The sequence below is a fragment of the Natrix helvetica genome, assembly GCF_964273705.1.
Source record: "Natrix helvetica genome assembly, chromosome: W".
Classification (NCBI taxonomy): domain Eukaryota; kingdom Metazoa; phylum Chordata; class Lepidosauria; order Squamata; family Natricidae; genus Natrix; species Natrix helvetica.
In genome coordinates this window covers 68,832,256-68,904,344 of record NC_138555.1, presented here as the reverse complement: position 1 = coordinate 68,904,344, position 72,089 = coordinate 68,832,256, and positions in this window count along the sequence as shown.

Sequence of the window (72,089 nt, the reverse complement as noted above, 5' to 3'; positions counted from 1 at the left end):
GATTCTGTCTGAGTTCTTCCTTTAAGTCCGCCAGCTGCTTTTTTATTTCGTCCTGTGCCTTTAAGAGTGTCTGAAACATTTGGTGGAACGTTTCTTGAGACTGCTGTTCCCCCTCGGGAGCTTTTGGTTGCAAAAAAGAGGTTAATTGCATTTGCGGGGGAACCGGGCTTGAGACAGCAGAAGATGGAGCCGAGGCTGGTTTGGGTGGAGGCTTTTTTGCAGGCATTTCAAAGTTCAAAAAAAGTTATAGGTCTAAGCAGAAAAGATGGCGTCTGTAGGAGTGCGCTGTCAGGGGGGGCCAAGAGACAGGCAAAGTCCAGTGTGGGATATTGATCTTCAATACGGCTCCCCTCTGGTTAAGTTCAATTTTTCCCAATCCAAGGAAGAGTTGTACAAGGAGATTCCTCTAGGGTTCACCCGGGTTTTATAATTCCAGCCCAAAAAGTTTTTTCAGAGATGACAGTTCATTTGTAACAACAACAGAAACGGGGGAAGAAACGCCATTTTGGCTCAGCCCTCCCCAGGGATCGGAGAACAGTCATTTAGAAAGTTTCCATTCATAGCTTTTTAGGTCAGCTCACTTCTTTCTTCCGCAATTGTTAAAAAGGATCATTACCCCATTGCTTGAAAGAAGTGAATATCAAAGGGGTTTTTTTCCCAATTCTCCCTCTCTCCTCCGAGAGAGAGAGATCGTGTAGAGCTGCTTTTCCGAGAGGGGGGGAAGAGCAAACCCCCCTCTCCAATCTTAACACTTCGCAAAGATCAAAGAGTCTTAAGGAAACTGCTAATCCTCATTTACTTAGCTGTTCAAAGAAAGTAAAAAGAAAGACACTGGGGGGGTGGTTCCCCCCCTCACCGCATTTCTGCTGTTGCCTTCAAGTGGAGCGTTTTCTTCCGATCTCCTCCGGATGAAAGCGCACGTGGCAGGTGCGCCCCCAAAAGCCTCCCAGTGCCTAGGGCAAAGCTGGCAACCCCCCTGCAGCCGCCGCTGCTCCAGGGGGCTCCAGCAAGCCACCCCCTCGGCAGGACGCCCCTACAAGGCATCCTGTGCCCCCCCGTGGATCAGGGGGGCCCCACCGGGATGGCAAGCGGCGGACAGCATGTCCGTCGTCCACAGAAACAGGAAGTAGAATGCCAAGGCAACACAATTTCATTGGACATGCGTTAAGAAATTATTGAAATACCTGAAACACACTAAACACATGAAGTTATTGCTAGAACCAACACATACTGATTATGCAGAATTATGTTGTTATGCAGATTCTGATTGGGCAAGTGATAAAAAATAACGCAAAAGCACTTCAGGTTACATGATGTTCCTGAATGGATGTCCTGTTTACTGGCAAGTGAGAAAACAGAGTTTTGTTTCGTGTTCATCTACTGAAGCTGAACACATTTTGCATCATTGTAATATGAAGGATACTAACACAACAAAGACACCCATGCAAACAGATTTTCACAACTTGACACATGAATCAAGTCCTGAGTTCGAGGATCAAACACTTTATCGTTCAGTCATTGGGTCACTGTTGTACATTAGTAGTTGGACCCGACCCGACATTGCACTTAGTGTTAATCTCTTGTCTCGACACGTAGGTAAGGCAAAACAGTTTCATTGGACATGCGTTAACAAGTTATTGAAATACCTGAAACACACTAAACATATGAAGTTATTGTTAGAACCAACACATACTGATTATGCGAAATTATGTTGTTATGCAGATTCTGATTGGGCGAGTGATAAGAAATCACGTAAAAGTACTTCAGGTTATATGATGTTCCTGAATGGATGTCCTGTTTACTGGCAAGTGAGGAAACAGAATTTTGTTTCTTGCTCATCTACTGAAGCTGAATATGCTTGTGTTTCAGATGCATGTAATTCTCTAACATGGTTCGATGCTTTGGTCACAGATATCTGGACACGTCTGATTCGACCAAGCACCGTGATGGAAGACAATGAATCGGTGGTTTATATTTCTGAGTCACATTTCACAGGTTCTAGGTCCAGACACATTGACATTCGTTATCAAAACACAAAACAATTAGTTAAGCAAGGTTTTGTTAAATTGCAATATGTATCTACACATGATCAAATTGCTGACATGCTCAACAAACCACTTCCAGCAGCTCAACACGAGTATCTGCGAAAGAAGATGTGCCTTATTTGATGATTTGATAATATCAGCCCAAGTGACAAAAGAAGGGGTGTCACTACGTTAATTTGTTTGTCAATTGAGCTTCTATTCTGAGCTATACTGTAGAAATATTTTTCTTATCTGATAATGATTTACTGCGCATGCCTCCTAACACGTTTTATAATACGTCACACATTCTTGTACTTTCCTTCACATTCTTCATTTGCCTGCTGGAGAAGGTGGGCGACAATTACTCTTGCCAAAATGTAAGAATTTAGATAATAAGGTTTTATTTTATTTTCATATTAAAGTTTGTTTTCATTAGAACATGTTTTTGGGTTTTTGTTTATTTCTTATCAAGAGATATGCTTCTTGGAAGGGCTGGCGATCCGCACCTCAATCGAAGGTGGGGGGAAAATTCCCTCCCTTCACAGTCTCCAGCCTTGTACCCTGTGGTCATAACCATGAGACCAAATTGGTTCACCATAACGGTTGCCTTTCCCCTCCTTGGCTCCAAGGAAAATGAAAACAAATCAGGAACACACATTAAGCAGCAACTAATCACCACTTTTGCAGTAGCAAGGTGTCCCAAAGACACACACTTTAATCAGACTGTTGGAAGAAATTTCCTGTGGTGAGGGACCTTTAAGGTTAGGGGTTGTCCGAGGACAAGGTCTTTTGAGCATTTCACTATTTCCTGGGTGGTAGCTACTGCTCTTAAGCAGCGGACCGCTCCTTGGGCCACCGGATCTAATTTAATGGAATAATATGCTACTGGTCGATGTGCGGGACTGAACCATTGCGCTAACACCCTCAAGGCGACACCTTGCTTTTCATGAATGAAAAGAGTAAACGATTTATTGTAATCAGGGAGCCCAAGTGCTGGAGCTGATGCTAGGGTCCGTTTTATCCTCTGAAGAGTTTGGTCTAATGGTTTTGACCAGGATATGGGGTCTGGCATGCTTTTAGCTGTCAGTTGGATTAAGGGTTTGGCTAATTCCCCAAATGAAGGTATCCATGGTTGGCAAAAGCCTAGTACGCCCATTAGAGCTCGTACTTGTCTTTTGGTGTGGGGTGGAGTCATGGCCAGTATAGTTTCTACCCTGCTTGGGGCCAATTTCCTAACGCTTGGGCAAAAATATAACCTAGGTATGTCGCTTCCTGTTTTAGATATTGCAGTTTAGAAGGGGAGGCTTTGTGTCCCCTTTCTGCTAGGGACCTAAGTACTGTAGGTGCAGGGTGTCACTTTTGCATGCTTACTCATTGTTAGATGCCAGTAAAAGATCATTGACGTATTGAATTAGGGTTGACCTTTCGGGAAGTGAAATGGAGGAAAGGCACTTGCAATATTTGGGAAAATAGGGTGGGGAACTCTGTATAGCCTTGAGGCAGACGAGTCCATGTGTATTGTTGATCTTCACAGGTGAAAGCAAATAGGTATTGGGATGACTGATCTACTGGGATACTAAAGAAAGCGGAGCACAAGTCCGCTGGGGGTCCCCTGGATTGGCGGCGGCCGCAGGGGGGGTCTCCGGCATTGCCCCAGGAGCCGAGAAGCAAGAGGGGGTGCGCGACGGAGCTCCTACGCTCCCGCGCGCTTTCGTTTCAAGGCAGCTGGATGATCGACAATTTGAAGGCTACAGATGAAGTGCGGTGAGATGGGAATCCTCCCCAATTCTCCTTTTGATATTTAAATGAAAGAACATCAGCTTTCTAAAAGACTTTCAATCTTCTCCTGTGAAGTGTGACTGGAAGGAGGGGGATTCCCCCCCCTCAGAAAAGCGGCTTTGGATTTATCTCCTCTCTCTCGGACGAGAGAGAGAGAGTTTTAAAAGGAATCACACTCGTTATAAGCAATGGCAAAATGACTTTCTTATTGCAATGGTGAAAGAAAAGTGATGATCTGACTCTTTTAAAAACTTTGAAAACTTTTGATTTGTTGCTTCCTGATCTCCGGTGCTGGCGAAGCAAGATGGCACACTTCCTCCGTCTTTATGCTCTTTGAAATTAGACTCCTCCTATGAAAATTGCTGGCATTGTACTTTTGCCTCCGTGACTCTCAGAAACATCTCTTGCTACATAGTATCTTGGATCTGGAATAACTGATTTAATTGACTGGATTTGAACTATATAGAAGGTCTCTATTCCTGTCTGGACTGTCTGCCTCATGGTCTCTCTTGGTTGTGCTTTTCCACAGTCGCCATTTCTTTGTATGGACATAGTTATCTCTGAGTTTCTTTTTATGATGGCTCCGAAGAGCCCCTGAAGAGGAATCAGTAACTCACCAGCTGCTTCAAAGGATTTTAAAAGGGCAGGATGAACTGAAAAATCAATTGAGAGAAATGAATGAACAACTGAGAGAAAATCAGAACCAAACTGCACAAAACAAGCAAAGACTAGACGTTCTGGAGGAGGGGACAACTGAGATGAGGGGGGAGGTGAGGGTGGTCCAGAGCGGAAATTTAGAACTTGAGAACCACATGATAAAAATGGAATTTGAAAGGATAGGTATTGGTATACAAGACAGTACACAAGATATGAAGGAGGGAGGGGCCGAGGCTTTGCTGGCAGGCGGGGGGGGGGAGGAGGCAACAATGAGAAAACTCAGATCACAAAAGTAAGTTAGAAAAACATTGCAATTGCTGATACAATGAATCTTTTTGTTAGATACAAAGTAAATGATTGAAATTATTGAAAGATACAATGCAAAAATAAGCTGTCAAGATTTAGTTAAGCAATAACATTTTGTTTATCATTTTGTAAAGGTTATGAGACTTGGGGGGAATACCATCTTCTGCACGATGTAGCTGTCAAAATTTGTACCCATACCCATTACCCCTTTCCTTAAAACTTTGTAAAACCAATAAAAAATTTCTTTTCAAAAAGAAAAAGAAAGCGGAGCACAAGTCTATGACTGTGAAATGTGTGGCTGAGGCTGAAACCTCAGTGGTTATTGTGGCTGGGTTTGGCACCACAGAGGCTCAGCGTATCACGTGATTATTAATGACCCTTAAATCATGGACGGATCTAAAATGGGGTTCCCTTCCCTTGTCTATTGTTGACTTCTTCACTGGGAAAATAGGGGTGTTACAAGGAGAGATACATTTGCAGATAACTCCTTGCTCTATATATGCCTTTATCAATTTCCGTATAGGTTCAATGGCTACGGCTTGGATTTTATACTGGGGAACATGAGGGTGGGGTGTTCTCTTTTTACTGTAATTTTAACTGGGGTAGCTCCTTTTAACAGTCCCACTTCAGTGGCATCCCAGCCTCACAGAGAGGGAGGCAGGTCTTTTAGATCCACATGAAGTGATGTGGTGTCATCGATAAGCATATGGATGTTCTTTACTGGAATGTCTAGCATGAGACCTCTCGCCTGACATTTAATGGTAGCCCCAAACTTACATAGGAGGTCCCTTCCAAAGAAGGAGAGTGGGGATTGGGGACAGACGATGAAAGAATGGTTGAGTAAAGATGGTCCTAATTCTACCTTTATCTCACAAGTGAATTCTATTGGAATGACACCCCCACACCCACTATATTGTCTTGGGCTCCTGGGACTATTGAATTTTTTGAGGGGGGTTGTAATTAGCGATGAGGAGGCTCCTGTGTCTACTAGACATTCATATTCTCTTCCCCCTATCATAAATGAAACCATAGGTTCGCCTTCAGGGCCGTTCCTTAGGGAAATTGCAAGCCTGTTAAAGGTGGCCGTAAACTCTGTGTTTTCTTTATCTAGTCACAAGACTTGTTGAGAGCTTTCCCTCCCTGGCTCCCACAGCGGTTTATCGATATCCCTCTGTCCACTGTGATGGAATGGGTTTTCTCTTGAGAGAGGGGCTCTGGGTGGATCTTGGTATCAGTAGCGAGATGAGCTCTGTCTGCAATACCGCTTCAAATGTCCTTCCTCCCCGCATTTATGGCAGTGTCAGTATCTATCTTGGGGCCATCCTTCCTTCTCACATCACCAGCATTTCTGGTGGACAAAAACACCTGAAGATGGGCCCCACATGACACTATGTGGGATGTGGATTGGACATTCAGCCTGGGTCCCTGGGGGGAGGGATTTGGGGAAACTTTCATTATGTAACTTTCGCGGCTTTTGGCTCAGATCTTGCTTTTCTTTCGCTGCTATCGTTTCAAATTCAATAAAAGTACTTCTTCTTTACTTCAATGGAGTCACGGGTTTTCTTTCTTGGGCTTTGAACAGAGGCAGGCCTGACATTAAGCAAGATCTGCTTTATCAGCCAACCCAGAGACCTAGCCTACTGAGGGGGCTGAGCACACAATGTCAACCTACGGGAGCAATCAGAAAGAGTGGGGAGCCATGGGGTTGACCTCCCCCCAGCCACACCACTGCCGGGAGGAGACACAGTGACTGGAGAAGTTGCAGCTTGAGGAGAAACCAGTCTGAGCCAGATGGCTGCTGGGCGTAGGATGCATGGAAGACCCGGAGGAGCATCCCCCCTGGGGGTAACTGTCACCAGATGCTGGTGGGGAGATGATGCCTTGCAGGAAGCTGACAGAGGACCTCCTGCTGACCCATGGCCTGCAACTTCTGCATGAAGCACTCGAGAGTCGGAGAGCTCGGGGGGCCCTCGCAGAGAAGTGTGCCCTGCCAACACATGAAGAAGCTGGAGAGGCAGCAGGGGGAGCCAGCATCTCTGCAACCTCAGCTGTGATTCCTGTAGCTCAGCAGAAATAAATACGGAAAGGGACATGGTGGCTCAGTGGCTAAGATGCTGACCTTGTTGATCAGAAAGGTCAGCAGTTTAGCGGTTCAAATACATAGTGCCGCATAACAGAGTGAGCTCCCATTACTTGTACTAGCTTCTGTCAACCTAGCAGTTCAAAAGCATGTAAAAATGCAAGTAGAAAAATAGGGACCACTTTGGTGGGAAGGTAACAGTGTTCCGTGTGCCTTTGGCATTTAGTCATGCCAGCCACATGACCACAGAGACGTCTTTGGACAGCACTGGCTCTTCGGCTTTGAAACAGAGATGAGCACTAGAGTTGGGAACAACTAGCACATATGTGTGAGGGGAACAACAAAATATGGAGGGGATCCCAAAGCTCTTGGATTCTTCCTAGCTCAAGTCTAGAATCACATGCAAGAGTATGGGGAGGATTTTGCTTCAGAGGCAGCCAAAGTGAGATGTGTCACCATGACACTGGAAGGGACCGCAGCAGAATGGATGGTCACGCTTCACAACAATGATGCCCCCCTCCAGCTGAGGGATTACAACCAGTTTATGGTGGCACTTTGTGCACGGTTCAAGGACCCCCTAGCCGAACGCAGGGCTAGGACCAGGATGAAGACCATAAACCAGGGGTGGAGGTCAGTAGCAGAATACATCCAGGAGTTTCATGAGTTGGCCTGCCACATGCATGGCTGGTCACCAGAGGCCCTGATGGAGTGCTACAAAGATGGGCTTAACAATGACGTCTATCAGAGCTGCATCTCCTGGGGAGCCCCCCCCCCCCCAAGACCTTCAGCACTGGTATGTGTTGGCAGGTGAGATGGAAATCGATCTGGAGGATGGGCGGAGCTTCACGTCGCGGTGCCAAAACGACTTTCCGGGCTCTCCGGGCAGCCGTTGAATTCGGGTCTTCTGGAAGGTCCAATCTGGACCTAAACCGTCCTGAAGAGACGGTGAAAGGTAGGGGGAGATCCTGCGGTCCCAGAGACACCCGCAAAGTCTCTGGTGACCTGGGAAAAGCCCCCTTTGCCAGCGATCCCGAGTCAGCCTCAAGGCTGCTGAAACTGCTGACAGCTCCCACACGCAAGCGCAGGAGAGAAGCATGTCGTTTTGGTGAGAGTTTTTAAATCTTTTCTCTATTGGAAAGAGAACACCCTAAAGTTGGAAACTTTAGTTAAAATAAAGGCTGACTAGAGAGAAAGTGGCAGATCTAAGAGGGCCAATTGAAGTTTTTTTTTTCCCTTTTTATTTTTGGAAACCAGGCTGGACTTTCAATTGTAACTTAATGTGGATTGGCTTATTGTGTTTTTTTATTTTTTTTTAATTCTGGACTTTGTGGGGATACTGAATTTAAATTTTAACTGCATTGAAGATCTTTTTCTTTCTTTCATTTTTTTTTTTTGGCTTTTCTTTTTGTATTTCTGAATTCTTGCTTTCTGAAGGTAAAAATGTTAAAAATGGAGCCAGGAAAAAATAAGTATTGAGGGTGGATACAATTAACACTGCCACCTAGTGGACTTGAAACATTGTTACTAAGTGTTACTATTTGAACTGTTTAGAGAGAAGCCGTTCTCTTGAAGTCTATCTGGTTAAGAACTGATAGGGGCAGGACAGTTGTTTACACAGCTGTTTCCTGTGGAACTTTCAGTATCTGGAAACCTACTTCAGACTAAACAGAAGCTTTAAGGGAAAGCTCAGAGTGACCTTGGAAAGATTTTCACCTTAAAAAATAGAAGAGACTTTGAATTCTTTTTTCCTAACTTTGTGGCAGTGCATATATTATTTTGCTGGGGAGGTGGTGATTTTTTTCTCTTCCTTCCTTGGCTCCTTGAATTCTTTTTTTTTTTGGGGGGGGGGGAAGCTTTTGAAGTATTGATTTTTGATTTTTCTTTGCTCTCTTTTCTACTTTGAAGATACTGGACATAAATAGACGGTTTGCTTTTAAAATTGAGTAAATTGGATTGAAGAAATTTTTTTTTATTTTTTTTCTTCCTTTCCCCCTCCTTCCTTTCTCTCTTCCATTTCTCTCTTTCAAGTAAGATATCACTATTTCTCTTTTCTTTCTTTTTTCTCCTTTCATTCTATTTACAATAAGCTGAATTATAGCTAATATCCTTGTGATACTAATTAGACTAATTGGACTAAAACACACAAAAAAAATAGAAGATGAGCAGAAAGGTAACACCTGTTGGTTCTACAACAACAACCCCTGCCTCCTCACCTGCAGGAGGACAAAGATCAATACAGTCGATGCTTCAACAAGAAAAAGAGAAGGGAGTAACTTTAGAGGCAATCATGCAAGCGATACAGAAATTACAAACAGGAGATGATTGTAAGAATGAAAAAATAGATACCATTGTAAAAAAGACTGAGAGTATACAAAGAAGGATTGAGACAATAGAGCAACAAACTGAAAGCATAGAAAAAAAGTAGCTTAAACGGAAGGAAAAATAGAAGATATGCAAAACTGGATGATGAAATACAACGACAGAATCCCAAAAATTGAAGAAAAAGTTCAACAAGAAGAGAAGAAGGTTGAGGAGTTTGATAGCAGATTGAGCGAGGTGGAAAGGGAGAGCAGTGGAATATTAGGGTGGGAGATGGATAGATCTGAATTTTTTTTTAGATTTCAAAACATAGAAGAAGAAAGAGGAGAGAACCTAGTACAAATAATATCTGAAATTTTGATAAATGTATTAGAGATATCCCAAGAGAAGATGATGGATAGCATAGATGAAGCGTTCTGAGTATATACAAGATATGCAATGAGAAATGCTCTTCCAAGGGAAGGCCATGTAAGATTTACTAAGAAAGCAACTAAATTACAAATACTACAGAAAACGAGAGATAGAAAATTAGACTATAAAGGTAAGGAGATTGTAGTTCTGAAACAAATTCCGAGAAGAGTGAGAGAGAAGAGAAGAGAATATCAATTTTTGACAAAGGCTCTGATTAAAAAAGGTGTTAATTATAGATGGCTCATACCGGAAGGCCTATTATTTGTATGGCAAGGACAAAGATACAGAATAGACACAATTGAGAAGGCAGAAGCTTTTTATACAGAACATTTCAGAGAAACGGCTGAGAAAACTGGAAAAGAAGAATCATTGGTGCAACTATTGGAGGCACCTATAATTGAGATTGAAAAAATAGAAGGTGCTGTAGGTGGAATTGATAAAGAAGAAGAAGGCGCGGTGGGTGGAGTAAATCTCAGATAACAACGAGAACCCAGATCAACTAGAGCTATAAATCCTGTATATAAAGTATAAACATGGAGGAAAGAAAAATGGTCACAATCAATATAAATGGACTTAATTCAGCAAATAAAAGAAGGAAAATATTTCACAAATTAGAAAAGCTAAAATTTGATATAATTTGCTTACAAGAAGTACATATTCAAAAGAGATATGAATATTTATTAGTACAACCAAAGCTTGAAAAATGTTTACTACATTGGCGGACTGTAAGAAAAGAGGAGTGATCTTCTATATTAAAGATAATATCCCAGTGAAATTGATTTATACAGACGAAGAGGGAAGAATTCTGATGGTGGAAATTATGGATAATACTAAAAAAATACTTTTAATTGCAATTTATGCTCACAGTGAAAAATAACATGAATTTTACAAAAAACTCCACGAAAAATTGTTGATATGGACTATGCTGATATTTGTATGATGGGAGACTTCAATGGCATTGTAAACCAGAACATGGACTATAAAACACACAAAACAACAAAGTTAAATAGAAAATTGCTTCCGAAATCCTTTTTCAGGATGATAGAGGAAACAAATTTGAAAGATATTTGGAGAGAAAGAAACCCTACAGAAGAACAATACACTTTTTATTCAAATAGACATCCATCATTTTCCAGAATCGATATGATATGGGCCTCAACGGAACTGATTTGTAATGTACAAAAAATTGAGATTGAAACAAGCACCTGGGTGGATCATAATCCAATTATAATCAAATGGAAGGGCCAAAGGACAAGATCCAGATGGACATTAAATAATACCATATTGAAAGAGAAAGACTTAGTACAGAAAATGGAAAAAGAACTGGCCTTTTTCTTCAAAGAAAATAGAAAAGAAGATACATCAATGCAGAATCTTTGGGACACAATGAAGGCTGTTACTAGAGGACTAATAATAGATTATATAAAGAAGAGAAACTTAAAGAAAAGAAAAGGAAATTGATCTGGCCAAAGACCGGCATCATGGAAGCTGCAGCTGGAGCAAGCCTTCCCCCTCTGCCCCAAAATAGGCCCCAAGAGTGCCAAAGGCAGGCTAGCAGCCAAACCGAGTTCCACTGCATGCTTCAGGTGTGGGAAGGAGGGGCACTGAGCAGCTGATTGCCTCACCAAGCCAGGCTCCAATCCAACAACTGCTGGAGGCAGGAAGCCTAAGAAGCAGCCAGCAAAGCAGCATAAAACAGTGCTGAAAGGGGTGGAGGTTGTTGAGTTCTCCCCTCCTGGCCAGGAGGAGCTGGGAACTCCAACCACCCAAGAGGAGAGTGAGACAGACTCTGATGACGACCCCCTGATAAGTCAGCATGTAGCCCCCATGACCATCCCAGTGGAGCTGCGAGTGCCTTTGCCTGGTGTCCAGGGGAGAATGCTAGCCCTTTTGGACTCTGGGTGCTCAAGATGAATGATTAGCCCCGAGATGGTAGAGAAACTGGGACTGAGACTGAGGAAACTGAGGGTACCCATAGCATTTTGCCAGCTGCATGGGTCAGTAGCTTGGGGAGGCCCAGCTCACTTTGTAACTGAACCAGTGGAGAGGTGGATGGGGGATCACCAAGAGACACTGAGTGTCAGACCTGCAGCCATATCCCTTTTGGATCTTTGGCCTGCCACACTTTCTATTATTCTACTATGCCGTTTCTATGGTGGGAAAATGGGAGGGGGGATGGTACGGAGTTAAATGCTATATAGCCAAAATAAAATTCCTTTCTAGAAGCCAAGGTCATCCTTTGCCTCTACACCTTGGCGCCTGACCGGAACTGGATGGGTGGAACTGCCAGCATGGCAGTGGAAGATTGGACCATGTGATGAATTTGTGGGTGTGGGGGCAAGATCATAAACTTTCAACTGGGTGGGGAAAACCAGGAAGCTTTCAGATTTCAGTTTTCCCAGATGTGCCAACATGGCTCTCTTAATATATTGGAACTTTGAGCAATTCTTTGTCTTGGACTCTGATTTAATTTTGGATGCTTATTGGAACCCTGACATTAACCCGAATCTCCCTTTAAAAAATTCACCAGCCACCCTGAAAATTGGGACGCTGTTCGGATTTCTGAGTCCCAGCACTGACGTGAGCTTGGGCAGTGCAATACCTCAGTGAAGATGGAGGAGGAGAAGGGTGGAATTTCAGCCCTGTTCCCCTCCTGGGGTAATAGTATTTAATGAGGGATGAACCGTGGTTTTTCCTTGAAGTATACTTCAAAATTAAGAAAAATAAACCCGAGATATATTCTAAGAAACACATTTTATTGTAAAGAAAATGAAAAAAAAAAACTTACTAGCTAATGATCACATTTTTTTTGGTTTTTTTGTTCGCCTGCCAAGAAGGTAGGCAGGAACACTACCAAAATGTAATCATTAGCTAGTAAGTTTTGTTTTCATTTTCTTTACAATAAAATGTGTTTCTTAGAATATATCTCGGGTTTATTTTTCTTAATTTTGAAGTATACTTCTTCAAGGAAAAACCACGGTTCATCCCTCATTAAATACAATTACCCCAGGAGGGGAACAGGGCTGAAATTCCACCCTGACACGCAAAAAAAAATGTGGACATGGGTAGCTTAATGATACGAGTCAGATCAGTCTACCGTATGTCTTAGAGTTTAAGCACAGCTGGCAAACAAAAAACACAGTGACACCCCTTCTTTTGCCAGTTGAGCGGACATCATCAAATAAGGCACATCTTCTTCCGCAGATACTTATGTTGAGCTGCTGGAAGCGGTTTGTTGAGCATGTCAGCAATTTGATCATGTGTAGATACATATTGCAATTTAACAAAACCTTGTTTAACTAATTGCTTTATGTTTTGATAATGAATGTCAATGTGTCTGGACCTAGAACCTGTGAAATGTGACTCAGAAATATAAACCATCGATTCATTGTCTTCCATCACGGTGATTGGTCGAATTGGATGTGTCCAGATATCTGTGACCAAAGCATCGAACCATGTTAGAGAATTACATGCATCTGAAACACAAGCATATTCAGCTTCAGTAGATGAGCAAGAAACAAAATTCTGTTTCCTCACTTGCCAGTAAACAGGACATCCATTCAGGAACATCATATAACCTGAAGTACTTTTACGTGATTTCTTATCACTCGCCCAATCAGAATCTGCATAACAACATAATTTCGCATAATCAGTATGTGTTGGTTCTAACAATAACTTCATATGTTTAGTGTGTTTCAGGTATTTCAATAACTTGTTAACGCATGTCCAATGAAACTGTTTTGCCTTACCTACGTGTCGAGACAAGAGATTAACACTAAGTGCAATGTCGGGTCGGGTCCAACTACTAATGTACAACAGTGACCCAATGACTGAACGATAAAGTGTTTGATCCTTGAACTCAGGACTTGATTCATGTGTCAAGTTGTGAAAATCTGTTTGCATGGGTGTCTTTGTTGTGTTAGTATCCTTCATATTACAATGATGCAAAATGTGTTCACTTTTATCCTCTTGTGAAAGACTAAACCCCTTCTGTGTTTTGTCAATCTGAACACCTAAGTAAGTGCTAATATGACCTAAAGATTTCAATGTGAAGGATCTCTGCAAAGCTTTAGCAAAAATCTCACTCATTTTCTTATTTGGACCAATATAAACGATATCATCAACAAAAACAAGAACTATCTCATATGTATTGTTAGATCAGTAAGACATAAGTACCACATTAAACCAGACTGTTTCAGACCATAAAGACTTTTGTTTAGAAACCAGGTATCCCCTTCTTGCTGTCGGAATCCTGGAGGACCTCTCACGTAGATCTCTTCATCTAGGTCAGCATGTAGATAAGCCGTGTCAACATCGAACTGGAAAACCTCTAAACCAAGGATAGTTGCAGTGGTTAAGCAATTTTTACACTCTCAGTTCTGACTGTTGGTGAGTAAGTGTTTGTGTAGTCCTCAGGATAACGTTGAGCGAAACCCTGAGCTACAAGTCTGGCTTTGTACAATGACTCACCATTTGTTTTCTTTTTGATTCTGTAGACCCATCAAGTGCCAATGACTTTTTTATTTGCTGGAGGTTTTGCAGGTGTAAATACATTAAGTTTCTTTAAACTGTCCATTTCATCCTGCATTGCTTCATAGCATTTCTCTTGCTCTGAATCAGGAAGCTGCTTGATTTGTGTAAACGTATCAGGAGGAAGTGTAACATTGCAAATCAAAGGCAATGGTGTTTTTGTCAGTTGCCACGAATATCATTGTGGAGGGATTTCTTTTGTGACCCTCTTGGAACGTCTCGGAACAACAGTCCATTCTTCTTCTTCTTCTTTGTCCTCGTCCTCACATTCGTCGCTAGCATCAGCATCTGCGGCTTGCGAAGACGGAACATCAGGTTGTGAAGAACTGGTAGAAGGAATATCTGCCTGTGAATCTTGGTCATCAGGCTGCGTGGCATCTGCAACATCATCTCTAGGAAAATAAAGTCCAGGATCATTGGAATAAATCCTGGACCAGTCAAAATCTTCCTCAAAATTAGCAGATTGAGAAATCACAATTGCATGTTTAGGATCAATAAATTTGCTCCATTTTGAATTATTATCAATACCCATAAATCTCAGTCTCTTTGCTGCTGGACCTCCTTTTCTTCTTTGAGCTAAGGGAAGGTTCAATATAGCGTATGAACCAAAAATATGGAGGTTCTTGAGATCAGGCTTGTAGCCATACATCATGAAGAAAGGAGTTTGATTTATTACACTGCTCCAAGTACGGTTGACAATGTAATTTGCATATTTGATAGCTTCACCTCAGTATATGTTACTGAGATTGGTGTCTTCTAGGAGACAACGCATCATGGTTTGTAGAACCCCTTGTGTTTGTTCTGCGACTCCGTTGTGAGCCGATGTGTATGGAGCGGATGTTTGATGAAGAATTCCATTCTTACACATCCAGTCCTGGAAACGCTGAGACATGAATTCTGCACCATGGTCACTCTGGAGTCTGGCGATGCTAACTTGGTATTGGGTAGAAACAAATGCTGCAAAGTCTTTAAAGATCTGAAAGGTCTCAGATTTTTCTTTCAAAGGATATACAAATCCATATCGAGAATGATTATCAACAATTGTTAGAAAATACTTTTTACCACGAATTGTTGGTGGAAAAGGACCTACTATGTCAGTGTGTACCAAATCTAAAATGCGTGTTGACAGGCGTGTAGCATGTTTGGGAATGGCTGCTGCTTTGGATTTGGCCTTCTTGCAGACTGCACAATCCAAAAACACCTTACACCCCTTTAGATCCAAACCTTTTGTGAACTCTGGCATTTTTCTAAGAACACGGAAACTGGCGTGCCCCAATCTTCTATGCCACTTGTGGATACACCTGGAATGCAAAGGTTTACCAGTTAGTGAATTTTCAACATTAACAGTTTCATGAGGAACCTCAGGCTTGCTTTGAGCAACCTGCTTCCTTATTTTCTGTTTGTTGGCTTTAGGAGCCTTTGGAGTAGCAACAGGATCTCTCTCTGAAGCAACTCTCTCTGGGCCTGTGCTCTTCCTTTTTGGAGTTTGTATACGTGCCTGTGCTTGCGGTTTAGGCTTTGGTTTTAAGTAATAAACACCACCAATCAGCATGGTTTCAGCAACAATATCTCCATCTTTAACTATGTAATTTGCTTTCTTGAGGTGGTGAACCTGGAACTTTAACAGTCTAGACAAGTGACACTGACTAAGCAAATTACTGGTTTCTGAAGGTATGTAATAAACATCAGGGATGAATGTATCGAGCTCTTCAACATAAACAGTTCCTTTTCCCATGACCTTACAAGGGTGGTTGGAGAAGGAATACAGTTCCCGAAGATCAGATTCAGGCTCGTGCATCTCTGTGAAAAGTTCCTTTCTGTAGGTAACTTGTAAAGCTGCGCCACTATCCAAAGTCCACAAAAGCTGCCTGTCGTACTCTGGATGAGGTTGTGGATCGTTGGTTAAGGCCAATGTGGCGAGTGGAGCTTGCGGATCACGCCTTGGACCACGACGACCTTGTCTTCCGCCTCTACCTCTGCCTCTGGAGTCTGTTCCTCTGGGCTGGTATGTGACGGGAGCTGGAACTCGTTGGGGACAATCCCGGGTGTCATGTCCCATACGGTTACAGATGTAGCATCTTGGCATCCTTGGAGCGTAGGCTCTTCCTCGGAAGGGACGTCTAGCTGGAGCTCTTGACGTGGGCGGCCGTTGCAAATGTGGTGTGGCTAATTTGATAGCTTCCTCTTCAATTAAGAGCCTGCAAACATTATCTACTGTTCGTTGAGCAATAGGCACATGGTTAATCTTTGCAATGGTATCTTTCCATTCATAATTCAATGAGTTAATGATAATGCTGATCATTTGAACATCATCAATAAAATGGCCTCTTTCTCTCAATTCTTTTCTCATTCCTTTCAGTTTGGTCAAATGTCCACCAATTTGTTCACCAGGTTTCAACTTCGAACCATGGAACTCAGACATGAGCAAACATGAAGATTCAATTGAAATGGGCCTGTAGCAATCTTCCGAATGGGCCCAAATTTGTTGGGCTGTTGCATTAGGCGAAAAAATAACCTGTTCAGTTTCCATGGACATTAATAATGTTGTGCAAGCCTTAGTGTCTAAGTCTCTTATTGCAGGAGTCCATGGCTGGGCAGGAGGATTAAACACCATAGAATGGGTACCTTCTCTGCAAATCAAAATTATAATCTCACTGACCCAGGCTTTATAATTTTGCCCTGACATCTTTAACTTTGACTCACTAGTCAATGGAGGAGCAAAGAATGCTTGTTGAGAGATGTGCATTTGAAAAGCTTGCTGCTGTTGCACCTGTGGCTGTTGTGTTACAGCTGGAACTGGTGTTTGGGCAGCAAAATTAACATGGCTTGCTTGGGTGGCAGGTATCTGCCTTTGCTGCATTAAGTATTGTTGTACTCCATCTGAGAAGGCACGTGCACCACCAGGAGGTGCTGACAATTGGGCCTTTGGAGACATTTGTTGTATTGCAGCCTGAATATATGAGTAATCTGCCCTCTGTAGTAAATTATTTCTGCCAGGAGATGATGCTGTGGTTACATCTTTTGGCTGTGACATTTCTGCCTGCATGGCATGGGCCATTGGAGAACAAAATAAATCACGTGACAATTGTGACGTGTGCACATCTCTCTGTTCTGATTTGCCTGACACAATATCCTCCAGGGGGTGTGTCTTAGGCTTTGGAGAAGAAGGCAAGATGGCGTTTGCAGAAATTTGAAAGAGAGGAAAACCCCTCTTATTTGCCTCTAGCACAGCGTAATCTATTTTGGCCTGAAGAAGCTGGTGTTCAAAAAATTCTATGTGGTTACGATAGCTTTCCATATCTTGCTCAGAGGTGCGGAGAGAATCATACATATCTCCTTCTGCGTGGGAGTGAATTTGCTGCGGCCGTGAAAGCTTTGGCCTTGCACCCAGCATTTCAAAATCTCTAAGATTTCGGAAGCATGCATAATCAGAAAGATACTCTACTAACCTCGGTTGTAGATTGGCATCTCCTGGAGCAGTCCCATCTTGTTGAGATCTTTCTCCCACAGTAGGGTCTTCACCCAGTCCAGTTGCTGGAGCAAGCGGGGCTTCGAGGGTTGTAAATCTTTGTAAAATGCTTTCCTTCTCTTCTTCGGAGAGGCTGAAAATATCTGAATGTCTTGAAGAGAAATCTTTCAGTTTCCTTTTTTCTTAGGCATCTTAGAAAATGATTCAAACGTTCCTCAGTTGTTAAATCATCCTGTCTAATTAGCCTATACGCTTATCTTTAAAGTAACTAACAAGGAAAAGCCATAAATCAGCCATGCTCTGCTACCATCTGTTAGGGTGTGAATTCCGCCCTGAATTAAGGAGGTGTGCATCCCTTGTAGCATACTTTTGAAATAAGCAAAAATAAACCCGAAGCAAGATCTAATAAAAACATTTTAATATAAAAGAAAATAAAAATACAAAACTTGCTAACTGAATTAATTACATCTTGGCAAAGCTATGTGCCTGCCTCCTTTGGCAGGCGAACAGAAGATCAGAAGAGAAAGTTAAGAAGGAATGTGAAGAAACATGCGCACTAAATCACTTGCAGATAAGAACTGTGACCTGCACAGTAAATCTCAGCACAGCTAAGCAAACCAATTAACGCAGTGAAAGTGCTCGTGCAGCATCTCTAGCTGGGGCTGAGTTCTCCGGCACATTAGCCTCCCCTGGGGTCGTGGCCTTTAGGAGGTGTTTCTGATTTACCGGTGGCAGTGGTCCAACACCAATGACCATCTTCCTGTAGCCATTCTCCCAGGAGATCGTAGAGCCCCACTTATCTAGCCACACTAGTCCCAATATGACTGAGTCGGTGATGAAATGGAGGAGTTCTCAGTGATGGCCCATCTCCAGCCTGACAAGCTCAGTGACCAGGGTGGCAGGGCCCCCACCAATCAGCATCCCGTTGACTTGTTCAAAGCTGATGGGGTTTGCAAGGGGCCTCGTGTGTATGCCTAGTTGCTCGACTATGTGGGGGCTGATCAGGCATCTGGTGCAGCCAGTATCGATGATGGCTTCTACTTCCCCTTGGGCCCCGATTCCCAGTAGTACCATTTGGATTTTTAGAGCGAAGGGACTGAGAGTTCCCCTAATCATTGGGTCATCCTCCCCACTGCTTTATTTGACCAGGTCTCCATTGACTTCTGGGGAATGGAGGGGAGCCTTGGCAGCCTGCTTGGTGAACCTCCCCTTTTCCCATCTCTCATGCTGCTCTTGGCCTTGCCCTGTTGAGTTGGGGAGGTTTTCCTTTGTTGCTAAAGAGAGTGCCGGCACAGGAGGCAAGGGCCCAGTTGAAGTGGTCAACCCTCCCTTCTGGGACCAGCCTCTGCTGGGATGGGGTCTCCGCCTGTGCTGCCTGGGACCAGATACCTTTGGCCTGGGTCTCTCAGGTGGCTGGGTTGTAAAGAGGGAATTTCCATTTCACACTTTTTCCTGCCTTGCTCTCAGTAGGGGATTGTCTTTTGAAGGGGAAGCTCCCTCTTGACAAACTTCTCAAGTTCTCCCTCCGCTCCACCCTGCAGGGGTCCGCAGAGCTCGTGCTGCTGCAGCTGCTGCTGGTCTCACAGCTGTGTGGCCGACAAAGAGGGAGGAGGGGGCTCAGTTGCTGCTCCCAGCTCCTCTGGGTCTCCCTTGCACCCGCTCTGCCACTTAGGGCCTCAGCTGGCTTCACCTTGTTCTCCCGCAGGAGTAGTTGGGATTTCCCGGGGCCGCAGGGCAAACTGCCAGCACCAAGGCGGACAGGGAGTGGTTGGTTGGCACAAAGGTTGGGTCGGGCCCGGTATCAGCAGCTTCTGTGAGCAAGGACCGCTCCACCTCTCACTTCGGGTTGAATCAGTTCCTGCGAAGGCGGTGGCAATTGCAGCAGTATGAGGACCTGCACTGAGTTGAATGCACTGCAAGTCACTTCCCGACACCCACCAGTGGCGATGGCAGGGGGGAGAAGACCCACAGTGGATTCACCCAGCTGTGGTCTGCGCAGCAAATTCCTCCAGGTGGTGTCAGCCCCTGTGGCAGTTTCAGTGGCTGGGGAGCGAAGACCCATGGAGGGCTCACCCAGCCACATACCCTGGTAGCTGCAGCAGCGGGGTAGTGCAGGTCCACGGCGAATCGAGCCAACTGTGGCCTGCATTGTGATCCTCACCGGGCTGCCCTTGGCACACCGTTTGGGGTTGCGTGCGGCCATCGCTCATCCCATTGGCAGTGAACAGGGGGATCACCATGTTCTGAACTTGGGCCATCCCAGGGGGTCATGCAGTCCTGACTTATCCAGGGTGGGTAGCAAACACCCACAAGTCTATCACATGGTCCAATCATTCATTACCATGAAGTAAGATTCCTCCCATCCACATCCATCCAGGTGCAGGGACAAAGCGACCTTGACTTTCTGAGAAAGAATGTTGTTATGACTACACATCACCCATACTCTCTATAATTTCCCCTCCTATTCTCCCACAGTAGAAAATGTGTCAGGCCTGAAATTCACAAGGCAAAAGATGGCTTCCAGGCCTGACAGAAGGGATGAATTGTCTATAAAAATGTGCAAAACCCAGGAAGCTTTGAAGTTGCTTATGCGTTTGTGGGGGTTGACAATCTAGCAAGTCTAAAGGATCCATTTCAATCACTTGATCAGAAACTCGGTAGCCCAGGTAGTCTAAAGATTCCTTATGGAATTCGCATTTTGACAGCTTCGCATAGAGTTTGGCAGTTAAAAGTTTTTTTAGCACTTGTCTGACTAGTTTGACATACTCTTCCAAAGTTTCGCTGAATATGAGAATGTCACCCAGGTAAACCAGAACTCCTTTATGCAGGTGTTCACGTAGTGCAGATGTCCTCAAACTTTTTGGGCCAGTTCATGGTCCCTCAGACTATTGGGGGTCCGGATTGGCTAGGTGTGGCTGGATGGCCATGTGACTGGGTGGGTGTGGCTTGGTGTTCATGTGACTGGATGGGCATGGCAGGGTGGGCGTGGCCAATTTAGCAGTCCATTTTGCCAATTTAGCAGTCCATTAAATAATACACACAAATTAAACTTTAATTTGTTTTCCTCCTGGGGATATTTTATTTGCTTTTGTTTGAGTTTTCTTTTTACTAGATCATTTTTTAAGTTGTTTACAAGTCCACTTCAGAAAACTCAGTTTTGCAGAAATTCTTCTGTCTCAAGGAAGTTACAACTTCTCTCTTTCTCTCTCTCTCTCTCTCTCTCTTTCTCTCTCTCTTTCTCTTCTTTCTCTTTCTCTTTCTCTTCTTTCTCTTTCTCTCCCCCCACCTCTCTCTCAAAGTGTGCTAGAAGAGCAAATGGGGGTGGGGAAGAGAAACTTGCTGAATTCCATTCTATTCACATTGCGGCGATCTCAATCCACTTTTGGAATCTCACTGGCTGGAGCTTCCTCCACACGTGCTGAACGCGCACAACAGGCTCGGGCAAAGGCTCCGCACATCTAGCAGGCAGAAAGGACGTTGGTCTTACCTGAACGTCCATTTTCGGGGGATGAGAGGGAGGGGTAACACGTGGGTTTTAACACAGCCTGATTGGTCCATAGACTGAGAGAAAGTTGATAAAGGCTCCTGCCTTCCCTTTACTTCCCAGTTTCCACGAAGACGAAGGTACAGCATCTGCATAAAGGAAGCACAAGAAGACCCAGGAGCCAACCCTGCCCTCCCCCGGCCCTATGCAAACTATCTAGGGCGGGAAGTGACCCCTCTGTCTCATCCTCCGAAAATGGACATTCAGGTAAGACCAACGTCCTTTTTCCGGTGGATTCGAGGGAGGGGTAACACGTGGGACATACCCAAGCTAAGTCCCAGGGAGGGAAGACTAGGGCCCCGGGGGAGGATCTGCCACCACCCTCTGTAGGACCCTATGCCCAAAAGACACCTCTGCAGAGGCAAAAGAATCCAAACGGTAATGGCGAATAAACGGAGACGGGGAAGCCCAAGTGGCAGCCCTACAAATGTCCTCAAATGGAGCTCTAGTGGCCCATGCCGCCGTGGTGGCTGCACTTTGAGTTGAATGGGCCGTGATTCCCGACGGAGGAACCCGATCCGAAGCCTCATAGGCTACCTCTATGGCCTGACAAATCCACCGCCCTATGGTAGCCGAGGATACCCTAGCCCCTAGAGACCCCAGCTGAAAGGAAATAAACAGGGCCTCAGACCTCCGCACCCCCGCCGTCCTCCTGAGATAGATGCGTAAGGCACGGCAAACATCTAAATGGTGCCAAAGACATTCCCTTTCATGGGAAGGGGCCGGGCAAAAATTAGGGAGAATGATTTCCTGAACCCTATGGAACGGGGTATTCACCTTTGGGAGAAAGGAAGGGTCAAGGCGGAGGACCACCCTGTCTAGGTGAAAAATGCAAAGGTCGTCCCTGGAAGACAGGGCACCCAGTTCCGAGATGCGTCTGGCCGACGTGATGGCTACCAGAAACGCCACCTTGAGAGTCAGCAGTCGCAGATGCACTGACCTGATAGGCTCAAAAGAGGAACCTGTAAGGGCTCTGAGGACTAGAGGAAGATCCCAGGTGGGAAACCTGTGGATAGGAGGGGGCCGAATGTTTGCTGCCCCCTTTAGAAACCGTTTGATAAGAGGGGAATGAGAGAGGGAAAAGGCACCCTCCCCCTTCAGAACCGTGGCCAGGGCGGCTACCTGCCTGCGCAGGGTGTTAGGCGCCAAGCCGCCCTCCAGACCCTTCTGTAAGAAGTCTAGGACTTTAGCCACTGAGGCTCTGGTGGGATCTAGGCCTAACGGGATGCTCCACCGAACGAAAGCCGACCAGGTGGAATTGTAGATCCTGGTGGTGGATGGCCGCCTAGCCTTGTCTCAATAACCTTGGCGGACAGGTGGGCTCCCCTCAGGAGCTGCCGTTCAAGTGCCAGGCGGTCAGGTGGAGCCACTGGGGTTCCGGATGTATCAGGACCCCCTGGCACAAGACAACCTCCTCCTGAGGAATCCTCCATGGCTGGGACACTGAGAGAAGCATCAGGTCCGCAAACCATGGTCTCCTGGGCCAATAGGGAGCTAGGAGGATGACATGAGCCCCTTCTGACACTACCTTCCTTATGGTCCCTGGGATAAGGGGAATGGGAGGGAAGGCATAAAGAAGGCCCCGTGGCCATCTGCTCCAGAGCGCATCCGTCCCCTCCACCGACCGGCACTGGAAACGGGAGAAAAATCTCGGGAGCTGCGCGTTGTGAGACATGGCAAACAGGTCCACCAGCAGGGTGCCAAATCTCTGACAAATCTTCCGGAACAGCTGCGACTGGAGACTCCATTCGCTGTTGTCGAGGGTCGCCCGGCTCAGCCAATCCGCCTGATGATTGGATTCCCCGGAAATGTGCTCGGACATCACGGACTCCAGATGTTTCTCCGCCCACGCGCCCAATCTCAGCGCCTCTAGCCAGAGGGCCCAGGAGTGCGTGCCCCCCTGTCGATTGATGTGGGCCTTCGTGGATACATTGTCCGTCAGCAGCAATACGTGGCGACCTTGAACAGCAAACTTGAAGTGTTGCAGAGCCAGATGAGCCGCCTTCAGCTCCAACCAATTTATGTTGTGGTGGAGATCTGACGCTGTCCAATGACCCTGCGCCATCCTGGACCCCATCAGCGCCCCCCAGCCGAACAGGCTGGCGTCCGTAGTCACCGTCACTCTGTCCGGTTCCCAAAACGTGTTGCCTCGACTCAGGGCAGGAGACAGCCACCACTGGAGGGACTCTCGGACTGATGGAGGAAGCTGAAGAGACCTCAGAGAGTTGCTCATCCATCTCCTCTGGTATGGGATAAAGGCCCACTGCAGGGGCCAAAGATGGAGTCGGGCCCACGGGACCACGCCAATGCAGGAGACCATCTTGCCAAGTAGCTGAGACAAGGTTAGGATGGAAACTGACCGACTTCTGCGCACCTTGAGTACTAGCTGCCGAAGACTGGTGAGCCTGTCTGGCGAGAGCTGGACCATCCCCGTCCCTGAATCTATAACTGTCCCTAAGTGCAGTATGCGAGTGGACGGAGTGAGATAACTTTTGGGAAAGTTGACAGAAAACCCCAGGGACTGAAGATACCTGATGGTGAGCTGGAGGTCGTGAGTGGCCTGGGGAAGGGAGTCTGCCTGAACCAACACATCGTCCAGGTAGCATTGAAGTCTCACCGGCCTCGATCGCAGGTGAGCCACCAATGCCGCCAGAACCTTTGTGAAGGTGCGGGGCGCAGAGGCCAGCCCGAAGGGAAGAGCCCGGTACTGAAAGTGATGATTTCCGTGTGAAAACCAGAGGTATTTGTGGTGGGCTGGCAGGATGGGGATGTGGAGGTAGGCCTCGGTCAGGTCTATCGAGGCCATGTAATCCCCCCGCCTGACGCCCTGGAGGATTGACCTGAGGGAAGACATTTTGAAACGTCTGTAAAGGAGGTACTGATTGAGACGCTTGAGATCTAGAATCGCCCTCCAGCCCCCCGAGCTCTTCGGAACCACAAATAAGTTGGAATAGTGGCCTAACCCGTGCTCTGCGGTTGGAACGGGTTCGACCACCTGAATCTCGAGGAGATGTTCTACTGCGAGATCCATGAGGCGTCGCCGTTCCGGATCCCGAGAGGGGTTGAACGTTCTGAATAAGGTCGGGGGGTTGGAGAGGAACTCCAGTCTCAGGCCGTACCAAACAGTGCCCTGAGCCAAGCGTCGGTGGTGATGTTGTCCCACTGATCCGCATAGTGCGCCAGACGGCCGCCTATGGGAAGGCCCGGGTTCAAGTCACTTCCCTCTGCGGAAGGGGCGGCCACTCCCCCCACGAAAGGGCCGCCTGTTCTGACCATGGAACCTGTTACAGTCCTGGTAATAGGGACGGGAGAACTGCCTATCCTAATAATAATAATAATAATAATTTAATTTGTTAGCCGCTCCCTCTCCACAAGGGACTCGGGGCGGCGTACAATAAAAACATACATAAATACATATAAGCATACACATACACACATACACATACACATACATACACGTACACGGACACGGAGGAGGTAACAATTACATATATCACAATAATAATAATAAAATTAACCATTAAAAATACCCCATAATAAAATTACAAATTTAAAAAGGACTGTCAGGAGGAAAAGATAAACTACGGTTGAGCCAGGCCAGATAATTGAAAAAGGTGGGTCTTGAGCTTTACACGGAAGGAGCGGAGATCGGAAGTAATCCTGATGTCAAGGGGGAGGTCATTCCACAGGGCTGGGCCCATCACAGAGAAGGCCCTGCTCCTGGGCGTCGCCCCCCCGACACTGTTTAGCGGACGGCACCCGGAGAAGTCCCTCCCTGTGGGAGCGGATTGGTCGTAGGGATGTATGGGGCAGGATGCGATCCCGCAGGTAACTAGGTCCTGTGCCATGGAGCGCTTTGAAGATCGTAATCAAAACCTTGAAACGCACCCGGTAGACCACAGGAAGCCAGTGCAGCTCGCGCAGGAGAGGTGTTACATGGGAGTACCTAGTCCTCCCCATAATCACCCGCGCGGCCGCATTCTGGACCAACTGCAGTCTCTGAGTGCATCTCAAGGTTAGCCCCATGTAAAGAGCATTGCAGTAGTCCAGGCGAGACGTCACCAGCGCATGGGTGACTGTGCGTAAGGCATCCCGGTCCAATAAGGGGCGCAATTGGTGCACCAGGCGAACCTGGTGGAACGCCCCCCTTGCCACGGCTGTTCCATGGTCATCCATGGACAGCCGGGCATCCAGGAGGACGCCCAAATTGCGCGCCTGCTCCATGGGGGCCAGTTGCTCGCCCCCGATGGCCAGAGATGGAAGTAACTGGTTGAACCGGGGAGCCGGAAGCCACAGCCACTCCGTCTTGGAGGGGTTGAGTTTGAGTCGGTTGTCACCCATCCAGACCCGTACGGCCTCCAAACACCGGGACATCATTTCGACGGCCTCATTGGGGTGGTTCGGGGTGGAAATGTATAGCTGAGTGTCATCAGCATACAGATGGTATCCCACCCCAAAGCCATGGATGATCTCGCCCAGCGGTTTCATATATGTGTTGAACAGGAGTGGCGAGAGAACCGACCCCTGTGGCATCCCACAAGTGAGGGGGCTCAGGGTCGATCTCTGCTCTCCTGCCAACACACGTTGCGTCCGGCCAGAGAGGTAGGAGCCGAACCACCATAAAACGGTGCCCCTAACTCCCAACCCCTCCAGCCGGTGCAACAGGATACCATGGTCGATGGTATCGAAAGCCGCCGAGAGATCTAATAGGACCAGGATAGAGGAACAACCCCTATCTCTGGCACTCCAGAGATCATCAACCAACGCGCCCAAGGCCATCTCCGTGCTGTGCCCGGGTCGGAAGCCGGACTGGCGCGGGTCTAGATAATCATTCTCCTCCAGGTGACGTGGAAACTGTTGGGCCACCACACTCTCTACAACCTTCGCTAAAAAGGGAAGGTTGGAGACCGGACGATAATTAGCTAGCTCCGTTGGGTCCAGGGAAGGCTTCTTGAGTAAGGGTCTCACAACCGCCTCTTTCAAGGCGGCCGGCAGAGACCCCTCGCCCAACGAAGCATTCACTAAGCCCAGGAGCCAGTCGCGTGTAACCTCCCAGGATGCCAGTACAAGCCAGGAGGGACACGGGTCCAATAAACATGTGGTAGGTCGCAGACGTCCACGTAACCTGTCCAAATCCTCGATGGCAACCGAGTCAAACTCCTCCCAGAATGATCTCTGAAGACTCGCCTCTGGCGTCTCCACTGGACCACTGAAAGGGACCCATTCCCTCCGGATTTGAGCGACTTTATCCTGCAGATATTTCCCAAATTCCTCTGCCCTGCCCTGTAGGGGGGCTTCCCGCGGCCTCTGAAACAGAAGGGAGTGGGTCACCCGGAACAGGGCGGCAGGGCGGTTATCTGCGGACGCAATAAGAATGGCACAATGTCGACGTTTGGCCGCTCTTAATGCCACAAGGTACATCCTAAGGTAGGTTCGTACCTGTGTTCGGTCAAATTCGGAGTGGGAGGATATCCAACGACTCTCTAGGCGTCTCTTGTGGCGTTTCATCACCCTTAGCTCCTCGGTAAACCAAGGGGCCAGGGTGGTTCATTGCCGCAGGAGAGGCCGCAAAGGCGCCACTCGGTCTAGGGCCCCGGCAGTCGCACTATACCATGCGGCTACCAGGTCCTCTACCCAGGGGCGGGTCAGGTCTACAGGAGGTGGCCCACGCTCCGTCTGGAACTTATCTGGTTCCATCAGGCGCTTGGGGCGGAACCATCTAATACCTTCCGGTTCCGCCTCCCCGCAGCGGGGGGTAGTACCAGGGAAGTCAAGTCGGAGAAGTGAGTGATCTGACCATGACAGGGGAGTGATAGTTAAATCCCCTATTCCCAGATCACTCGTCCACTGGCCAGAGACAAAAACAAGGTCCAGCGTGTGGCCCCCTTCGTGGGTAGGGCCCTGAATTAATTGAGTCAGGTCCATGGCTGTCATGGAAGCCATGAACTCCCGAACTCCCTCGGACGCTTCTCCCATCGACGGCAGGTTGAAATCCCCCATCACTAAAAGTTTGGGGGTCTCAACCGCCACCGATGCGATCAGCTCGAGGAGTTCGGGCAGGGCCGCTGATGTATAGCGAGGAGCCAGGTATACTATCAGCAGGCCCAACTGCCTCCCTGGGCCCCATCTCACGACAAGAGACTCACACCCGGATGTCTGCGGCACAGTAAAACTCTCTCGGCTCTAAGTCTTCCCGGATAATCACTGCTACCCCACCGCCCCTTCCCTGGGCCCGAGGCTGGTGAAATGCTCGATAACCTGGTGGGCACATTTCCACGAGGGGTAGACCTCCCTCGTGGCCCAACCAGGTCTCAGTTATTCCTGCGAGGTCCGGCTCCCCCTCCAGAATCAGATCATTGATGAGGGGGGCCTTGTTGACAATGGACCTCGCGTTGCATAACAACAGCCTCAGGCCCTGGGTCTGTAGATCCTGACCACCTAGTATGCGGGGGTTGGTACAAGCGACCGGGTATGACCAAAAACCACGGTCTCCCAACCGACTACGTGTTCTTAATCTGTCCTCGCACCTGCCCCTCCCCACGACCGTTGGTATCAAAGAGCCCTGTATTGGAATGCTGTCTTCCCTCTCCTCCCCCACTCCGCTACCTCCTCTCTCGACCACACCTATTTGCCTGGCTCTACCATCACTCCTGACCTGATCCATCCCCCCCCAACCCTGGAACCCCTTACAATTTTTAAAAAACATTTTACTAAAAAACCCCTAATCCCCCGCTTCCTCCACCTCTCTGGGTTAATAAACCCTTCATCGAGGTGGGCCCTAGCCAGGGCAGGGGGTCATGCCTGCGAGAGAGGGCACCCTCGCAGTCGTAAAAGGTCAGACCTTGAGTAAATTAAGATGTTGATAACAGGCCATGGCTATGGCTATGGCAGGGTTTCATCTGTAGCAGGTCCAAGATGTAATGGGAAAGCAGAGCACTTAAAAGGCAAGTGAGAGGGGAGAGGAAGCGAACATCCACAGTGAACAAACCGCAATCCACAGTCCAAATCACAATCAATCAAGGCCCAGAGGCAGTTCTTAGGGCATAGATGGAAATCGCAGCTCAGCGGGGGGGGGGGGGGGATAAACAAAGTGCCAAGGCCAGTTTCTCGGCCTGTTGATCTTCTGGAGGCCGCCCATGTCCTCCGGCGGCCCCCCTGGCTTTCTTCTTCGCTCGTGCGGCTCCTCTCCGTCCCCCACCGGCCTCCCAATCAGGCAGCTCACCACGGCCAAAGAAATAGAAAAAAGGTATGGTGCCCGATGTTCCAGCGCCATCTCCGCCGCCGCCGCCGTCACCACCGCCGGTCAGGCCCGAGCGCCGCCCCCAAAACGCGGAGATGTAGCTCCCACACTGTTCTCCACACCGTTCTCACCGTTCTCCTCGCCGAATCGCTCTTCCGCTATTCCGTTGCCCTGGCAGCCGCGCAGACCTCCTCACCATTTTTCCGCTGCCACGGCCCAGCCTCTGAGTGCGTTCTCGCTTCCAAGTCACCGATGTGCCCTCCTTCTCCCGTCCTCCTTGATGCCTGGCGCCCCCATCTTTGCTGGTGATCCTGCTCCTGAGCCCTGTAAGAGGGTCTGCGATAAGGAGTGGGCCTGGCCTTTTTTTGCATTAGACGGGAGGACCTTTTTCTTGTCCTTATTTTCTATCAGAATGGGGTCCAGGGCCTCCCCAAAAAGATTGGGACCCGCATAGGGGGCCACCGCCAGACTCCACTTAGCTTTATTGTCTATCTGCCAGTTGCGGAGCCACAACAGTCTATGACCGAGGTGGCCAGAAATGACCGAGGTGGCCACGGCACTGGATGCGAATTTCACAGCATCAAGAGTAGCATTGGCCGAAAACTGAGAGGCCACTAAAATTTTTGTTATATCTTGGTGGAGGTGCTCATCCTGGATTGGAGTGCGCTCCTGAAGCTTATGGAGCCACATCACTGTGGTGCGGTTAAAATAGGAAGCGGCAGCCGCCGCTTTTACCACCCAGCGTTAAAGTTCTTCCTTAGAGTAACCTCCGCCCTCTTATCCTCTGGCTTCATTTTATCCGCTGCATCTCCAGAGACTACAGGGGAGGAGGAGACCAAAGCGGCTATGGGGGTGTCTATATTGGGAAGCTGCAACGCCTTGGCAAAGGTTTGCTCCACATTATAAAACCGCCGGTCATTGCCGCCCGGTTTGGTGTAATTAGAAGGGCGAGCCCACTGATTTTGGACCGCCTCCAAGAATAAGGGCGGTGCGGGGATCTCTGCCTTATTAGTGGCTGTGTTGGAGAACATAGCCATGTCAGGATCCCTAGGTGGGGGAACCGTAGGGTCCCCAGTACCAATCTTGGTGGTCTTATGAGCCTTATGCAATAACGGCTTAAACATGGCTGGAGAAAGCAAGGCCGAGGATGAGGGGGCATCTGGTGGAGCGGAGTCCTCGTCCTCCGAAAAACCCATGTCATTGTAATTGTCCTCCCCCCTGGTAGAGGCTTCACTCACTACAGATGGGGAAGAGGCCCTAGAAAATTGGCGCCCCAGGGATCTACTAGAGTGAGGGGCTCTCTCCCTCTGTGCAATCCCCCTTGTGATGGCAGCAGAGATGAGCCTCTTGATGCTTTCGGGCAAAAGATCCAAATCCTCCAGGTCATCCTTGAGTGGTTCAGGATTCTGAGGGGCCAGTCTTGGAGCAGGGAGGAAGGATCTAGAGGGGCCTTCCAGGGGATCCGCCTCCCCCCCCCTGATAGGTGTCAATGAGGCTGGGGGAGAAGGAGATCTAGATTGCCTGAGACCCCTGGCAGAACCCGGGGATGCAGAAGGAGAGGATGGACTGAAACCCCTGGGGGAAGAGCCAGAGTGGGCTGAAGAAGGCCTAACTGGAGACCTAGATCTAGGCCTGGCTGTAGGCCCTTGGACCTGTTTCTCTGCCCTGGCCACCACCTTTTCCATGGCTTTCTGTCTCCTCTGCTCATCTCTGGTGGAAGCCCTGGATGAATGCTGGGAGACTTTGGGTTGAGATGAAGCAGACCTGGTTCTGGGCCTGCCCAATCGATCTCCACCTTCTATAGGGGCACCTTCTGAATCTGGAGGAAGGCCTGCCTCCTGTGCATTTGCCATTGCCCCACTCACGTGTCTTCCACTAGTCAAAGTGTACAGCTGGCAGCAGGGAACGCTCTCTGTTGCTGTTCCATGCAGTGAGTCACGGCAGCTCTAGTCTTCACAGGAGCCTCGGCAGGTCTACGCACGAGACGCGAACAAAATGGCCGCCTGTCACTCAAATTATAATATATTCAAAATGGCCACAGCAACTTTCCAAGATGGCCGCCCATCACTCAAATTATAATATATTCAAAATGGCCACCGCAACTTTCCAAAATGGCCGCCGATCACTCAAATTATAATATATTCAAAATGGCCACCCGCAACTTTCCAAAATGGCCATCCGCCTTGTTACAATGGTCCCAACGGAGAGTTAGGACCACGAAGAGGCTCCCAGATTAATCTGCCTCCTCTTTTGCAGCTTCTTTTCTCACCGCGGAGGCTCCTCTCTTGTTAACGAGCCTCCGCACGCCTCAACCACGCGCGTGCTCCCTTAAATCGCAGGGGAGCAGCAGGAAAAAATCAATTTTTCTTCCAGCGGCTGCTGGCGGCTCACACACTTTACCATGCGCTTCACAATAGCCAAAAAGGTTAGCGGGCTCCCCTTGGCTGCAAAGTGCGAATCCAACACCCCCACACACCCGGGGACCGGTTAGGATCCAATGGCCCGCGGGGGAGAGGCGAGGCTGCCCCACGGGGCCCTCCCCCACCGCTCAGACAGGAAGACTGTCTCTGGGCCGCAGCCTGCAATTTAGAATTTAGTGTATCCAATTGATCAAATCAGAATTAATCACAATAAAATTTTTCCTACCAGTAGTAGAATAACACAGTGCTAGGACCAAAAAGACTGAGAGGAAACTGGGAAGTAAAGGGAAGGCAGGAGCCTTTATCAAGTAGCAATCAGTAGCACGGTGGGGAGGTAGTTTGTTGGAAGCCCTTTCACTGAAAACCTCCCTGAGGTCCCAATATTCTTTGGGGATTTTTTCCTCCCCTTCAATTTTCTCATACGCGGCGGTGGCTAGGTTTGTTTCACTGCTGGCTATGTGGGAGATCCTCCCCTCCCCCCCCCCCTGGAGGTTTACTGGATGGATGCATAGCCACCCTTTCCTTCAGTTCATGTGTGGGTTCCATTTCCGCAACCAAAGTAATCCCAGTATGAGGGGCCAATCCATCCCAGGCGCAACGATGAAACTCAAGGTTTATTGGTGATCTCCCATCCACATATCTACTGGTTTGGTTACAAAATGGGCGGGGGTGCCCCCCAGCCACTGACCCATCTAATTGGCAAAAGGCAATGGGCACTTTCAAAGTCCTCAGTCTTAAAGCCATTTTCTCCACCACTTCTGGGCAAATTGCACACCGGGTGCATCTAGAGTCTAAGAGGGCCAGCATTTTCCCCTGGGCTCCAGTAGAGGGCACTTTAAGTTCTACTGGAATGGTCATGGGGCCCGATCAGGGACTTACCAAGTGGTCATCATCAGAGTCCGTTTCACTTTATCCTGAAAGAAGGGAGGGCTCTTCCCCCTCCTGGGTGGGAGGGAAATCCTTAACAGCTCCCACCCCTTTCTTTCTTTCTTTTTTAAAGAAAATTTTATTGGTTTTTTTAACATTTATAAGGGAAAAGGTAAATGGAAAGGTATACAAATTTTGGCAGTTGCAAAGTGTGGCAGGCGCCCCCTCCCTCCAAACTCATAGTATACATCTGAGTGTAAAATATTAATACATAGTCATATATAATCAGCATATTAATTCTATTGGTATTTTCAATCAGTTTAGACATTGTAGTATATAATCCACATATAATTCCATTACTACTTTCGGTCAGTTTATAACAATGAGATTTTCTTATTCATTTTTGTGATCTGAGCTTTCTTGGTATTGCCCCTTCTCCCCCCGCTGGCAGAGCTCCGGCCCCTCCCGTGTCTTGCATATCTGTTGTAGGATCTTCTGTTTTTTCTAGGTGTATTTTGTTTTTTTCCATAAAGGCCTGTGCCTCTATGGGTGTGTTAATTCTAATTCTTGTCTCTTCCCAGAATATCAGCATACCTTCAGGCATCAACCATCTAAACCACACCCCCTTCTGGTATAATTTATTCGCCAATTGCGAATAATTTTTTCTTTTTTCCCTAATTTTCTTGGGGATCTGCTTCAAGATGGTTATTTCCCTATCGTGGTATGTCAGTGCCTGCCCCCTTTGCACACCCAGAATTTCGTCTCTTGTGCTTTTTCTAAGAAATTTAATATGGACCTCCCTGGGTACATTGTGTGTTCTAGCATAAGCTGAGTTCACTCTGTAAACCAGATCTATCTCCCATTCCATCTGTTGTTTTTCTTTGTGTATATATTCTGCCAAAATATTTGTCATAATGTACCTTATATTTTCCCCATCTGCCTCTATAACATTTTGAAATCTAAGATAAAAGGGCATTCTCTCAAATTCTGTTTTCATTTGCTGGGTATCAAGTTCTTTGTTTCCCTTCTGCACTGCTTCTACCCCCCCCCTCACCTCCGCCACCCCACCCTCCACAAGGTCCAGTCTCTGTGAGTTCTTATAGATTTGGACTTGATTCTCTTTAATTTCTTCCTTCATTTCCTTTAATTGTTTCTTAATTTCTTCCTGGCCCTGTATAAGTTGCTGAAGCATTTGTTGCAAATCCATCTCTGTGCTCTTAGGTTGCATCAGGTCTGTGATCTTTGATTGTGTGGCAGGACTGGATGTTGCAGATGTCGGGGCAGAAGTAGCAAAGCCAGGTTTTCCAGGGGGTGGTCTTTTAGGAGACATAGTTTATAAAGTAAAGAGATCAGTCAGTATGGAGAATGGACAGCTGGAGAAGCAGAGCAGCCAGATGAGTCCAGGAGGCAGAAGATCCAAGCAGAAGAGAATTTCTCTAGTCAGTCTGGGAATAGAGAAAAATTTTCCCCCCAGAGAGTTCAAAGAATAACAATCCACAAGAGATTCTTCTGGGTGGCACGGAGACAAAGACCGGAAGCCTGAATTTTAAAGGTGGAGTCAGGTTTCACAGTTCATGAAGACAACGGAAGTGTGCCATCTTGCCCTGCCAGCTTTGGGCTCAGAGGCATAACAAAGTTTTAAAAGTTCCCAAAGTCCTCAGATCATCAATAAGTTATGGAGCTAGATTCAATGAAATATCACTTTTGCAGGGGTGAGGCATCATTGGTTGGCTCTCCCCCCTCCTCCTTCCCCTGGGGCTGAGAGCAGAATTGTTCCAAGCCGCTTGTCCAAGGGGGGGGGGGAATCCCCCTCCCTCCAGCCGCGCCTCCAAAGAAATCCGAAAGTTAAATGTTTAAAATGCTGAAAGGTCCTTTAAGTCAAGAAAGGGAATGAAGGGGGGAAGCGCCTCACCACACCGCCGCTGCTTCCTTCTATTTTTTCATTGTCCGATCAGCCTGTTGCGAAGACGCGAAGCGCCCTCCGAAACTGCTCCCCGATGCCTAGAGCGAAGCGGGGGGGCCCCCACCAGCCGCCGCCGATGCCGGGATCCCCCGCGAAGCCGCTCCTCCGGCAGGACGCCTCTCCGGGGCGTCCTGTGCCCCCCAAGAAGTGGGGAAGCCCACCGGGGAGCCGGAGCGGGCAAAGGACTTGCCCGTCGCCGTCAGCCGCCGGAACCGGAAGTCAGCTCCCACCCCTTTCTAGGCGATTTTTTTGCACTTCCCTGGTTGCCAGTCTGGTTTCTTCTCACTAGCAGGGGTGGGTTTGGGGCCAATCTTTGAGTAGCAGCTTGCGGCTCGGTGCCCCTCCTTCCTACAGCGGAAACACGCAGTAGACCGGGGCTCGATTGCAGACCATCCCTTCCCTCTCTTTGCAGCTTCTTTGGGGGTAGGAGGGGGAGTTTTGAGTTTATCGCTGCCTCCCCGGTATTTATTCCTGGCCAAGTCAATTTCCACATCTGCTGCCAGCTCATACCAGCGTTGCAAGTTGCGTGGGGGCCCTCTGTTTACACAGCCCTGGTACACATCTTTGTTCAGGCCATCCTTAAAACTCTCAATTAAAGCCTATTCGGACCACCCTCGCATATGTACAGACAACTCATGAAACTCTTGGATGTACTCAGCCACTGGACTTCTTCCCTGAGTGAGGGTTTTCATCTTGGTTCTCGCCTTCCGATCAGCTAGAGGGTCATCAAAGCGTTTCCTCAGGGCAGCCATAAACACAGTGTAATCCCTCAGCAGGGGGGAGTCATCATTATGCAAAGCTACCATCCAGCCTGTTGCTTTGTTTTCCAATGCCATAGTAACAGCTCTTACTTTGGCTTCCTCATTTGGGAAATCCTCTTTTGCATGTAATTCCAGACCTGGACCAGAAAATATCCCAGCTCTTTGGGGTCTCCTCCAAACTTCACCCCAAGGGGAGGGACCTTGGGTTTTCAAAGTCTGCAGGGGCACACTCCTCCCCCCTTGGCGGGGCTTGGGTGGCTGCTGCTGCTGCTGCTAGGGCTCTCCCATCCTGATCAGCTCCACTGTCAGCCCCCAGGGCTCTCTCAGGGTAAGCCAGGTCTTCCACATGTCTCTCTTCTTGCTCAGCAAATTCAGCTTCCCTCTCAGCACGGCTTTCGCGGTAATGGCATTTCTCCCATGCCTCTTGAAGAAGTTTCAAAGCATGAGTCATCATGAGGTCCTCTTGTTCGGCTTCCTGCCAGGCAACCTCAGGTCGCCGGCGCCGGCTGGTGGTGACTCTGGCAGGAACCTCCTCAGGATCACTCCTCTGTCCCACTCCCAATGACCATCTGAGATGGACAGATCTTTCCTCCAAATCCAGTTCAGCCATCCGCTCCATTTCCAGGGGCTATGAGGATCATGGGGGATCTAGCCCCCATGTCCTCCTGGTCACTCCCTGGATTGGACATTGTTGGAGGGTTCTTGGCTTTGTTTTTCTTTATGTGCACTCCCCTCGGAAGGTGTTAGCTCCGGGATGAGTGCGAAAGGAGATCTTGCTTAATGTCAGGCGTGCCTCCATCAATAACCAAGAAAGAAAACTCTCAATTCCATTGTTCATGGAAATTAAAATACTTTTACTGGTTATGAAAAGATAGCCGTGAAAGAAAAGCAAGATCTGAGCCAGAAAGGCGCGGACAAGTACATATCAAATGATTACCCAGCCCCCTCCCTCCAACAATCCCACCCCAGTGTCCAATCTGCAACTCCTTAGGTGTCATGTGGGTTGCATCTTCAGAAGGCATCATCAGATTAGTATGCAAGACGGTTGGCCTTGACCAGGCCCAAACACCAGCCACCAGCATGCACAGAACGTGGTGAGAAGAAAACTCCCTTTTTCATATCTCCTCCAGTACCATATTACTCCCATCCCAAATACCATGCCCCCACCCTCCCCGTTTCTATGGCAGCCCAAAAAAAGATTATTTTCCACATTGCTAGTTTTTCTTTTTAAGGTATACCTTTATACAAATTCCATTTGTTTTCTCCCCCCCCCCCCCCCAAAAATAACAACCTCATTTTTGGATGCAGTGCAAGATGGATTCAAATTTCCCACTATCCTCATAATACTGTTACATACTTATACATCATTAAGTGCCCATATTTTTGTCTCATCTTGTGATTTTAACAATATATTACAAGGTGTATTCCCTTCTATTTATTTTTAAAGAATCTTAAATCCCAATCTCTGAACTTCTCCTTTCTCTTTCTGCTGTTTATATATCTTTTCTTCCCAATCTTTTTTGTAACTTTTTGCTGTACCCTTCATCGTACCCTCTTCAGGATTTCCTTTTGTCTCCTCAGCCTATTTTCCCTTTTTCTTTTCCTTGTTATATTTTCCCCCTGTAATGGACTCTTTTCTTTCTTTCATCGTGCTGCCTGTCTGCTCCATTTTTTTCTCTTCTTTTCCTTTCCTTTCTTTTTTTATTGGGACATGATCTTCCCTTTTCTTTGTGCCCCTATTAAATCCAATGAGATCCTTTATCTGCTTATTATTTCCCTCACTCTCTCTTGCTTTTTCTATATTTTGGCTTCCATTTCCGCTTCTTTCCATAATATCCAAGCTATCATCCTTTCTCAACCCAAATGATTCACGCATATTTTTCAACATTTCACTTGTTTCTTTAAGATCCCACCCCTCCATAATGCCCAATTTTTAATTTGCTATTTTCCTTCTTCAGATCATATCCCAATTCTTTGCACTTCAAAACTCCCACTTTTTTCTTATCCACCAACTCCAGTCCATTTCAAATTTTCCCCTTCAAACATAAAAAGAAACAGATTTCATTGTGAAGAACGTAGTCAAACCGCCTGTGCCTGTTTCAAAGTTCCAAAGGTCCTCACTGTCAAAATCAACTCTTTCATTTTTTTTGCTTCTTCCAAATGAGAGTTCTTTCTAGTAGAAATGTAAATGTAACCTTTAACTCCACAAAGACACAAAATGTAAATTGTAACAAGGGAGTAGGGGAGGGGATTTCTTCTTGAGTTTTAAATCATCTTGAGATCGTGTTGAAAGCAAGTCTCCTAGTCTTTGTTGTTACGCTCTGATTACCAGCTTTTTCAACTCCCAATTTCGTCTCTGCCTGGTGATGGTTCTTCTTTCTAGTAGGTGTCTCTGCTTCTTAGATTTTTTTTTCCAATCGAATATCTTAACTCTTGAATGTAATCTTTAATCTTTAACTCCACAGGAGCACAGAATACAAATTGTAGCAGAGAAGCGGGAGGGGGGGGGGTTATTCTTCTTCAATTTTAAATCCCCCCCCCTTCAGCTCCTTAAAGTTTCTGTGGAGTTTGGGGTTTATCAATTCCCCACTATTAAAGCAAAGTTTTTCCAGGTTTCACATTCAACTAGAGAGAAGATTTTTTTCTGTATTAATAAAATATCCAGTCCTTTTAGTTCTGCCTCCTAAGCTAGGTAAACAGTCCGTTCTCTTTGGGCATTAATGTTTTTAAACCGCCATATTTTTTCCTTTTCTCTTTCTTTACCATGCAGTTCCCAATTCCTCCATTTGTTAGTTTACATTTGAATTCTCTCCTAACCACAACTCCACTCTTATTCTATCAATGGGTTTTAAATCTTCCCACCCGATCTTGTCACTTTGTTCAGCCATTGCTCCTGCTTGTGCTTAGCCCGGTTGCCTCCAACTTTATGACAGACATTTTGCCATGTCTGCCTCCCCCATCGCCAGGTCATAGAGCTACTCTCTGGCTTTCGAGGAACCAGTTTCTTCCCTCTTGGCTGTTCGAGATGCTGCTCTTTTTTCACCTTCTCTCCAAGAAGGCTCTGGTCTAAAAGACCCCCCCAGCAATGGTTTGTCAGACCTGGATTTCACGGGGTCCCTCGGGAGTCTGCTTTTCCAGGCTGTCTCATTGTGGCGCTAACCAGAAGTGTCTCTTCTTCTTGGTTCTCTTAAAGGGGGAAGGGATGGCTTGAGTTTTCTGAGGTTTCTGGTGCTGTGAGATTTCTGCCACTGTCCTTTTGGGGTTTACTTCTCACAATCCCCCATTTTGGGCTAGGGCAAATAATTTGGTGTTAATTATTTCACCCTCAGCATAATCCAGGGTAGTGTCTGAGTATACTTGATAGTCAGATCAATTTGAACCATCATTAAGGCAAACTGGTTTCCCTTTTCATGGTGTTTTGGAGGGGTGGGACTGCAAGTCTTAAGGCAGCTCAGGCATGGGGGGGGGGGTGTTTACAATGACAGAGGCAGCAGAAAAGTATCCCTTGGCTCCCAAAAGGAGAGCTTTCAACCATAAAGGTCTAGAAACCAGGACAAAAGTTCTTGAAAGAAATTTAACAGTATCCAATTTTCCTGTGCCAATTATTGTCAGATGTTTGATGTCACTTTCTGTGAGCTTCCACAGGTTTGAAGCAAGCAAAAATAGAGAAGCTTTGGGTGGAGGTAGGTTGAAGGGATAGTTTCAGTCTAATTGTGAATGGGGGTGTCTCTCTGTGTGTGCATGTGCATGCAGCTACTTTTAAAATACAGGCAAAAGAAACATGCTGGACAAATTTCCCTCCCACCAGACAGAAATCAAAGGTGTTCAGAACTTGCTGTGCCAACCACTCACAAATGCAATCCCTCCATGAATCCATTTAACTTATTACAACATAAATGAGACAAGAAAGAAAACCTTACAATGAATTTCCACCCTCCCCCATAGTCTTTACAGCTGTCTTCTGGGGATTGAAAAGAGTCTTTTAGTCTTTACTTGTCCATCTCAGGGTCCTTTTTTCATGTCTGCTGGGTGGCATTAGGCTTGGCTTAGTGGTAAAGGTGATCAGTCAGGCTTGGGAAGGTCTGCTCCACTCTGGTTGCTGTGATGACTTTCAAGCAGAGGGATGGATCCAAACCCAATTCCTGGCTCAATGAATGGAAGGTCTCCTCTGGAGGCAGCATCTGGGTCAGTGTGATCTGCTTCCACAGGTTGCAGAGTCAGAACTGAAAGACATGAGAACAAGGCCCCTGTCAGGGTGTGAATTCCGCCCTGTAAATTAATGAGGTATGGATCTTGGCATATCCTTGAAGAATACTTTTGAAATAAGCAAAATAAACCCGAGGTATATTCTAAGAAAAACATTTTATTGTAAATAAAGTAAAAATACAAACTTACTAACTAAATTGATCACATCTTGGCAGAGAGTTCCTGTCTGCCTTGGCAGACAGACAAAGGAAGAAAGTAAAGTGAAGGTATGTTGAATGTGTGACATGCGCAGTAAATCATTGCTGATAAGAAACAGTTCATTCTGCCATATAACTCAGAATGTGGGCACAGCTGGCAATCCAAATAAACGCAGTGACACCCCTTCTTTTGCCAGTTGAGCGGACATCATCAAATAAGGCACATCTTCTTCCGCAGATACTTATGTTGAGCTGCTGGAAGCGGTTTGTTGAGCATGTCAGCAATTTGATCATGTGTAGATACATATTGCAATTTAACAAAACCTTGTTTAACTAATTGCTTTATGTTTTGATAACGAATGTCAATGTGTCTGGACCTAGAACCTGTGAAATGTGACTCAGAAATATAAACCACCGATTCATTGTCTTCCATCACGGTGAGTGGTCGAATCGTGTCAGGGAAAAAACGCCTGATATCTGAGATCAATGGACCGTGGCTGTTTCCCTTCCGCATATCTTTTGAGATATTGAGAAAAGTAAAAGTCTTTAAGAATTCTAATTAATAAACAAACTTTTAATAATAAAATAATAAAAGTAAATGAAACAGAAAATAAACTAATGGTTACATTTTGATAATGAAAGCTACGTCTGCCAAAGTTGGCTGCCGAACAAAGAAGAGAAGAATTTTTGGAATGTGTAACGCGTGCGCAATAAATCACTTTCAGATAACATTTTGTTTTATGACCTGCGCAATAAAGCTTTCTTAGTTTAACTCTTGAGTGTCAATTCAGGCAGTTCAGGCCTAGCAAACTTTTTAACATCGTGACACCCCTTCTTTTGCTAGTCTGGGCTGACGTCATCAAATCATCAATTAAGGCACATCTTCTTTCGCAGATACTCGTGTTGATTTGCGGCGAGTGGTTTGTTAAGCATGTCTGCGATCTGATCATGTGTAGAAACATATTGCAATTTAACAAAACCTTGCTTAACTAATTGCTTTGTGTTTTGATAACGAATGTCAATGTGTCTGGACCTAGAACCTGTGAAATGTGACTCAGAAATATAAACAACAGATACATTATCTTCCATCACGGTGATTGGTCGAATCGGACGTGTCCAGATATCTGTGATCAAAGCATAAAACCACGTTAGAGAATTACAAGCATCTGAAACACAAGCATATTCAGCTTCAGTAGATGAACATGAAACAAAACTCTGTTTTCTCACTTGCCAGTAAACAGGACAACCATTTAGGAACATCATGTAACCAGAAGTGCTTTTGCGTGACTTCTTGTCGCTCGCCCAGTCGGAATCAACAAAACAAATCAGCTTTGGTTGATCAGTGTGTGTTGGTTCTAGCAATAACTTCATGTGCTTAGTGTGTTTCAGGTATTTCAACAACTTCTTAATGCATGACCAATGAAATTGTGTTGCCTTACCTACGTGTCGTGATAAAAGATTAACACTAAGTGCGATGTCAGGTCTGGTCCAACTACTAATGTATAATAGTGAACCAATGACTGAACGATAGAGTGTTTGATCCTCGAACTCAGGACTTGGTTCATGTGTTAAGTTGTGAAAATCTGTTTGCATGGGTGTCTTTGTTGTGCTAGCATCTTTCATGTTGCAATGATGTAGAATGTGGTCAATTTTCTCCTCTTGTGAAAGACTAAACCCCTTCTGTGTCTTTTCAATTTGAACACCTAAATAAGTGCTAATGTGTCCTAAAGATTTTAGTGTGAAGTATCTCTGCAAACTTTTAGCAAAAATCTCACTCATTTTCTTATTTGGACCAATATAAACAATATCATCAACATAAACAAGAATTATCTCATATGCATTGTTAGATCTTTTTGTGAACATGCATTCATCAGTTTCGGACTTAATAAAGCCCATTGAATTTAGTTTGTCAGTAAGACATAAATACCACATTAAACCTGACTGTTTCAGACCATAAAGACTTTTGTTCAGGAACCAGGTATCCCCTTCTTGCTTTCGGAATCCTGGAGGGCTTCTCACGTAGATCTCTTCATCTAGGTCTGCATGTAGATAAGCTGTGTCCACATCAAATTGGAAAACTTCTAAACCAAGAATAGTTGCAGTGGTTAAAGCAATTTTTACACTTTCAGTTCTGACTGTTGGTGAGTAAGTGTTTGTGTAGTCCTCAGGATAACGTTGAGCGAAACCCTGAGCTACAAGTCTGGCTTTGTATAAAGACTCACCATTCGGTTTCTTCTTGATTCTGTAGACCCATCGGGTGCCAATGACTTTCTTGTTTGCTGGAGGTTTTGCAGGTGTGAATACATTAAGTTTCTTCAAACTGTCCATTTCATCCTGCATTGCATCATACCATTTGTCTTGTTCTGAATCAGGAAGCTGTTTGATTTGTGTGAATGTCTCTGGAGGAAGAGTAACGTTGCAAATCAAAGGTACTGGTGTTTTTGTCAGTTGCCATGAATAACGTTGTGGAGGGATTCCTTTTGTGGCCCTCTTGGAGCGTCTAGGAACATCAGTCCAGTCTTCTTCTTCTTCTTCATCATCATCCTCGTCCTCACGTTCGTCGCTAGCATCAGCATCCGCGGCTTGCGAAGACGGAACATCAGGTTGTGAAGAACTGGTAGAAGGAACATCTGCCTGCGAATTGTCATCAGGCTGCGTGGCATCTGGAACACCATCTCTAGGAAAATAAACTTCAGGATCATTGGAATGAATCCTGGACCAGTCAATGTCTTCCTCAAAATTAGCAGATTGTGAAATGACAATCACATGTTTAGTATCAATGAATTTGTACCATTTTGAATTATCATCAATACCCATAAATCTTAGTCTCTTTGGTCCTTGAGTTATAGGAGTGTTCACCATAGCATATGAACCAAAAATATGGAGGTTCTTGAGATTAGGCTTGTAGCCATACAGCATGTAGAAAGGAGTTTGATTGATTACACTGCTCCAAGTACGGTTGACAATGTAATTTGCATATTTGATTGCTTCACCCCAGTATGCGTTACTGAGATTGGCATCTTCTAGAAGACAACGCATCATGGTTTGTAGAACCCCTTGTCTTCTTTCTACGACTCCGTTATGAGCCGGTGTATATGGAGCAGATGTCTGATGAAGAATTCCATTCTTACGCATCCAGTCCTGGAAACGCTGAGACATGAATTCTGCACCACGGTCACTCTGGATTCTGGCGATGCGAACTTGGTATTGTGTAGAAACAAACGCTGCAAAGTCTTTAAAGATCTGAAAGGTCTCAGATTTCTCTCTCATAGGATATACAAATCCATATCTAGAATGATTATCTACAATTGTTAAAAAATACTTTCTGCCACCAAGTGTTGGTGGGAAAGGACCCACTATGTCAGTGTGTACCAAATCAAAAATGCGTGTTGACCGGCGTGTAGCGTGTTTGGGAATTGCAGCCGCCTTGGATTTAGCCTTTTTGCAAACCGCACAATCCAAAAACACCTTACACCCCTTTAGATCCAAACCTTTTGCGAACTCCGGCATCTTTCTAAGAACACGGAAACTGGCATGCCCCAATCTTCTGTGCCACTTGTGAATACACCTGGAATGCAAAGGTTTACCAGTTAGTGAATTCTCAACATTAACAGTTTCATGAGGACCCTCAGGCTTGCTCTGAGCAATCTGTTTTTGTTTTCTCTGTTTGTTGGCTTTAGGAGCCTTTGGCACAGTAACGCTTTCTCTCTCTGGGACAACTCTCTCTGGGTCTGCGTTGTGCCTTTTTGGAGTTTGCATACTTGCCTGTGCTTGCCCTTTAGGCTTTGGCTTTAAGTAATAAACACCACCAATCAGCATGGTTTCAGCAACAATATCACCATCTTTAACTAAGTAACTTGCTTTTTCGAGGTGGTGAACCTGGAACTTTAACTCTCTAGACAAGTGACTTTGACTAAGCAAATTACTGGTTGCTGAAGGTATGTAATAAACATCAGGGATGTGTGTATCGAGCTCTTCAATGTAAACAGTTCCTTTTCCCATAACCTTGCAAGTGTGGTTGGTGAAGGAATACAGTTCTCGATACTCGGGCTCTGGTTCGCCCATCTCTGTGAAAAGTTCCCTTCTGTGGGTAACGTGCACAGCTGCTCCACTATCTAAAGTCCACAAAAGACGTCTGTCGAACTTTGGATCAGGTTGTGGAACGTTGGTTATGGCCAGTGTCGCAAGTGGAGCTTGTGAATCACGCCTTGGACCACGACGACCTTGTCTTCCGCCTCTACCTCTGCCTCTGGAATCAGTTCCTCTGGGCTGGTACGTGGCGGGAGCTGGAACTCTTTGGGGACAATCCCGGGTGTCATGTCCCACACGGTTGCAGGTGTAGCACTTTGGCATCCTTGGAGCGTAGCCTCTTCCTCGGAAGGGACGTCTGGCTGGAGCCTTTGACGCTGGAGGTCGTTGCAGATGTGGGGTAGCTAACCTGATAGCTTCGTCTTCCACTAAAAGTCTGCAAACGTGGTTAACTGTGCGTTGAGCAATAGGCACGTAGTTAATCTTTGCAACAGCATCTTTCCATTCATAATTCAATGAGTTAATGATGATGCTAATCATTTGGATATCATCGATTACATGGCCATTTTGTCTCAATTCACTTCTCATTCTTTTCAGTTTGGTCAAATGTCCACCAATTCGTTCACCAGGTTTCAACTTCGAACCATGGAACTCAGACATGAGCAAACATGAGGATTCAATTGAAACGGGCCTGTAGCAATCTTCCAAAATAGCCCATATTTCTTGGGCAGTTGCATCAGGTGGAAAGATACCTTGGATCTCATTTTCCATTGACATGAGTAAAGTCGTGATTGCTCTGTTTTCGAGGTCTCTTATCGCAGGTGTCCAGGGTTGACGGGGAGGATTAAAAACCATGGAATATGTGCCTTCTCTTCGAAGCAAGAGCGCAATTTCACTGACCCAGGCTTTATAATTCTCTCCTGACTCCTTTAATTTGGACTCACCAGTCAAGGGGGTGACTGTGAATACCTGCTGAGGAACAATTTGTTGCTCTGGTTGCAAATCTGGTTGTTGAACCAGGGGATGCTGGGGTTGCATCATTGGCCTTTGCGTGGCAACATCAAATTGGCTTCCTCGAATTCGCCTTTCGCTTTGCCTTTTTTCATCTAGGGAGGATTCGACACCGCCAGGGGGTGGGGGCAAAGTTTGGGCTTCTGTAAAACTCATAGACAGATCTCTAAAAATCTGGTCCAATTGCTTTATCTTTTGCTGTAATAATTTTTCTCCGCCAGCAGATGGCAGTGCAGCTTCACTTTTTGGCTGCCTCTCCTTTCTATACGTATGCGGAAGTTCAGTTGACTCAAAGGGACCACGTGACCTCGGTGACGTGTACATGTCTCTTTGTTCTAATTGACCAATGAACTCTGTGGGGTGTGTCTTAGGCTGTTGTTTTGAAGACAAGATGGCGTCCTCAGACATTTTGGGAGTGGGGGAGCTTCTCCTACTTCGCCTTATCTCTTCAAAACACACTCTCGCCTCCCTAGCATATTTTTCAAACAACTTTATTTGATCAAGATAGCTTTGCATTTCTTGCTCATCATCTGGGGGGATTTCATAAAATCTGCTTTCTGCGTGGGAGGATTTTTTTTGTGCCGGCAGTTGCCATTCATCAATCGTTTGATAATCTGCGAGGGTCTGGGAATGGAGTGGCTCTGGCAGAGTGGGAAGTTTTGGCTTGGCCCCCAAAAATTCATAATCTCCTGGAGATATTTTAGAAGGAGGAACCACTGACCTCGTTTCGTGGATGTCGCGTCCTGTAGCTCCTTCCCCCACATTTGGCTCGGCACTTTGTTGCTCCTGAAGCACGTTTTGATCTTGCTTCTCTGTGTCCGAGGGGGCCTCCTTGTCAGAAAAAGCTCTTTCCATTTTTCTTCTTTTTTCTTTTTCTCCGACATTGCTAATTAGCGTAGTCGGTTATCTTTAGATAGCATGAAGGGAAAATACAGCCATAAATTGTAACCATCTCAGCTGGTATCATCAAAACCATCCTCTGCTACCAAGTTGTCAGGGAAAAAACGCCTGATATCTGAGATCAATGGACCGTGGCTGTTTCCCTTCCGCATATCTTTTGAGATATTGAGAAAAGTAAAAGTCTTTAAGAATTCTAATTAATAAACAAACTTTTAATAATAAAATAATAAAAGTAAATGAAACAGAAAATAAACTAATGGTTACATTTTGATAATGAAAGCTACGTCTGCCAAAGTTGGCTGCCAAACAAAGAAGAGAAGAATTTTTGGAATGTGTAACGCGTGCGCAATAAATCACTTTCAGATAACATTTTGTTTTATGACCTGCGCAATAAAGCTTTCTTAGTTTAACTCTTGAGTGTCAATTCAGGCAGTTCAGGCCTAGCAAACTTTTTAACATCGTGACAAATCGGACGTGTCCAGATATCTGCGATCAAAGCATCAAACCATGTTAGAGAATTACATGCATCTGAAACACAAGCATATTCAGCTTCAGTAGATGAACAAGAAACAAAATTCTGTTTTCTCACTTGCCAGTAAACAGGACATCCATTTAGGAACATCATGTACCCTGAAGTACTTTTACGTGATTTCTTATCACTTGCCCAATCATAATCTGCGTAACAACATAATTCTGCATAATCAGTATGTGTTGGTTCTAGCAATAACTTCATATGTTTAGTGTGTTTCAGGTATTTCAATAACTTCTTAACGCATGTCAAATGAAACTGTTTTGCCTTACCTATGTGTCGAGACAAGAGATTAACACTAAGTGCAATGTCGGGTCCGGTCCAACTACTAATGTACAACAGTGACCCAACGACTGAACGATAAAGTGTTTGATCCTCGAACTCAGGACTTGATTCATGTGTCAAGTTATGAAAATCTGTTTGCATGGGTGTTTTTGTTGTGTTAGCATCCTTCATGTTGCAATGATGCAGAATGTGGTCAATTTTCTTCTCTTGTGAAAGACTAAACCTCTTCTGTGTTTTGTCAATCTGAACACCTAAGTAAGTGCTAATATGACCTAAAGATTTCAATGTGAAGTATCTCTGCAAAGCTTTAGCAAAAATCTCACTCATTTTCTTATTTGGACCAATATAAACAATATCATCAACATAAACAAGAATTATCTCATATGCATTGTTAGATCTTTTTGTGAACACGCACTCATCAGTTTCGGACTTAATAAAGCCTGTTGTGGCCCAGCAGGAGCCGTTGGAGCTGCCACCAGACTCCGACAGCAAGGGTCCCTATGAGTTGGCTCTGGAGGATGTGGAGGACCCTGGACAGGGTTCCGACTCTGAGCAGGGATCAGAGAGGCTGGTTGGCCACCAGGAGGCGCCTGAGGCATGGAGCAGTGGTGAAAGACAAAGGGAGTGTGCTCCTGATGTCATGCCTTGGAGCAGTGGGGAGGAGACAAGGGAGTGGTTTCTGGATGCCAGGCAACGGAGAGCTGATAGACGGAGAGAGCAGCTACGCATTTACAAGAGATGATTGGATGCAGGTGCTTGTAATAAGGCTCCTCTCAAGGCTATTTAAGGAGGGACTTTCCAACAGTTGTTTTGCAGGAATCAACTGATCATTAGAGTTGGAAACGCTCTCAGATCTGTGTCGTACCTCGGCAGGCAGGATTGCTGTCAAGGTGGTATCTGGACCTCGGCAGGCTGGATTGCTGCCAAAGTGTTATCTGGATCTCGGCAGACTGGATTGCTGCCAAAGTGTTTGTTGTACCTGGATTGCTGCCAATGTGCTATCTGGACCTCGCCAGGCTGGATTGCTGCCAAATTTTAAACTGTCTGTAATAAAACATCTTGCAGAGACCTTGTTTCGGAGTGATTTGGTATATGAGAAGGGGGGAGTCAGAACAGATTGATTCCTGCCCCAAACGAAGCTCCATTAAGCTGAAATGGAGCTGCTACATGCTGAGAATGCCCTCTTGGCACAACAATTGGCTTTGTTGACTGGGCAAATAGCCCAGCTCCAGGGGCTTGCTAACCCCCCGCCCCCAGCCAAGGAGGAAATGTCCAGTGGCTACTCCAGACAAGTTTGACGGCAACCAAAATATGTTTGCAGCGTTCTTGGGACAATGCCAGCTGTTTATCAGCTTGAGAGCGGAGGACTTTCCCACCGACCGGACGAAGGTGGGATTTATTATCAGCTTGCTCTCAGGCACAGCAGCTCGTTGGGCTACTCCGTTGCTATCTCAGCCTAGCCATCTGCTGGATGATTTCCAGGGCTTTTGTAATCATTTTATGCTGATGTTTGAGGATCCCATTAAGGAGGAAACAGCCACCAGATTACTCAAATTGCTGCAGCAGGGCCGTGGCTCCTTGCAGGATTATGTCAGTGAATTCCGGCTGCTTAGTCAGGACTCAGCTTGGAATGAGCCAGCCCTCATGGACACTTTTGAGGACGGGCTGTCAGGTGACCTGCAGGATGAGCTGGTGAGGGTGGACAGGCCTCCGACGTTCAATGCGTTGGTCCACTTGTGCCTCCGCATAGACACCCAGCTGCAGAGGCGGAGGCCTCGCCGCGCATCCCAGGAGACTACTAGGATGCCGGTCCCTCAGGAGACTACAGTTGCACGGGAGAAGCCCATGGAGTTGGGTGCCACCAAACCCCACTTGTCGCGCACGGAGATGGACAGACGGCATGCAGGCGGGTTGTGTTTCTACTGTGGGGATTCTGGACACCTGGCTTTGGTTTGCCCCAAGAAGGGTAGGGGGGTTGCGCAGCCTGCGGCCTCCCCCTCAATTCCGGAACAACGTGTCGAGAAACGGGCGGAACCCGATCTGAGGGAGACTTTAGGTCGGGCGCAGGCCAAAACACAGGTGGACGGGCCTCCGCGGCACATGGTCTTAGCAGCGCACATCCTCTTGTCGGGTAGTCCGCAGGGAATTCCCACCCATGCCTTGGTCGATTCTGGGGCTACCAAGAATTTTATGGATGCGGCGTTTGCTACAAAGTACAACGTCCTTCTGTGTCCGGTGGACCCACCAATGAGTGTTGAGACCATTGACGGCTGGGTGCTTCTGTCTGGGCCTATCAAGGCCGCCACGCAGGCTTTGCGCCTGATTCTCGGGGAGCACAAGGAGGCCATCCAATTTTACGTGGCTTCGCGCCTGCATTTCCCCGTGGTCTTGGGCTTGGCTTGGCTGTGGACACACGACCATCAGATCTACTGGTCACAAAATCTGATCACGTTCCCGTCCCTGCAATGCGTCGACCACACCCGGCAGGTCTGTGCGGCCCAGGTACCCAGCTCGGCCAAGGTGGCCGTGCCGCCGGATTTAGTGGAGTTCGCGGATGTCTACAGCGAGCAGGAGGTGGATCAACTGCCGCCGCACTGGCCTTATGAGTGTCCCATCGACCTGGTACCTGATGCAAAGCTCCCTACGGGTCATCTGTAGTCCATGTCTGAGCCGGAGTTGGCCGCATTCCGGGACTTTCTTGACAAGAACCTGGCCCGGGGGTTTATCCGGCCTTCGTCCTTGCCCTTGTCTGCCCCAGTTTTGTTCGTGAAAAAGAAGACCGGGGATCTGAGACTCTGTTGCGATTACCGGCACCTGAATGCCATCACGGTACGTAACCGTTACCCGCTGCCCCTGATTCCTGAGTTGTTGGAGCGGCTCCAGGAGGCAACGGTGTTCACAAAACTGGACTTGCGTGGGGCTTACAACCTGGTCCGAGTCAGGGTGGGGGACAAATGGAAGACGGCCTTTGGCACCCGATACGGACATTTCGAGTACACGCTCATGTCGTTCGGGTTGACCAATGCCCCGGCAGTCTTCCAACACTTCATGAATGACATCTTCCGGGACCTTTTGGATCAGTTTGTCGTCATTTACCTGGACGACATCTTGATCTACTCCATGTCCCGGAGGGATCATCAACATCACTTGCGTTTGGTCTTGCAACGACTCCGAGAACATCGTTTATTTGCCAAGCTGGAGAATTGTCAGTTCTGGCAGACTACCATCGAGTTCCTGGGGCACCGTATCTCCCCTGAAGGAATTGCGATGGAGCCAGGCAAGGTGGAGGCGTTACGTAGTTGGCAACCTCCTCGACGTATGAAGGATGTCCAGCGACTCCTCAGGTTTGCCAACTATTATCGGACCTTCATCCCCAGGTTTGCTTTCTTTTTTTTTTTTTAAACAAAGTTTTATTGTTTTTTTTAAAAAAATAATAAGGAAAAGGGTATTGGAGTAGGTTACATAATTTTGACGGTTACAATGTGTGAAGGGTATCCCCGTCCCCCGTACTCATAGTATTCATTTAAACAAGTAATTCAATATTACATAGTGATAGTTTGTCAGCATATAAATTCATATAAAAGTTTCAATCAATTTATATAAAGCCGATTTCCTTATTCATTTTTGTGGTCTGAGTTTTCTTGGTATTGCCCCCTCTCCCCCCGGCGGCAGAGCTCCGGCCCCTCCCGTGTCCTTTATTTTTTTCCATAAAGGCTTGTGCCTCTATGGTTGTGGTGATTCTAACTCTAGTATCCTCCCAGAAAATTAACATACCTTCAGGCATCAACCATCTAAACCACACCCCTTGCTGGTAAAGTTTCTTCGCTAATTGCGAATAGTTTTTTCTTTTCTCTCTGACTTTCTTAGGGATCTGTTTCAGAATGGTTATTTCTCTATCTTGATATTTCAACACTTGCCCTCTTTGTGCACTCAGAATCTCATCTCTTGTGGTCTTTCTGAGAAATTTAACATGTACCTCCCTGGGAACATTGTGTGTTCTAGCATATGCTGAGTTTACTCTATAAACCAGATCCAGTTCCCACCCCATCTGTTGTTTTTCTTTCTGTATGTAATCAGCCAAAATGTTTGTCATGATGTCCCTTAAATCTTCATCATCTGCCTCCACTATATTTTGGAACCTGAGAAAAAAAGGACATTCTTTCAAATTCTGTTTTCATTTGGTGGATTTCAATCTCCTGGTTCCCCTTCTGCACCCCTCGCACTTCCCCCCTCATCTCAGCCGTCCCTCCCTCCAAAAGATCCAGTCTCTGTGTATTTTTGCTGGTCTGGTCTTGATTCGCTTTCAGCTGCTCTCTCATTTCCTTTAGTTCACTTTTTATGTCCTCCTGTCCCTTTAAAATTTGTTGGAACATCTGTTGAAAGTCCGTCTCAGCAGGTTTGGGCTGGATAAATGATGATAACGTTTGTTGACCACTCGGACTTGAGACTGTAGATGTGGGGGCGGAGACAGCAAAGCCCGGCTTCCCCGGGGGTGGTCTTTTAGGTGGCATTGTATTGAGCAGTAAAAGTTCAAAGTCAATACAGAGAGGAAATTAAGGAGGGAAACCGCCGAGAGAGTTCAGGAGGCTAGGAGTCCAAGCAGAGAGGAAATTGTTCTAATTACTTCTGGCAGTAGAGTGAAAAAGTCCTTTGTTCCAGGGAGATGCAATTCAACCGGAGATTTGTCTGAGTGTCACAGAGGACAAAGACAGGAAGCCTGAACTTCTATAGGTGGAGTCAATTTTCAATGTTTATAAAGACAACGGAAGTGTGCCATCTTGCCCTGCCAGCTTCGGGGTTTAGAGGCATAACAAAAAGTTTCCAAAGTTTCCAAAATTTTCAGATCATCACCTCATTTATAAAGTTAAAATCCAAAATCCGCCTTTGTTATGGGCGTGAAATCATTAGTTGGCTCTCTCCCTTCCTCCTCCTCTAGGGCCGAGAGCAAAAGGTTTTAGAGCCGCCTGTCCGAGGGGGGGGGGGGAAATCCCCCTCCCTCCAGTCACACCTCTCCAGCCAAGTTGAAAAAGACTTTACAGAACAGCTGGCAGTTTTTTCTTTCCTTTTCTTACGAACAAGCAAGGGAACGGGGGGGGGGGAGTTTCCGCCTCACCACACAGCAACCACGTCCTTCAAATTGCGCGTTCTTCCAGCTGCCTCCTCCCGAAGATGCCGCAGCGCCTCCCCATCATGCCTCTCGGTGCCTAGGGCGATGCGGCCCCCCCCGGCTGCCGCCGACTCAGGGGATCCCTCGCTACGCCGCCCCTTCAGCAGGAGCCTCTACGGGGCGTCCTGTGCCCCCCAAGCGGTGGGGGGCCCACCAGAAGAGCGCGGGGCGAGCAGAGCCTGCCCGTCGGGTCAGCAGCCGGAACCGGAAGTCCCATCTTCTATTTCTAAGACACTGTCACCGACCTGGGGTGCTGGAATACCACAGTCGCCTTCAGGAACTGCGATGACTTAACCACCCACACAAACCTAGAGCCTCATTAGGATACGCCGGTTTCATTTGGAAGGGACGCTAGCCCAGGCTCAGGGGGGTGATCGGGCCCCCTCCTCCACTCCTAACCGAGTGGGTCTACAATTCTTTTGATACTTGCCTGCAGGCGTCTTCTTTCTCAGTCGGCATAATTTTTATTAACTTTTTTTTTTAAATTGGATTTATATGCTGCCCTTCTCCCAAAGGACTCAGGGCGGCGTACAACATTAAAAAACACACATCCCGAAAGTTAGAACTTGTCCTGATCCTGGTCAGATTCTTGGATCGGTGGTGTCCTCCGGATGCCCAAGAGAGGTCATCAGCCCCCTTCCAGAGAAAGATCTCCGTGGCGCCTGAAGAAGGGCGAGATGGCCTCGATGGGGCACCGGTCGGTGCGTTCCGTCCTCAGCGAAATATCGCTCTAAGTCCTGCCCCACGGTCGCCAGAATTGTTGCAGAAATTGACAGGCTTTAGACTTCTCAGGATACAGGAAATGTTTATTTGGCAGCCAGATTCAGAAAAGTTAGCCCATGGCTAATGTTGTGAATTTCTGAATAGAATAGAATAGAATAGAATAGAATAGAATATTTATTTCTTAGCCGCACCCTCTCCCGAAGGACTCAGGGCGGCGTACAATAAAACAAATAAAATACAAAATACAAATACGAATCTAGACAGGACATACATATAACAAAGACGTATATAAGACGTATACAAGGAGGAGGTAGGCTGATAGATAAAAAACAATTAAAAAGTCACAATATTTAAAAAACCCAATAAATAAATTCAATTGAATTACACTAATAAAAACCCGTCAGGAGCGATATAGTTAGATCATGGTTGAGCCAGGCCAGCTACTTGGAATAGGTGGGTCTTGAGCTTAACTCGGAAGGAGCGGAGGTCAGACGTAGTCCTAATATCCGGAGGGAGGTCATTCCACAGGGCTGGGCCCGCCACAGAGAAGGCTCTACTCCTAGGCACTGCCCCTCGACACTGTCTGGTGGACGGCACCTGGAGGAGTCCCTCTCTGTGCGAGTGAATTGGTCGCAGGGATGTATGGGGCAGAATACGATCCCGCAAGTAACTAGGTCCTGAGCCATGGAGCGCTTTAAAGATAGTTATCAAAACCTTGAAACGCACCCGATAGACCACAGGAAGCCAGTGCAGCTCGCGCAGGAAAGGTGTCACATGGGAGTACCTAGTACTCCCCATAATTACCCACGCGGCTGCGTTCTGGACCAGCTGTAGCCTCCGGGTGCATTTCAAGGGAAGCCCCATGTAGAGAGCGTTACAGTAGTGCAGGCGAGACGTCATCAGCGCGTGAGTGACTGTGCGTAAGGCGTCCCGGTCCAGTAGGGGGCGCAATTGGCGCACCAGGCGAACCTGGTGGAACGCCCCCCTTGCCCCGGCTGTCACATGGTCATCCATGGACAGCCGGGCATCCAGGAGGACGCCCAAATTGCGCGCCCGCTCCACGGGGGCAAGTTGAACGCCCCCAATGGCCAAAGATGGAACTAATTGGCTGAACCGGGGAGCCGGTACCCACAGCCACTCCGTCTTGGAGGGGTTGAGTTTGAGTCGGTTGTCATCCATCCAGACCCGTACGGCCTCCACACACCGGGACGTCACTTCGACGGCCTCGTAGGGGTGGTTCGGGGTGGAAATGTACAGCTGAGTATCATCAGCGTACAGATGATATCCCACCCCAAAACCACGGATGATCTCACCCAACGGCTTCATATATGTGTTAAACAGGAGTGGCGAGAGGACCGACCCCTGTGGCACCCCACACGTAAGGGGGCTTAGGGTCGACCTCTGCTCCCCTGCCAACACACGTTGCGTCCGACCGGAAAGGTAGGAGCCGAACCACCGCAAAACGGTGCCCCGGACCCCGAGCCCCTCCAGTCGGCGCAACAGGATACCATGGTCGATGGTATCAAAAGCTGCCGAGAGGTCTAATAGGACCAGGATAGAGGAACAACCCCTATCTCTGGCCCTCCAGAGATCATCTAGACGGTGATCTTCCGGCTAGACTTCCCTGGAGCTACCCCCCACCGCGAGGAGGCGGAGTCAGTTCGTCCAAGCTGGTACCGCCCCAAGCGCCTGATGGAACCAGATAGGTTCCAGACGGAGCTTGGGCCATTACCTGTAGCCCTGCCCCGCGCTCGGTCGGAGGACCTAGTGGCCGCCTGGAATAGGGCGACGGCTGGGGCCTTGGCCCGGGTTGCACCTTTGCGACCTCTCCTACGGCAGCGACTCACCCGGGCACCTTGGTATACCGAGGAGCTCAGGGTGATGAAGCGCCATAGAAGACGTCTAGAGAGCAGGTGGAGGTCCTCACGCTCCGAGTCTGACCGAACACAGGTAAGAGCCTATTTACGGACCTACCTTGTGGCATTGAGAGCGGCCAAATGTAGACATTGCGCCGCTCTTATTGCGTCTGCGGATAACCGCCCTGCCGCACTGTTTAGGGTGACCCGCTCCCTCTTGGTTCAGGAGACGCGGGGGGCACCCTTACAGGGAAGAGCAGAGGAGTTTGGAGAATATCTACAGAACAAAGTCGCTCAGATCCGAAGCGGATGGGCCCCCTCCAGTGGTCTGGACGGGCCGTCAACAGCGAGTCTTGTGAATCCACTCTGGGAGGAGTTTGACTCTGTTGCCCCCGAGGATATAGACAGGTTGCGTGGACGGCTGCGACCCACCACATGTTCATTGGACCCGTGTCCCTCCTGGTTGGTACTGGCATCCTGGGAGGTGACACGAGGCTGGCTTCTGGGCCTGGTGAGTGCCTCGTTGGGGGAGGGATCCTTACCATCTGCCTTGAAAGAGGCGGTGGTGAGGCCCTTACTCAAGAGGTCTTCGCTTGACCCAATGGAGCTAGCTAATTATCGTCCAGTCTCCAACCTTCCCTTTCTGGCGAAGGTTGTTGAGAATGTGGTGGCGCAGCAATTTCCACGTCACCTTGATGAATCCGACTATCTAGACCCACGCCAGTCCGGCTTCCGACCCGGACACAGCACAGAGACAGCCTTGGTCGCGTTGGTCGATGATCTCTGGAGGGCCAGAGATAGAGGTTATTCCTCTATCCTGGTCCTATTAGACCTCTCAGCGGCTTTTGATACCATCGACCATGGTATCCTACTGCGCCGGCTGGAGGGGATGGGAGTCGGAGGCACCATTTTGCGGTGGTTCGGCTCCTACCTCTCCGGCCGGATGCAATATGTGTTGACGGGGGGGCAGAGATCGACCCTGAGGCCACTCTCTTGTGGAGTGCCGCAGGGGTCGGTCCTCTCGCCCCTTCTGTTCAATACATATGTGAAGCCGCTGGGCGAGATCATCTGTGGTTTTGGGGTTGAATACCATCTGTACGCTGACGACACTCAGCTGTACATTTCAACCCCGAGCCACCCCAACGAGGCTGTTGAAGTGATGTCCCGGTGTTTGGAAGCCGTCGGGGTCTGGATGGGGGACAACAGACTCAAACTCAACCCCTCCAAGACTGAGTGGCTGTGGCTACCGGCACCTCGGTTCAGCCAGCTGACCCCATCGCTGGCCATAGGGGGCGAGCAATTGCCCCCTGTGGAACGGGCGCGCAATTTGGGCGTCCTCCTAGATGCCCGGCTGTCAATGGATGACCATGTGGCAGCCGTGGCAAGGGGGGCGTTCCACCAGGTTCGCCTGGTGCGCCAATTGCGCCCCCTTCTGGATCGGGATGCCCTACGCACAGTCACTCATGCGCTGGTGACGTCTCGCCTAGACTACTGTAACGCTCTCTACATGGGGCTTCCCTTGGGACGCGCCCGGAGACTGCAGCTAGTCCAGAACGCGGCCGCGCGGGTTGTCATGGGGAGCTTTAGATACTCCCATGTAACACCTCTCCTGCGCGAGCTGCACTGGCTACCTGTAGTTTTTCGGGTGCGTTTCAAGGTCCTGATTACCATCTTTAAAGCGCTCCATGGCACAGGACCTAGTTACTTGCGGGATCGCATCCTCCCATATACATCCCTGCGGCCAATCCGCTCTCACAGGGAGGGGCTTCTCCAGGTGCCGTCCACTAGGCAATGCCAGCGGGTGACGCCAAGGAGTAGGGCCTTCTCTGTGATGGGCCCAACCCTCTGGAATGACCTCCCCCCCGATATCAGAACCACCACAGACTTCCGCTCCTTCCGACAAAAATTGAAGACTCACCTGTTTCGATTAGCTGGCCTGGCATAATTATAATTATAATTGTGACAACTGTTACCTCCTGGAAACATATTCTTACCTGGTTATTTATAGGGTACGGTTTTAAATTTAACTGATTTTAGGGTTTTTAGAACCAGATTTATATTCTTCCGTACAGTTCTTTTTAAATTTTTAACCTCCTCCTTATGTGTATTTATATCTGTATTTATATTTGTATTTGATACTTATTGTTTGTTGTGTGGACTGTACACCGCCCCGAGTCCTTTTCGGGAGAGGGGGCGGTCTAGAAATTCGAAGAAAATAAATAAATAAAATAAAATAAATCTACCAACGCGACCAAGGCCGTCTCCGTGCTGTGCCCGGGACGGAAGCCGGACTGGCGCGGATCTAGATAATCATCTTCCTCCAGATGTCGTGGAAACTGATAAGCCACCACACTCTCTACAACCTTCGCCAAGAAGGGAAGGTTGGAGACAGGACGATAATTGGCCAGCTCCATAGGGTCCAGGGAAGGCTTCTTGAGCAAGGGTCTCACCACCACCTCTTTCAAAAAGGCCGGGAGAGACCCCTCACTCAGCGAAGCGTTCACTAGGCCCAGGAGCCAGTCACGTGTAACCTCCCAGGATGCCAGTACAAGCCAGGAGGGGCACGGGTCCAATAAACATGTGGTGGGTCACAGTCGTCCACGCACTCTGTCCAAATCCTCGATGGCAACCAAGTCAAACTCCTCCCAGATCGAAGTCTCAAGACTCGCCACGGACGTCTCCATAGGACCACTGACAGGGACCCAATCCTTCCCAATTTGGGCGATTTTATCCTGCAGGAATTTCCCAAACTCCTCTGCCCTACCCTGTAAAGGGGCCTCCCGCGGCCTCTGAAACAAGAGGGAGCGGGACACCCGAAACAGGGCGGCAGGGCGGTTCTCTGCGGATGCAATGAGAGCGGCACAATATTGACGTTTGGCCGCTCTCAGTGCCACAAGGTACGTCCTTAAATGGGCTCGTACCTGTGTTCGGTCAAATTCGGAACGGGAGGATCTCCAATGACCTTCATTATCGAAGCACACATTCTTATACATTCTCAAAGACAGCATAACATGGAAACTCTTTACTCATTTCTTATTGGTTACCTTGAGGAAAAAGCCTTATAAGGAGATGGGGGTCTTACTTCTCCTTTTGTTACAGGTATGGACTACGTGCCATTAACGAACTTTAATTGAACCTTGTGGTTTTGGACTTTTGACATAGGGATGTTTGCTGGAACATGTTGTGGTTGAAGGCTGATGACATTTCCCTGTCCCTTTAAGCAAGCTTCTAACTGTCCCTTTTATGCCACGTCTTTATTCTTATATTTTAATCCATATTTTATTCTACTTTATGGCAGTGCATCCAGAGTTTCAGTTACTTTGTTATTCTAAGTAATTGGCTCTAATCAGACATGGGATTCAACCAGTTCTAGCCTATTCACTAGAACCCATAGTTAATTTTCTAAGCAGTTTGGAGAACCGGTTGTTAGAAGAAATATCCTTTTGTTTTTTTCCACTTTACAGGGTTAATCCTGTAAGGAAGGCAGGAAAGAAAAATTCTGGTGTTGTTTCTAGCCTAATCTGCCTCTCCTAACCCTTATTACATTCTTGGCAGTACGCCTAGACTTACTGACTCCAGGTGCCCCCACCCCCCCTTTGCTGGTACTTTCTTAAAGGGGAAGGGTTGTTTTAAGCTTTTTACACTGCTGCTGGGAGGAAATACTCCCCTATTGGAGTTTGTCCAGCTTGGATGCAACGATCAGAGCTTTGAAGAAATAATTGAATAACGAAGCAGAGCTGCCAGAAAGAAGCTCTTAATGACAAGGAACCAAGATGAGTGACACTCAGCAAGGTTTCTTGGCTAGCTAGAAAGATTGACATTCAAACGTGAGTTTACATACCCTTTCTAACTTTTGGTCTAAAACTGGTTTTTAGTGAAGTTTAATTCTGTGCTTGGTGATGTTTAATCCTGCGTTTATTGATGGGATAATTTTCCCTATTTAGCTTTGTTTGGAAGGAAACATGTTAATCTCTTTTTCCTGAAAAGAAGCAGCTTCAGAAATCTGGCTAGTTCCTGTGTCTATTTGTTCTGGTAATTAGTTTAACAAGCAACAGCTACTGTGTTTGCTCTTTTGCTACATTCTAGCGTTAATTGCTTTCTTTGTAGTGTAGGAAGTTAAAACCCACCCCTCTCCTAGAAAAATGAATTATCCTGGGAAATATTGAGAAGGCAGAATATTATATTTCCCTGGATCAGAAATGGAGAAACGTGTTTTTAGGCAGGAAGCAGACTCACTCTTAATAGCCCCCACCTTTGTCAATGGGCCATTAAAAAGCCTGGGTCAGTCTATTCTACATAACAAAGATCCCCCTTCAGCTCCAGGGTGATGGGATTAAGGCATGGTAGTATTAGCCCTTTACCCATCTCACCACAGGGCACCTGGGAAGAAGCAATGTTCAACCAAACTTGGACTCAAAACACAGCCTAGAGAGTTGCCCCTGCATGGCCCCATGGGAGTCTGACAATCAATCAGAATACAAGCTCAAGATCAAAGGCCAGAGAGGGCATAAAACCAGGAACTTTCAGCATCTCGCTCTCTTTTCTTCTTCACCCAACATCTGGAAGCATGTGATCCCCTTTTCTGTTCAGGAACTCAAGCCATGTGATCCTGTCCACCATTAAACCATCTTTCCAAGCAGCCTCCATGTTTCCAGAGTCTTTTTCCCCACTTGCAACTGAACCTAGAAGCACATTTCTTCCAACAGTAGTTAGGCTGGGGTGTGAGCTCTGGCAATGAGCTTGTGTTTTAGTTTTAAAAGGATTTAAATTTGTGATTTAATTATTTGTATTGTGTTTGAATTTTTTCCTGCCTCATGGTTTATTTTTCTATCTGGGGAGGGGGGTCTTCCTTCACTGCTTTAGTGGTTCTTGGCACTGTCCTTTTGGGGTGCACTTCTAAGAGGCAGGATGCAAGCTTGGCACTGATTTTTTTTTACTGCCTTTCTGGGGGGCATGTGATCTTTCCTTAAACCTGGATGATTTCCTTAGGATATCTTGTGAGGTGAGTGAGACCAGCTGGTATCTTTAAGTGGTGCAAATGGTTCTAATGATTTCTTCTCCTGGGCGTGCTCTTTCTGGAGAGCTTAAATGACCTCTCTGCTAAAGGGTTTCCCTTTATGAGCAAGAGTTGGCTGTTGATAGTTATCATTGCATTTTAACTATTTTAATTCATCAAGGTGCTCTGGCACCATTCCTCATTTGTAACTCTGGGTTGCAGGTATTTCTAATCTAATGATTGGTATTTAGGGAAGTTTGCAAGCAAAGAAGCTTTTGTATTTTTGTACAGGTAATCCTTGACTTACAACAGTTCATTTAGTGACCATTCAAAGTTACAAGGAAGCGCAAACTTAGGGGGTTTTTAATGAAATGTTTTCTATCCTTTTTAGGGGGCTCCAGGGTGGGGGGGCGGGGGCGGGTGGGTCAGATCAGGAGCGATGTGAGAGCTGGGCCTCCAGGTGTGGTCGTGAGCAGAAGGAGCGGAAGGGAGGAGGAGGGGGAGGATATCATTCCTATACAGGGCTCTTTAATTCCAACGGTCGCAGGGAGGGGCAGATACGAGGACAGATTAAGAACTTATAGTCGGTTGGGAGACCGTGGTTGCTGGTTACACCCGGTTGCTTGTACCAATCCCCGCGGTCTAGGTGGTCAAGAGTTACAGACCCAGGGCCTGAGGCTGTTGTTATGCAATGCGAGGTCCGTTGTTAACAAGGCCCCCCTCATTCACGATCTAATTTTAGAGGGGGAGCCGGACCTCGCGGGAATAACGGAGACCTGGTTGGGCCACGAGGGAGGTCTTCCCCTCGTGGAAATGTGCCCACCAGGCTACCGAGCATTTCATCAGCCCCGGGCCCAGGGAAGGGGCGGTGGGGTGGCAGTAATTATTCGGGAGGACTTAGAGCCGAGGGAGTCTACTGCGCCACAGACGTCCGGATGTGAATCCCTTGTTGTGAAATGGGGCCCTGGGAGACAGTTGGGCCTGCTGATAGTATACCTGGCTCCTCGCTATACATCAGCGGCCCTGCCTGAACTCCTCGAGCTGATCGCATCGGTGGCGGTTGAGACCCCCAAACTTTTAGTGATGGGGGATTTTAACCTGCCATCGATGGGAGAAGCATCAGAGGGGGTTCGGGAGTTCATGGCTTCCATGACAGCCATGGACCTGACTCAAATGATTCAGGGCCCGACACACGAGGGAGGACACACTCTGGACCTCGTTTTTGTCTCTGGCCAGTGGTTGAGTGATCTGGGAGGAGGGGACTTAACCATCACTCCCCTGTCATGGTCAGATCACTCACTCCTTCGTCTTGACTTCCCTGGTGCTACCTCCCGCTGCGGGGAGGCGGAACCGGAAAGCACTAGATGGTTCCGCCCCAGGCGCCTGATGGAACCAGATAGGTTCCAGACGGAGCTTGGGCCACCTCCTGTAACCTTGACCCGCCCCCGGGTAGAGGACCTGGTGGTCACGTGGAATAATGCGACTTCTGGGGCCTTGAACCGGGTGGCGCCTTTGCGGCCTCTCCGGCGACAACGATCCACCCTGGCCCCTTGGTTTACCGAGGAGCTGAGGGTGATGAAATGCCGCAAGAGACGTCTAGAGAGTCGTTGGAGATCCTCTCGTTCCGAACTTGATCGAACACAGGCACGAGCCCATTTAAGGACGTACCTTGTGGCATTGAGAGTGGCCAAACGCCAATATTGTGCCACTCTCATTGCATCCGCAGAGAACCGCCCTGCCGCCCTGTTTCGGGTGTCCCGCTCCCTCTTGTTTCAGAGGCCGCGGGAGGCCCCTCTACAGGGCAGAGCAGAGGAATTTGGGAAATATCTGCAGGATAAAATCGCTCAAATTCGGAAGGATTGGGTCCCTGTTAGTGGTCCAATGGAGACGTCCGTGGCGAGTCTTGAGGAATCGACCTGGGAGGAGTTTGACTTGGTTGCCATCGAGGATTTGGACAGAATGCGTGGACGACTGCGACCCACCACATGTTTATTGGACCCGTGCCCCTCCTGGCTTGTACTGGCATCCTGGGAGGTTACACGAGACTGGCTCCTGGACCTAGTGAACGCCTCGCTGAGCGAGGGGTCTCTCCCGGCCGCCTTGAAAGAGGCGGTGGTGAGACCCTTGCTCAAGAAGCCTTCCCTGGATCCTTTGGAGCTGGCCAATTATCGTCCTGTCTCCAACCTTCCCTTTTTGCCGAAGGTTGTAGAGAGTGTGGTGGCCTACCAGTTTCCACGGCATCTGGAGGAAAATGATTATCTAGACCCGCGCCAGTCCGGCTTCCGCCCCGGTCACAGCACGGAGACGGCCTTGGTCGCGTTGGTGGATGATCTCTGGAGGGCCAGAGATAGAGGTTGTTCCTCTATCCTGGTCCTATTAGACCTCTCGGCGGCTTTTGATACCATCGACCATGGTATCCTGCTGCGCCGGCTGGAGGGGTTGGGGGTCCGGGGCACCGTTTTGCGCTGGTTCGGCTCCTACCTTTCTGGCCGGACGCAGCGTGTGTTGGCAGGGGAGGAGAGGTCGACCCTACGCCCCCTTACTTGTGGGGTGCCACAGGGGTCGGTCCTCTCGCCACTCCTGTTCAACACATATATGAAGCCGCTGGGTGAGATCATCCGTGGTTTCGGGGTGGGATACCATCTGTACGCTGATGATACTCAGCTGTACTTTTCCACCCCGAACCACCCCAACGAGGCCATCGAAGTGATGTCCCGGTGTGTGGAAGCCGTACGGATCTGGATGGATGACAACCGACTCAAACTCAACCCCTCCAAGACGGAGTCGCTGTGGGTACCGGCTCCCCGGTTCAGCCAATTAATTCCATCATTGGCCATCGGGGGCATTCAACTGGCCCCCGTGGAGCGGGCGCGCAATTTGGGCGTCCTCCTGGATGCCCGGCTGTCCATGGATGACCATGTGACAGCCGTGGCAAGGGGGGCGTTCCACCAGGTTCGCCTGGTGCGCCAATTGCGGCCCCTACTGGACCGGGACGCCTTACGCACAGTCACTCATGCGCTGGTGACGTCTCGCTTGGACTACTGTAATGCTCTCTACATGGGGCTTCCCTTGAAATGCACCCGGAGGCTACAGTTGGTCCAGAACGCAGCCGTGCGGGTAATTATGGGGAGTACTAGGTACTCCCATGTGACACCATTCCTGCGCGAGCTGCACTGGCTTCCTGTGGTCTATCGGGTGCGTTTCAAGGTTTTGATAACAATCTTTAAAGCGCTCCATGGCTTAGGACCTAGTTACTTGCGGGATCGTATTCTGCCCCATACATCCCTGCGACCAATCCGCTCGCACAGAGAGGGCCTCCTCCAGGTGCCGTCCACCAGACAGTGTCGAGGGGCGGCGCCTAGGAGTAGAGCCTTCTCTGTGGCGGGCCCAGCCCTGTGGAATGACCTCCCCCCGGATATTAGGAATACCTCTGACCTCCGCTCCTTTCGTGTAAAGCTCAAGACCCACCTTTTTCAAGTTGCTGGCCTGGCTCAACTTTGATCCAACTATATCGCTCCTGACGGGTTTTTTATTTGGGGTATTTTAATTGCATTCAATTTATTTAGGGGTTTTTAAACATTGTGTTTTTACTTGTTTTTATCTATCAGTTCACCTCCTCCTTGTATATGTCGTATATATGTCTTGGTATATGTTTTGTTATATGTATGTCGATATATTTATTTCCTATGTTTTGTTGTACGCCGCCCTGAGTCCTTCGGGAGAGGGTGCGGCTAAGAAATAAATATTTATTATTATTATTATTATTACAATGGCACTGAAAATAGTGACTTATGTCTGTTTTTCACACTTACAACCATTGCAGTATCCCCATGGTCACGAGACGCCAGGCTAGGCAAAGCACCCCTCGACATGAATGACATTGAGTTGGCCACACCCACCCAGTCACATGAATACCCAGCCATGCCCACCCAGCCACACCCACAGAACCGGTAGCAAAAAAAATTTGAATCCCACCACTGACGCTAATGTTTTTTTGGCAACATGCCCAGAATTTCAATTACCTCCCGCTGGCTTTAGTTTCCTGCCTTGAAGCTTTCTCTCTAAGGGAAAAAACCTGCAAACTATCTTTTTTATTTTAGCACGGTTCTGAAGTCCTCTGGCACTGTCTTCTGGGTTTGAATGGCTTCCCCTTTTTGGGGTGCACTTCCCTCAAGACGTTAAATAAAACTTCATAGGATTGTTCCTTCAACTAGAATGCACTCAGATGCATTATTAAGGATACATCCAGACTAAAATACAAAAGAAAATCACTGAAGCATGACACACACAGACTATCAGAGTTGGATGAAACATCAGAGGTCCTCTAGTCCAACCTCCTACTGAAGCAGAAAACTCTATTCATTTCAGACAAATTTGTCCAATTTCTTCTTAAAAAACTTCCAATAATAAAGCACCCACAACTTCTGGAGGCAATCATTCCATTCTTCCACTCTTACAGTCTGGGACCTTTCCTTAGTTCTAAGTGGTTCTCTCTCTAATTTTCATTCTCTTTCATCATCATCTTTTTTTAAAAAAATAAACACTTGCTATTGCCATTCCACTTACTTCATAATATATAATCTGCAACTTACTGTTTCTTTGTAAGAAAGGAAATCAAAGTAACTAGCCCCTTTCATAGTCTAGAGGTGGGGATCAAACACACAGGCATTCATACTACCGTATTTTTTGGAGTATAAGACGTACCCTAATTTTGGGAGAGGAAAACAGGAAAAAAAGGTTTCTGCCTCTGCCTCAGTATTAATCTGGCTAGCGTCCTTCCAGCAAACAGCAAATGGCGTGGTGAGCTTCAGCAGCCTGATTAAGCAGGAGCAAATGATTGGCAGGTGGAATACCCCCAATCAGTTGTTCCAGGTTGCAGGGATTGCCACAGACCATCACTGCCTGTGTGCCTGGCATTTTCAGGCGGTTAAAGGCAGCAGGGATCCTCACTTCCACTTGGATTTTGATAACGAGCAGCACAGGTCTTTTTATCCATTTAAAACAAACCCTATCACCCTACGTGTATTTAACTGGAGTGCGTGGGGTGGGGGATGATTTTCATGGGGGCAGATGGGGCTGCTCGAAGAGGCTGGCCCAGCGCTGGTGCCGCTGGGGATCGCGGAAGCCCTCTTGAAGGGACATTTGCTGACGGGGCACAGACCCTTTGTGGGGCTCTAGCATGGCACTTGCTCTGCCCACTAGACCCCTGTGAAGGGCAGCATCAAAGGCAGCATGGCGGATCATTTCTCACCCCGTAGCCTGCGCCGGGCTCCATAGCATTGTTGCCCCCTGCACACTCTCTGTCAGCCTCGCTTTGCCAAATCAGTTCCACCCTCCTGTACAAGGGCATTTAACAATGCATTGGTTAACATTGCCTCCCTCAGCCATTTCTTCCTCCCCTTAAATCCTCTCTCTTCTGCACCAGCCAAACTTTTGCAGCATAAAACTGAAACCAGGTGCACTTGTGAAGTGGTGCAGGAGCTCCTTGGGAGAGACGAGGACAAGCTTGACATTTCCTCTCTCCCAAGGAGAGATCGGTCCTCTTCCCACCCCCCACCCCCAATCCTCCATGATCTGTCATGCAGCAAAGAGATACAGTAGCTGGGCGCAATAGCAGCAACAGCAATAAGCACTGCATGACAGATCTGGGAGGATTGGGGGAGGGGGAGAAGGGAAGAGGATCAATCTCCTCTCTACAAAGGCTTTTCTCAGGATGCTAGATTGGGCAATTAAAAACCTGGAATGGGGTACAATGAAGCTTGTTTCAAAGGCTTTGGCTCCTGAGATCGCTGCGCTGCCACCCGAAAATGCTGTTACCACAATCTCTGCAGCCCCCACTTCACCTGCCCCTTCTCGGGCAGTTCCAAAAGAGCATTTCAGGCAGCAGGCGGTTCCAGGCTGCAGGGATTGCCCACCGCCTGAAACGCTCTTTTTCCTCCCTGATTGTAAAAACAGGGCGTGCATGGAGCAGAAGCCAACCGCCCTCCGACTGGGTTGTCTGGAGAAGCGGGAGTCCAAGCAGTGAGTCACCTTCTCTTATGCCTCCTGTGCAGTGCCTACGTCACCTGCCCCTTCTCCAGATGACCCAGGCATCTACATTCGGAGTATAAGATGCACCCAGATTTTCACCCTCTTTTTTGGGGGGGAAAGGTGCATCTTATACTCCAAACAATACATTGGCACATTCACACGTTTATACTTCAGCAGCCCCCCCCCCGGGGGGGGTTAAACTCATTCTTCCATCCAACATGTTATACTGTTTCTGGTGAATTTCTTCACCAGGGTTCTTTAAAGTCACCTTTAAAGGATCCATGTGTAAGGATTCCAAGTAATACCCCCAACAAAAGAAAACTCCGAGACTCGAGGTTCCTCAAAGTTCCATTTTATTAGAGATGTCATATTGCCACATCTGGGAAAATCCGTATCTGAATGTTTCCAGGTTTTCCCCACCCAGATGAAAGTTCAAGTCCCTGACTTCTGGCGGTGACGTCATCGTGAAGGGGTTGAGGAATGGCAGCTCCCATAACCTGAAACCCAAACTTCTCCATCTGGGCTCAGTTTTGAGCATTGTTGAACCCGAAGGGATTGGCAGATTCAGGGGGAAACTCTGAATACATTGGGGTGGTAAGGCAAACCCCCCAGTGGATAGGAGAAACCCACTAAACTGAAGGAGATTTATCCCTGTCACTTGGACAGGACCGGAGCGATGGCAGTCGCATAAGAGGGAAGCAAATAGTAGTCAAAGCAGTTGAAATCGAGTTATCTGTAGTGATTGATAACCCAAGAAAGGAAAACAGTGTGAAATCGGTGGAGCGGGTGAGCTGGAAAGAAAAAGACTCCATGGTGAAGACTGTTTTACAATCTGGATTGGCGGCAAAAAACAGTGAGAGCAGAGGAAGGGAGCGGAAAGTGGCAGCGTGAATACTCAGAAGAGGAGTGATTGCGGAGGGAAACTCGACAAGAGAGTGAAGAGAAAGGAGAAAGACCCGACATTTGCAACGGGTCCGGGATATATTGGCAGTTGATAAAATCTGATGGGCACAAAGAGGATCATATAGGACTGTGATGGCGAACCTATGGCACGCGTGCCAGAAGTGGCACGCAGAGCCATTTCTCCTGGCACGCGGCGCCATCACCAGTTCCTCTTCCGGGTTCCGGTGCAGCAGCCAGCTTGTCTTCACGTGCATTGGCGTGCCAGAAAGCAGAAGTGGAGCTGCCCAGTGCGCATGCGCACGCCAGGAAAATGATCTTTTTGTTTCCAGGGTGCACATGCGAGTTGGCCATTTGGTGATCTGGTTCCTGGCACCATGCACATGCAAAAAACAGCAACAGGAAGAGCAACGGCCATGCGTGCCAAAAGACGCAGAGAGGGGTTCTCGGCCATCATTTCTTAGCAGAGTAGAGCTGTGGTCGGGGCTTCCCTCCCTCCCTGCCTGAGCAGGCTTCTTGCATGGCCCCAGCCCTCCAGCCAGTGGCTTATCTGCAGTCCGAAGTGCCTGGCCGGCTCGGGTGCCCCAGAAAAGCAGCGGCAGCCACAAGGGGAAGGGCAGGAGCGGACGGATGGCCCCTGCAGCCAATCCCACCCCAGCCAGAAGCAGCACTATGACAGCCACCAGGAGCGAGGGGGTGGCAACGGCAAGAACAGGCTTTCCTCCCTCCCCACCTGAGCGGGCTACTTGCACAGCTCCAGCCCGCGGCTCTGATGAGGATCCAGTCTGAAGCGCCTGACTGGCTCAGGCGCCCCAGAAGAGCAGCAGCTACAGCCACAGGGGGAAGGGCAGGAGCAATACGGAATGCTGGAGGAGGAGCTGCTGGCGGGGAGGCGAGCTACCTGCATAAAGATGCCGCCGAGGGTGTGGCAGAATATATCCCGGCTTGAAGTGGCAGCGCTCCGGACTGCTCAGAGACTTATCAGAGCCGCGGGCTGGAGCTGTGCAAGAAGCCTGCTTGGGCTGGGGGGGGGGAAGGGAGGGAAGCCTGGGACAGCCCGTCCTCGCCATTGCCACCCCTTTGCCCCTGGTAGCGGCGGCTGTTGCCCTGCTTCTTCCAGCCGGGATATATTCTGCCAGGCTATAAAAGCTGATGCAAGAACAATAGACTTCGACATAAGGGAGAAAAAAAACCTGAGGGGAAACACAAGAAAAGTAGAAGATAACCACGGTGGAGAAAGACACAATTGAATATTAATATTCAGTAATAGGGGAAACTCCGCTACTATTATTATAAGCACAAAAAGTATAAAATTATATAGGAGTATATAAGAATGAAATAGGCAATGGGGGAAAACATAGATAGATAGATAGATGATAGATAGATAGATAGATAGATAGATAGATAGATAGATAGATAGATGATAGATAGATAGATAGATAGATAGATAGATAGATAGATAGATAGATAGATAGATGATAGATAGATAGATAGATGATATATTAAAAAATTAGAAATTAGAGGAGGATTATCAGAACTGGACATTTGTATAATTGATATAACTGTTTAGATTAATTGATTAGAGATATTTACTGACATAAGAAAACAGTGTGTTATATAAGCCAGTGATATATATTATTTAAGGCCTAAAAACAAAGTAAAATATAGGATAGTCTAGATATTTAATTGTTATATTAAGGATTGTTAATTATTGTTAATTACTGATTTATAAAACTATTGATATGTAATGTAAGGTAGAAGTAAGGTAAAAGTATTGGGAAGAATATACAGGGCAAGAAAGAGGAATCCTAAACAGATGAGAATACTAGAGAGTAAATCTGAAACAGGGAACAAAGGGGTAATCTAAGTATATACTACAAGACAATCTTATTGTGAAATTGTGAAGTTATATGCAATTGTGGGCAAGTATAAGTAGAAGGATAAAGATGGCAACTATTACTACTTTAATGAAGACCGGAAATACAATACAATACAATACAATAATAGAGTTGGAAGGGACCTTGGAGGTCTTCTAGTCCAACCCCCTGCCTAGGCAGGAAACCCTATACCATTTCAGACAGATGGCTATCCAACATCTTCTTAAAGACTTCCAGTGTTGGGGCATTCACAACTTCTGGAGGCAAGCTGTTCCACTGATTAATTGTTCTAACTGTCAGGAATTTCTCCTAAGTTGCTTCTCTCTTTGATTAGTTTCCACCCATTGCTTCTTGTTCTACCCTCAGGTGCCTTGGAAAATAGTTTGACTCCCTCTTCTTTGTGGCAACCCCTGAGATATTGGAACACTGCTATCGTGTCTCCCCTAGTCCTTCTTCAGAACATCGAAACCTAAATAGAGCATATGGACCAGAGGATGGAAAATAATGGATTTGAAATATACACAAGTGAACAAAGAGTTAGAAGAATCAATTATCTTCCTCAAAATGGAAAGAGCTTCATATTGTCTATGATTCCAAAATATAAATGAAGAAAAGGAGGAAGACCTGAAAGGAAAAAATGACTGAAATATATGCAGAAATTTTACAGATAAATGAACAAGAGATGAGAGGAGACATTGATGAGGTGTACTGAGCAAAAAACCAATTATGCTAGAAGACATAGGCTACTGGAAGAAGTGCATGTAAGATTTGCCAAAAGAACAACTAGAGTGTGAAGTTTCCAAGAGCTGACCTAATTAATTTACGAGCCTCGAGACAAAGTTCAAAAAAAGCTCATTCATTTATTAGGACTAACATCTGGGCATGGACTTCTGTGGAGCCGAAACTAAATCCCACTTAATGGCATCTGAACTTTACCCCAGTGTCCCCTCCCCTCTGCCTGAAGTCATCAATCACATTCTCCAACAGGACGTTACGGCAGGGTTCTGGACATGCGCATTCGCATCCCAGTTACAGAAATATGAGACTTTTTACTCTGGCCAAAAGTATGCATGGCATTTCCTCCCCCCTTCTCAAGTTGATAATAGTCATGGAAACGCTTTAGACATGGACATAGAGATGAAGTGTACAAAAAAAAAAAACAGAGAAGGGACAATTTCATACAAGGGAAAAGAGATGATTACATTAAAACAGATACCATGGAGAGTCAGGGAACAATGAAGATAGTACGAATTTTTAACTAATCAATTAAACAAAAACAGAATAATGTACAGATGGTTGGTACCGGAAGGGATATTGGTCTCATGGCAAGAAAAAAGCTATAAAATAGACAACATAGAAAAAGCTCAAGAATTCTGTGAAAAATATTTCACAAGGGGAGAAGAACAAGGAAGCAAAGAAGACTTAGAAAGTAGAAGTCAAGAAGAAGAAGGACTAGAAGAAAAGGAAAGAAACAGGGAAGAAGAACAGAAGCAAGAAAGAGAGAGAGCAGAAAGAGAAGGTGCGAGAGGGAAAAGTCAGATACAAACCAGAAGTAATAAAAAATACCCCAACTAATGATGCAATAGGAGACAACAATTATTTTGGTAAATTTGAATGGATTGAATGCACCAAACAAAAGAGCACAGATGTTTAATAAACTTCGGAAACTGAAGGCAGATATAATTTGTATACAGGAAGTGCACATTAACAAGGAACGTATTAATCTACTGGAAAATACAAAATTAGAAAAATTATATACAGCACTGGCAGACAAGATAAAAAGAGGGATAGTAGCATACATAAAAGAAAAAATAAATTCCAAATTAGTCTATTTGGATGAAGAAGGTAGGATTTTAATGATTGAACTACAAACAACACAAAAACCAATCTTATTAATAGTGATATGTTCTGACCACCCCCCTCCATCCAGTAACGGATGCCAACACAAGCTTATCTGGAATGTCACAACACTTTATTAGCAGGACTATAAATCTTGGTGGCTGAAAGCCCAAACACGAAACTAACAGATAAGAACCTTGGCAGCAACACAGACTCCGATGGATACAGATAACAGCTTCTCCAGCGTTACAAACAGGAATCCAAAATAGTTCAGACCAGACGTACTGCAGATTGCTTTCAACGGTTGTGTCCTGCAAGAATTATCCTCCCAACATCTCTGTTTATATAAACTCTTGGGAGGGGCCACGCCCCAACCACCTGAGCTTCATTAACTTTTATGAGCTTGTTTCCTGAGCAGCTGTTGCCTTCGTTTCTCCACCCTCCTCTGCCAGGCATCAGAGACCAACTCCCTCTGATCCTCCCCACTGCTCCATGCCTCAGGCGCCTCCTGGTGGCCAACCAGCCTCTCTGGTCCCTGATCTGCTTCTGAACCCTGCCCAGGGTCCTCCACCTCCTCCATAGCCGATTCCCAGGGTTCATCACTATCTGAGTCACTCAGCAGCTGCAAAGGATCCTGCTGGGTCACAACAGTGATATATGCACCAAATCAGAAGCAAGAGGAATTTTATAGGAAATTACACAATAAAATAAATGAATTAGATTATGAAAATATTTGTTTAATTGGGGACTATAACGCAATAGCGGATAAAAAGATAAATTATGAAAGTAAAAAAAAAACAAGACTAAAAAAATACATTACCCAAATCCTTTTTCGACATGGCAATAGAATATAAATTACACGATATTTGGAGAGAAATGCATAAAACACGAAAACAGTACACTTTCTATTTAAACCTGGTCAATAATAGATATGGCCTGGATATCATCTAGACTATGAAATCAATTAGAGGAAATCAAAATAGAAACAAATGAGTGGGCAAATCACAACCCAATAAAATTAAAATGGAAGGGCCAGAAAAGAAGAAAAAGATGGATGATGAACTCAAATATTGTAAAAGAGACAGAATATACACAAATGCTAGAGAAAGAAGTAAAACTATTCCTGAAAGTGAATAAAAAAGAAGATACCTCAATCCAAAACCTTTGGGGCACCATGAAAGCATATATAAGAGGCCTCATGATCATCTATATAGCAAGAAAAAACAGGAAACAAAAAGAGCAACAAGAACATATGCAAAAAGAACTCAGTGACGTGGAAGCAGAATTACAGAAAGATCCAAAGAACAAAATGAAAAAAGAAAAAAGAGAGATGATCAAACATAAGATTAATTTAACAACCCAAAAAGAATTAGCACAAGAAAATTAAAGCGGCCAAACAAAATTACTTTGAACAAGCCAATAAACCGGGACGGTGGCTGGAATACAGATTAAAAAATGAAAGAGAAAAAAGAATGATATATCAATTAAAAGATGACAAAGGAAATATACAACATAAATCAGAAGAAAAGAAACAAATTATACAAAAATATTTTACAAAATTATACGCACAAGATATTTCGGTGGAAACTAAGATTAAACAATATCTAAACTCAGAAAAGATAAACCCAATCTTGAAAGAACAAAGGGAGGTGATAAGTAGGCCAATAACGACAGCGGAAGTAGAATTAGTCCTGAAAAATCAGAAGAACAATAAAACCCCAGGACCAGATGGAATTCTGGTGGAGTTATATAAATATAACCAAATAATATTGGAAGAATTAAGACTGGAAATGTTTAATGAAGTTTTAGGAAAAGCTAAGGTGCCTGAATCATGGATGGAAGCTATAATATCGCTGATCCCTAAGGAAGAAGCTAATTTACAAGAAATGCAAAACTATAGACCAATTTCATTATTGAATTCCGATTACAAACTATTTGCAGCAATTATGGCGAAAAGTATCAAACAAGTGTTAAATGAACGAATACATCCAGATCAAAACAGTTTTTTTACCATATAGACATATTAAATATAACACGAGAGTTATCCTAGATGTATTAGAATACTATGAGGCACATCCAGAAAAACAAGAGGTACTGGTCTTCCTTGATGCACAAAAAGCATTCGACAATGTAATTGTTTATAACAATTCAATTAGATATGATGGAATTTGGAGAGAAATTTACAAAAATGATAGAAAAATTATATAATACCCAGACAGCCAAAGTTCTGATGAACGGAGACTTAACAAACAAGATCGAAATAAAAAAGGGAGTTAGACAGGGATGCCCCCTCTCTCCCTTGCTGTTTATAGTAACTTTGGAAACATTGTTAAATGAAAATAGGAAATAAAAGGTTTGAGACTTAAAAATGAAGAATGTAAGACACAAGCTTATGCCGATGACCTAGTATTTATCCTAGAGGACCCATTAGAATTTGGCCCAAAACTAATTCAAAAACTAGAAGAATATGGCAAGGTTGCAGGATTAAAAATTAATAAAAGCAAAACAAAAATGATAACTAAGAATATGACAAAAAAGCAAGAAGAGGAATTGGAATTAGTGACCAAAATGCAAATAATTAAGAAAGTGAAAATACTTGGGGATTTGGCTGTTGGCAAAGTGCTCCACAATTAAAGACAACAATTATAATAAACTGGTGACACAAATAAAGAAAGATTTAGAAAGCTGGAAAAATCAATGCAAGACAGCAAGGAGAGAGGAGGCTTAGCCCTTCCAGATTGGGAGCTGTACTCACAAGCAACAACACTAATATGGCTGAAGGACTGGATGGAGCTTAAAAATAAAAGAATCTTGACTTTAGAAGGGCATGATTTGCAAGTAGGTTGGCACACGTTCTTATGGGATGGTAAAAAACACACAAATACTTTCAAAAACATCTAATCAGAAATGTGTTATTACAAAACTGGCTCAAAATTTTAAAAAATCATTATATGAAAATCCTAAATTGGATATCCCCGACAGAAAGGACGACGCACCCAAATTTTATAGATTTGAACAAAGTGATAAAATATAGAGATTTAATTAACAGACGGGACTGAAAGCAATTGAAGAATTGGCAGACTAAAACATGAAAGTCAATTGGCTAACCTACTTGCAAATCAAAGCTAAACACAACAACAATAGTAAAACATATGAAATTCTAATGGATAAATG